Here is a 72,089-nt window from a genome sequence, read left to right on the forward strand (position 1 = left end):
GGAGGATGGTGGAGGCAGATACGATAGGCTCTTTAAGAGACTACCTGGACAGGTACAAGGAGCTTTGAAAAATAGAGGGGCTATGGGTAACCCTAGGTAATTTAAGACCTAAAGTAAGTACATGTCCGGCACAGCACTGTGGGCCGAAGGACCCATACTGTCCTGTAGGTTTTCTAAGTTTCTATGAGAAATATCAACACCATCTCCCACAAGATCTTCCAAATCTATTTGTGAGATAAATAAATTACTTACTTCGGATAAGTAACATGTCAGAATCCTCTTATACTTCAACATCTCCTCCAACATATACAGAACAGGTGTTCACATTTCTGACATTAGACTCTTGAAACAGTTAGTTTCCTCCAGGATTTATTCACAGTTTGGCAGGTGGCACAGGAATCAATTCAAGGATTGTTTTTAAAGCCTCTTTGGAAAAAATGTATCTCTTGTAAGGAAAAAGAGAGAATTGAAAGACATTAATCTGGAGTAAATAGGAGCTCACAAACTGTGGAAAGAATGTACCACCACCCAAAATACCCATTCAACCACCCTGTCAAGCAGCTTCTACTTCTGTGGCAGTGTCTGCAGTTCAAATGTCAGGCCTATCAGCTACTTCATAACTCATAGAATTAGATCAAGCAAGTCACTCTAGACAGCAAGGCAGAGTAAAATTCAGACCTTTATACAGCCATAGTCCAATCACAGTTAATGGTGCCAAACAGTCAGAGTATCTGCCCTCAACAACATTTCAGTACTTATCTGAGCCCACCCTTAAGAATTCTTGGTAAACCTGAAATTATTGAAAATAAAGAAGAAAATTCCTTTCTGGCTGCAGTCATACCTTAAATAATTATGATCTGCTGTTGGAGGCCAGCCATTACGACTTGAGGATACTGCTGCCAGATCCTTACAAAGTGAAACAATCTTGCCAGCACCCAGCCAATCCTTGCCAGTACCCAGCGAGACCCGGGAAACATAGATACGAACTGTTGAGTGAGAAGTAGCAATTGTGCTATCTAAGTTCCAGACAGAGGTAGTTTCTAATAACCTTCACTTGACATTCAGTAGCATTACCATTGATAAGACTCCAGTATGATACCCTGAGTCAGGACTGATAAAATTCATAAATATTATGGCAGTAAGAACAGATCAGAGACTGCAGGGAGAGACTCATCACTCACTCTCCAGTTCCAAACCATCTGCAAGACACAGTTCGCCATGTACCAATATTCAAGCTTATCATCAGTTCACTGCACTTCATTAGTAGCAAATGCTTCCCCCACACCCCATGCATTCACTCCCTCAATCTTCTATGCAACTTGGCTACAGTGTTCCATCAATAATTGGCTGAAGCTTGCAGTCTGTTTCAATTCAATTTTATCAACTCTTCATTGTAGTTTTTTTCAATGAGCTCACTATGATGTGCGGTTCTGTCAGCCAGTAACAGTAAGAAGTGCTACCAAAAACAAAGTAAATAAAATTTATTCCTTTCACCGATCCAGTTGAAAAATCATTGGTCAGCAGTGCAAGTTCAAATATCAGATATGTGAGTTTTTAATTCAATCCAAATCATTTACTAAGCCAAAATAGAAAGAAAAAGAATGACACTTAAGACACAGAAATATTAATTGTGTATGTTTTTAAATTTCCAGTGAGATACACAGTCTGAATGAATTAGGCTCTACACATGAAAAAAAAACTTCTAGTGCCAGAAATGCTGCTGGACAGTGATTAGGACATATTATGCCATGGAAATATTTCTGGCAGCTTTAACTGAAGCTAAGTTCAGCAGCTTCATGCTGCTTCATGTAACTCAATGCCAAATCTCTGAGATACCATTGTAAATCAAGCAAGTCAATTCTGCATTTATGTGAGTGTGAACAACCACTAGATAATGTCCAATTTACACACTAATATCTTAGATGTTTCATCCACAATTATCTAAGTTAGATAATTAGAATAAAAGATTCAGATGAATTAGTTCAAAACTCACCGTGGCAGTGAGGGATTTTAAATTCAAGTTATTTCCACTAAGATGGCAGCGTGCCTGGACATAGCAGCTTTTATGGAGCCAACCTAAGATGTAATTGTCTTTTTTAAACATTTATTTTACTGTCAGAAGATACTGCTTGGCATTAAGAATGTAAAGTACTGCTGGTCTACCCCATCAGTGAGTTGCTCATTGGCAGAGAAGCTGAAGGAGGTCGACGATGCAGAATGTGCTGCTGCCTGCATCAAATGAGTTGGTGCGCAAAGACTTTCTGCGTGATTGTCTTAAGTCATTTCTCTTGCGATTGCAAGTCCCTGTTGAAATGCTGCAAGTCTGATTCCCTGATTTATTGGCAGGCAGTAGGGGCAGACAGCGGGGACCTGAGTGGTGTCGGTTGTGATGAGGACTAGGCCTCAAGCCGCGGTGTCGCCCACTTACAGACATCCAGGAGAGAGGCACTGCAGTTGGTGTACTCCACTGGAGCGTTAGGGGTGGTGTGGTGCAGTGTTGAAGCTGGAGTCAGTGCTGCCCCCAGTGTTCGCTCAGCAGAAGGCATGCTGTATTATATTCTGTTGCAGACTGTTGCAACATTTGTGGACTCAGGGTCTTGGACTTTTTTTGTGTGTGACTGTATTTTACCGATATCTTACATTTGCTTGCAATCTTATTTGTTGCTAAATATGCCTTGTGCTGTGTAGGATCATTGGTACTGTTTTGCACCTTGGTCCTGGAGTAACACTGTTTTGTTCGGCTGTATTCATGGGCATTCATATGTGGTTGAGTGAAAATTAAACTTGGAACTTGAAATTAAATAACCTCAAAGTTTAAGTTATAAAATCCTTCAGCTTCACTATTGGCATTTAGGGAGAGAAATCTGCTTTGCTTTGACACTGGTCCCATAGCTATGGATTAGGTTCTAATCTAACCCAGGATAATAAGGACTCTAAAAAGAGATTTAAATGATGTTGGGAATCACTGGAGGTAGGGTGTGGTGTACAGATCAGAGTTGTTATGTATTAAAATAAAACAAGCCAAAAATAGCAATTATGGTTGACGGCAAATAGATCATAACTTGTAGGGAAGTGATTTATCAGTCACTGGCATTAATTAGAATTGTTTTAAACCCAAATGCAAAAAAACTCAGAACAAAACACACACAGTGATACAAAAGAGTCTAAATGGGATTCCTCTAAAATCCATTTGCAGTTGTGGACACAAGAAGTTAAAGTTAGGACTAAATATTTCAGGGTAACTTACATTTAAAAAGCAGATGTTGAGGTGTAGCATGGGGATGGTTAGGTAGGGGAGGGGACAGTGCTGGTGTCATCTGGAAGTTCCAGCTGTCCTGAAGCAGATTCATGACCAAAAGTATGGGCAACTCCTTTCCACCTACAGATGGTGCTTGACTAGTTTAGTTCCTCCAGCAGTTTGTTCCTTGCCAGTATTAATTTGGAGGTGAGGATAATATAATCAATTGCTCTGGGAATTGATTCACACTTGACAATCAATGTGCCTTGAACATAAATGCTATCAGTCAACACTTAGCAGTCAATTAGGTAGTGTTGTCCAAATTGCTTGGTTTGTTCGAAACTCCAGAATTATCAGCACTTGTGAAGAGCTTTTTGTTTTCGCTCAAGAAACCATCAAGACTGCTTTGGCAAGACCAACCATGAAATCCAGGAGCTAATATTTTGAATCTGAAGCACCATCATGTCTCAAGATGGTAACCCTACATGGATCCAAGATCTCACTTCCCTCACGTGGCAGGAGGAGAACATAGCAGAAGACCCCAGAGATTCTAGAATCATAAGTATCCACAAAAAAGATGACAATACTGATTACAGTAGTTACAAAGGAATCTCCCTGCTGCTTGACCCCAGCAAAAAATATCACCAAATTTTTCTGGAGATCCATCCTACCAATAGCTAACTACCTTATTCTTGTCAGAAAACCCAGACTCCAACCACATAAGATATGATATCCACCACACAACAAATTCAGAAGAAAATGTGGTGAGCGATAACAGCCACAATACATTATTGTCATGGTCCGGTCCATGAATCCTGGTTCCAGGTTTTCCTGTTTTTTCCCTTGTTCTGTCAGATGCCTTAATTGAGACACCTGATTCTCATTTTGGGCTGGTACATAAATACCTCTCAAACCAAGGATTCCCTGCTGGACTGCTCCCTTCCCCTCCTCATTTGAATCCCTGGCAGTTTATCTCAACAGTTACTTCGGCACTAACCTTCTGCTGTAATCTTTGTCTGTTACCTTCGCGTGCTACCTTGCCTGTATCGTTGCCTAGTTCAGCTGCCTGAGTGAGACTGGAGCCATGTCTTGTCAAGATAAGAAACTATTTATCGTTGAGTTTGGAACTATCTCTTTGTGTCCCTGTGTTTTGTGTCCATGTCAAGAACAGTCCTGGCCCTAGGTCCTGTTCCCTAGGAGGGGTCCTTACTCTGTGTTAAGCCCCAGCCCTAAGTCCTGCTCCCAAGGAAGGGTCCCGCCTCTGTGTTCTGTGTTCCTGAGTTCCAATTTCCAGGTGCCGTGTTCAAGTCCTGTCCAAGTAAAGGCTTTGTGTTCTCGCCCAGCCTGATGCTGGAGATTCCTTGTCCTGTGCTGGATCGTCCACATCTGAATCCTTGGCAGTTACCTGGGCAAATATCCTCAGCAGTCATCCCGGCCCCTGTGTTCAAGAAAAGGTCCCGGCCCTGCATCCTAGAAGGGTCCTGGTGGCTCCGAGCCCAAGTAGGAGTCCTGGCTCCGTACCCTAGAGCCTAACCCAGCCAAATCTAGTTCAAGAGGCACGTCCTGCACTGGAGATTCCTCGTCCTGCGCTGAGATTCCTCATCCAGCCTGGTGCAGGAGTTCCCTCGTCCTGTCCAAGCCAAGACCAAGAACCTCATCCTGTCCAAGTCAAGGTTTTGTGTTCTCATTCTGTCCACCTACCTCGTCCTCTGCAGGCATTCCACGCCCAGTCCTGTAGCCATGTACTGTCCACATCTATACAGGAGAAATCCATATACACTACATCTACTGCTCTACCTTCATCAACGTGTTTAGTCACATCCTCAAAAAATTCAGTCAGGCTCATAAGGCCTGACCTGCCTTTGACAAAGCTATGCTGACTATTCCTAATCATATTATGCCTCTCCAAATGTTCATAAATCCAGCCTCGCAGCATCTTCTCCATCAACTTACCAACCACTGAAGTAAGACTCACTGGTCTATAATTTCCTGGGCTATCTCTACTCCCTTTCGTGAATAAGGAAACAACATCTGCAACCCTCCAATCCTCCAGAACCTCCCCCGTCCCCATTGATGATGCAAAGATCATTGCCAGAGGCTCAGCAATCTCTTCCCTCGCCTCGCACAGTAGCCTGGTGCACATCTCGTCCGGTCCCTTTGTTAGAAGGAATAAAGACAAAGACTATTTTCTCAATAGGCAGTGGATTCAGAAATCAGAGGTGCAACGGGACTTGCGAACTCTAGTGCTGGATCCCCTGGAATATACTTGCAGTATATTAACTTGCAATAGTAAGGAAGACAAATGCAATGTTAGCATTCATTTTGGGAAGATTGTAGGTTAAAAGCAAGGATGTAATGCTGAGGCTTTATAGTGGGTTGGTCAGACCACATTTGGTGTACTCTGAGCAGTTTTGGGTCTCACTTCAAAGAATACATGTGCTGGCACTAGAGAGCACCCAGAGGATGCTTATGAGAATGATCCAGGAATGAAAACATTAACATATGCAGACTGTTTGGTTGTCCTTGGCCTGAACTCACTGGAGTTTGGAAGGATGAGGTGGAGATCTCACTGAATATTGAAAGGCTTCGACAGAGTGGATCTGGAGAAGATGTTTCCATTATTGGGGGAGTTTACAACTAGAGGGCACAGCCTCTGAATAGAAGGATGTCTCTTGAGAATGAGATGAGAAGGAATTTATTCAGCCAGAGGACACCGAATCTATGGAATTCATTGGCAACTATGGAAGGCAAGTCATGATCAGCCATAGTGGAATGGTGGAGCAGACTCAATGGGCTGGAAGGCTTAACTCTACTCTTATATCTTGTGGTCTTATAAAGAGGCCAACAGGTTTGGATCTACATTCCAAAATTGGTAGATGTTGGTGCAGAATGCTTGGAGACTGTTATGGTACTCTTCAAAGACTCCAGATTCTGAAATATTCTCCTTAGATTTGGAAGTTCTTAAATTAAATTTAAAGAAGGAAGAGGGAAAATTAAGGTCTAAGTACCAGTTAAAGCAACACCAAATGTCAAGGTAATGCCAGAACCGGTTATTAAGAATGTGGAATAGGTTTCATGGAGTTGATGCAATGAATTAGCAGACATAGAGGATTGGTTAAAGACCAGAAACTAGAACAGAAATGAACCACAACTTTTCTGTTTACGTTGTTGTTACCTTTGGGTAGGGGTCAGTGGTGGACCTTATCTACAGAAATGGCTATCATGAAAGGTCAGAGAATTATTTAGCTATGTTTGCTGAAGATATTAAAGTTGATGGAGAAGAAGCCTGGAGCAGAATCAATGCAGAGTTTACAGAAGGATTTAGGAAGATGAGTGAGAAAGAAGATAACACATGGAAACTAATGTGGAAGATGAGGCATAATTCATTTTGAATGACAAGAGTAACAAAACAGATTTTTTAAAAATCAATGAAAATCAGTAAGCATTACTATTGCATGAGATCTGGAAAGCAAAACACAAACCACAGAAAAAAATATGGGTACATCCAGCAGTCATGAGGGAAAATGGTATGTTGGCTTTTGCTGCCAGGATTTGGTGTACCAGAGGAAAGAACGTTTGCTGCAATTTTGAACACACCTGGAATAATGCCATATGTACCTAGAAGACAGAGATAAGCATTGAAGAGACTCAGTAGGATAGACCCATTTTATTGAAGGTCACAAAAATGGTCATTGAAACATAATACACTCAGAGGATTTGCCATGCTAAATAATGAGAGACTGATTTTTCCTGTGTGTAAGGTCCATAGTTAAAGAGTACGTTTCAAGATAAGGGCTTGGCCAATTATGACTGAGATGTAAAGAATTTTCTTTACTCAGATATTTGTGACTCCTTTCTTAGGCTCCACCTCAATGGGCAATACGTATTTTGTCACTGAGTATTTAAAAGGGAGATATTGGTAGATTTTGGTGAGAAAGGAATATGGAAATTTGACAAGAAATGTGCCCCAGGGTAGAGTATTAGCCATGATATAACTTTTCTCCAGAATAGACAGAGAAATCGATGGCCTCTCCATATTGCACTGTTAAGTGTTCTTTCATCAAACTACTTTGTCTGCTAACAACAGAAATGTAACAAGATGATGAAGTACCTATCATCAAACTAGCCACTGGATATATTGATATTAAAAGCAGATACTGATCAATCAGTTCTCCAAATATCTTCTCTCAAGCATCTACCTAAATTGGGAGGGTAACTCGTAGCCGGTAAAATGGTGTTGAAAAGTCACAGCAGTTTGTGTGTTGCTCCAATAGGAATAATCAAATATTCCAATTTAGGACTACTGAAACAGAGATCTACAGTCACAGCCATGGGTAGTTTAGTAACAGCACCATTTTAAGATGCTGAAAAAATATTGATACTCAAAATCAACGAACCTTGGAGAGCAAATTTCCTTTAAGAAAATGGAAGCAGGGATACCATAGTGGTCTATAGCTACAAACGAAACACAGAGGCCTTAGACTTCCACTCCCAATGATCCTGTTGGTGAAAGTACCGCCTCTGAAAAATAAAATTGAAGAGCAAGATTGTTGTATAAAAGCGACATCAGGGACTGCTGTATATTTTGCTTCACGGAAACATCGCTCTCCTCTGCCATTTTGAATGCAGTGCTGCAGCCCGTTTGCTTCACCATTCCCTTCAAAGACAGGACATCTCAATCTCTTAAAGGCAAAGGAAGTGGAGTAAGATTTATGATTAACTCATGATAGTGCAAAAACTTGGTTTATATCTCAGTCTGACATGGAACACCTAGCAGAAAAGTGCGTGTCTACTTCACCCAAGGTGCCAAAAAGAGCAACCGGAGGGTTAGGTTCTAAATGGAAATTAAGAATATGAGATAGGGTTGAAAAAACTTCTCTCCAGAATTTCTCTAGACTAGGACAGGCCCAGTACCTATGGATAAGAGAAGCCACACCCCCTTTATCTGATCACAAATGGGACTAATGTCAGGGGAAAACCGCAATAATTTAGTTTTCAACATATGAGCCCTGTGTATAACCTTAAACAGCAAGAGGCATTGGTGAACACATAAAGAGGTTGAGTTAACTGACTTAAGAATTGAATCTAAACCGCATCAGACGGGGAGATATTTAGATCTTATTCCCAGGCATTTCTAATTTTATTGAAGGGGACACGCCTCAAAATCACTAACTTATCCCGAATAGCAGATATTAAACCTTTACCCAATGGATTGATACAAAGAAACAGGTCCAGAATGTTTTTCTCAGGCATCTAAGGAAAGTTTGATATTAAACGGTTAATGAAATATCTAATTTGAAGATATCTAAAGAAATGAGTATTAGGTAGGTTAAACTTTACAGACAATTGTTGAAAATTTGCAAAACGATTATCTATAAAAAGATCTTCAAAGCGCCTAATACCCTTCCTATACCAATCGTAAAATGTTGAATCATGAAAAGGTAGGAAAAGATGACTGTGTAAAATAGTGTTAGAGAGAGAAACACCACGAGGACCATTACATTTTCTGAACAGAGCCCATATTCTCAGAGTATGTCTAATAAGAGGATTAACAATTAGTCTAGGGAAATGACAAGGAAATGCGGATCCGAGAAGTGCAGAAATGGGAAGATCCTTAGCAGAGTCCAACTCCATTGCCACCCATTTTGGGCGGTCAGACTGATTATGAAAGAAAGACCAAAAAAAAAGACAATGAATATTGGCAGCCCGATAATATAAACAAAAATTAGGCAAGGCCATACCACCTTCCTTTGGGTCTGACTAAACGTCGAACATTATCTTTTGCCTCTCTCTTGGCTAGACGGTTAATTCTTCTTAAGTGCAAAGATGCTGCCCCAGCCTCTCACGCTCAATGGCTTAGTGATATTATGTCCTGTTTAGACCTTGAAAAGATTTGTTATTCACTTCTTAATTCTGACATAAAGTTTCATAAGGTGTGGGGACCTTTTACTGAATATTTTCATCACTCCTCTTTAGATTAAGTTTATCCTTTTTTGTATGCGACCATCCCTGACACTCAGCTATTTTTCTTCTGTAAGTTTTATGTTTTTTTTTGTGAATTAAATTACATTATAGTTTTGGTAGTCAGCATTATATTTTCTTTTTTTCTTATATATATTTACAGCTCTGTGGAGTTGAATGCTCTGATTAATTTTTTTCTTTTAACACAGAAATGGTTGGCCTGGGTTTTTTTTTCCAGTGGCAGGTAGGGGTGAATACTAATCTTGCATGATTTCATTTTGGGTGCTTTTTTATTGATATGAATTATGTATTGGACATGTTTGTTTTGCACTGTATAAATCTCCATTTTGTTCATGGTTTTTTTTCTGTAGCTCCATTGTAGAAACTCATAAAAATTAATAAAAAGAATAACATCGAACAGTCAAATGTCATCCATTTTATCTGCTGAGGGAGTTTTCCTGGGAGCTATGGTCCACCTCTGCTCAACATTAGTCAGGCACTAGAGGAGCAGAGTAATGTTATCAACAGCAATGAATCTGAACACACTGATGCCTTACCTATCATTGTGGGCAATTTAATCCAGGACAGGTTGAAGAAGTCTCTGAACAACTATCACCAACATATCACCTGTGGAGCCAGAGGAGGTATCAGGTTAGACCACTGTTACACTACCATCAGGAATGCTTACCATGCCATCTCACACAAACAATTTCAAAAGACAGGACTGCTTTAACTTGGTGGACCCTACAATGTTCATGGATTCATCTTCAAGTCTGAATGAGTGCACCACATTTACCATCAACTTCATTAAGACCTGCGTGAAAGATTGTGTGTCTTTGAGAACATACCATACACAAACCAAAAACTGCAGATGAAGCAGGAAATTTGCACCTTGCTGAGGGCTAGATCTGTGGCATTCAAGACCGGTGGTGCAGAATGATACAGGAAGTATACAACTTCTTTTTCGAGTCCCGTACAGTGGCCCCTCCATAACAGACAGTGGTGCAACCAGTTTATTATTTATTGACCACAGGAGGAAAAACCAGAGATCCTCACTGGTGGATCAGAAGTGGAGAGAGTCAGAAACCTCAAATTCCACAGTGTTATCATTTGAAAGTATCTGTCCTGTAAGTGTCATTACTAAAGAAAGCACGGCAGCACCTCTACTTTCTTAGAAGTGTGTGAAGATTTGGCATATCATCTAAAACATTGACAAACTTCCATAGATATGTGATGGAAAGTATCCTGACTGGTCGCAATATGGCCTGGCGTGGAAACACTATTTTAAGGGTGGGAAAACAATTCCAACTGAGGTTAGGGAATCTGATGTATGTCAACTTTGGCAGGTTTTGCAGGACATCACTTTCTACAAAGCAAAACCTAACATTCATGAATGGCTGTGATGCTTCACTCCCAGATGAGCCCAATGCCTTTTTTATGCATACTTTGAAAGGGAGAATAAAACTACACCCATGCAAATCCCTGCAGCATCCGGCAACTCTGTGATCTCTGTCTTGGAGGCCAAAGTCAGAACATCTTTCAAGAGGGTTAACCCTTGCAAGGTGTCAAGCCCTGATGGTGTACCTAGTAGGGCTATGAAAACCTGGGCCAACCAATTGGTGGAAGTGTTCCAAGGACATCTTCAACCTCACTGCTACATTCAGACGTTCCCACCTGCTTCAAAGGGACGACAGTTGTACCAGTGCCCAAACAGAGCGGAGTGATCTGCCTTAACAATTTTTGTCTAGTTGCACTCACATCTACAGTGATGAAGTGCTTTAAGAGGTTTGTTATGGCTAAAATCAACTCTCCTAAGCAAGGAGCTGGACCTGCTGCAATTTGCTTATCGCCACAATAGGTTTAAAGCAGATGCATTCTCATAGGATATATGCACCTAGAAGACAAAGATAAGGAAACTGCATTTACATGTGCAGTGAATGTAGCCAAACCTTTAGACCCAACCATATCTCAATAGTAAAGCTAAAGACATGATCATAAAGAAAGCAAAACCATTTCAGTAGCTACAGCTTTGAGATCCATTCAGACCTGTGCACATCAAGCACAAGGGATCCAATCTTTATTTGCCAAATACTGCTCAATTCAATTCCTATCAACCATCAGCAAAATGCTGGGAAGTGCCATGGTCTGTTCTTTCCTGTTCATAGATACTCAATCTGGATTTCACTGGGTCCACTTTGTACTGTACAATATTAATAAATATCTGCTGACAAATTTAGAATTTGCATCAAAATTAAAACTTGTTAAATATTAGATAAAGATATTCCTTTCTTTCTTTTTCAATCTTCTTATTAGTTTCATAAAATATAAACATAACATAGCAATAATACAAGTAGTTAGAGATATATTGTTGTACTTAAAATGAGTAATTATAATACCAAATAGTATAAACTGACAAACTCCCAATTGTGTAGGATAACAATGAATAATACAGAACTAAAAATAACTGGAGAAAAATCATGAAAAAGAAAAAAAATAGAAAAAAAAACAAACCTCACCCCAAAAGAAAAACTAAACTAAACAGAATTAGTCAACTGAACTAAAAAGACTTGGGCAATTTTAACAATGTAAAAATGGAAGAGAAGAAAACCTTAGTGTCGACGACTCCATTCCTCTCCACCAACAATACAGAGAAGTAAAATAAGTTTGGAAATGGTCAAATTACATCATATGAAAATGCTGAATGAATGGCCTCCAAGTTTTTTCAAATTTAATGGAAGGGTCATAAACCCACTTCTAATTTTTTCCAAATTCAAACACAACATAGTTTGTGAAAACCAATGAAATACAGTAGGAGGGTTAATCTCTTTCCAATTCAGCAAAATGGATCTTCTAGCCATTAAAGTAAGAAATGCAATCATCCGGCGTGCTGAAGAGGTAAAATAATTTGAGTCTATCATTGGTAATCCAAAATTAACAGTAATTGGATGAGGTTGTAAGTCTGTATTCAAAACCGTTGAAATAATATCAAAAATTATTTTTCCAATATTTTTCCAACAAAGGACATGACCAAAACATGTGAGTTAAAGAGGCTCGGATTGACATCTATCACATATAGGATTAATATAACAATAATAACGAGATAGTTTATCTTTGGACATATGAGCCCTGTGCACTACTTTAAACTGTATCAACACATGTTTAGCACACATAGAGGATGAATTGACCAATTGAAGAATTTTTTCCAATTTTCAATCGGTATAATAATCTTAAATTCTCTTTCCCAATCAGCTTTAATTTTATTGGAAACATCAGGACATAAATTCATAATTATATTATAAATAATTGCTACAACACTTTTCTGAGAGAGATTTAGATCTAAAAATTTTTCCAAAGTATCCATTGGATATGAGTGTGGAAAATTAGGAGAAGCAGTAATTAAAAAGTATCTAATCTGTAGATATTTTTGTGATTTATTTTTGGGTAATTGTTTCATGACTTTTGATCAACTTTCTAATAAATATAACTTACCCAGATCTCACTTTTTTAAATAAAGATATTCCTATACTTTAAAAAATCTTTATCAATAAAACTGCTCAGTGGATTTCTGAATTGTAGACAATTTGTCCCCATCAAGAATGCACTACCAATTAAGCAGACCTATTTTAGAGGTTCACTGAGAGAAGAATTTAAACACTGGACTTATCACGTGTCAGGTTTGTATGTTCATCTTGTATGGACAACACAGGAATGATGAATAAATGAATGGTAAAGAATTCCAAATCAAATTACTGACTGTGCTTCTCTAATTATATCCTGATATTGGAATACCAGCTGATGAAATGATCAGGTGTTTGTATACTAAATATGGGAACTGAACCTGCTGTGCTGACAAAAAACGGTATATATAAGTTGTGCAGAGAACAGAGAGAACTGCTGGTGTCCAACCATCAGGGTAAGTTTCTCACTAACTTCATCTTAATTACAATATTTTTTCATCTCTCCGATGAAGTAATTGGCAGGCAGATCTCATCAAGCTGTGTAAAATATGGTATATTCTTCACAACAGAATAATCCAGGAAATTATCAATGATTACCCAAGACTCAAATGTAATCAGCATACTTAAATCAGAGAGAAAGAAAGAGAAGTGAATTTACCCACTGTTTTGTTTTTCTTTTGGTAGAGTTGGCGTACAAGTAGAGAATCTTACCGGGGACTGACAAAGGTAATACGTTAAAATCAAGCAAGTGTGAACTCCTTTTGTTGAGCATAACGCGAATAAGCAAAGTTCACTTATACGTAGTTATGTTTTGTTGAATGTGTTGTTTCACTTTTAAGCACAGAACGTCTAAGTTAGTGGTATGCTAAACACTTCAATCATAATACCTGAGTTGTTAACCTAAGCCGCAACCGATGCAGCTGTTCTTATCCAGAAGTACTGTTGTAGGTTAGTTTAATGAAATGTAAATATTCACATACTTTATGCAACTGTGGCAGTTACTAATACTTCCCACAATTCCCAAACCATACGTTTTAATATTAAATTAATTGAAAAAATACTATCACTGGAATCATTTACTTACCACTCTGAACATGCCAAACAAATTAATAGTTCACGATAAAGATGTGCAAACACAAAACTTCCGACTGGTTCCCTCATTTTATTATCCTTAAAGTAACTGTATCTATTATAGTATGAGTTAGAAAAGATTTCTTATGAATAATAGTTCAAGCTGAATGCACAGCCAAAAATTAGATATGCAGGCTTTTTAATAGTCAAGGTAGAAACTGTATTTTAATATGGTCTCAATCAGATCACAAAACGCGATTATTTCAGAGATCTAAATGCACTGAAGGGTGAAGGATAATCATTTAAATAAGATGTTCATATAATTGTTATAAATGCATTGTACTTTATCAATCAGCAACGATAGGGGACAAAAACAATCAAAAGAAAATTCAGAAACTCAGAAATAAAGGAGAAAAATTAATGCTTCTCTCTAAATCATAGTTTAGTGTTATGCCGCATTTAAAAAAAAGCAGAATTTATTGTTTTCTACAAGCAATGCAAGCAGTATGCTGATATTATGCGAGATTAAGTAATTTAAATGTTCCTTGTATATTCCAGCGATAGACCGAAGCCATGGGGGACGCAGAAATGGCAGTGTTTGGGTCGGCGGCGCCGTTTTTACGGAAGTCGGATAAAGAAAGACTCGAGGCGCAGAACCGACCGTTCGATGCTAAAACCGCCTGCTACGTCCCCGATAGCAAAGAATTGTATGTGAAGGCCACAGTCAAGAGCAAGGAGGGTAGCAAAACCACCGTAGAGACAGAAAAAGACAAGAGGGTCAGTTAATGTTAAATTATACTGAAAACTCTTGTTGGCTTAAGATGGCTCAACTTTTCTTAAATACAACATGGTTGTCCGTGCCTTAAGGCATGAGTAGAATTAGGCAGTTTTGCCCATCGAGTCTGTGCCGTTGCCATATTTATTTACATGTACCTGTTGATTCCTTTCAGTCCGTAACCGTTAAAGACGAAGATGTCCTGCCAATGAACCCTCCAAAATTCGATAAAATCGAAGACATGGCTATGCTGACTCATCTGAATGAGGCATCCGTGTTGTTTAACCTCAAAGAGCGTTATGCAGCCTGGATGATCTACGTAAGTACAATATTGTTAGATGATCATAATAACCCAGAGAAGGCAGTCATTCTGTGACACGGCCGTCTAATTAGTTCTATTCTCCATACATTTTCCCGACCCCCTGCGATATTGTTCCTTACATTAGTGAATCTTTTTTAAAAGTACAGTTGAATGTGATTTCTTCAACTTCGAATAATGCATTCTGGATGCAAATAAATCCCGGTGCAGAAAGTAATTTAATTAATCGACTCTTGCCACCTCCAACAATTCCAGGTTCTTTAGTAATTTAGCCTCCTGACAACTATTTAATCTTTACCTATTCAAACATGACTTGGAAACACAAAATAATCTGCAGATGCTGGGGTCAGAGCAACACTCACAACACGCTGGAGGAACTCAGCAGGTGGGACAACATCCGTGGAAAAGATCAGTCGACGTTTCGGGCCGGAACCCTTCGTCAGGACTGAAGAGGGAAGGGGCAGAGGCCCTATAAAGAAGGTGAAGGGAGGGTGGGAAGGAGAAGGCTGGTAGGTTTCAGTTGAAAAACCAGTAATTTTACAAAGGGGTGGGGGAGGGGAGGCAGGGAGGTGATAGGCAGGAAAGATGAAGAAAGAATAGGGGAAAACACAATGGGCAGTAGAAGGAGGCGGAACCATGAGGGAGGTGATAGGCAGAGAGGGGGAGGGAATTACCGGAAGTTGGAGAATTCTATGTTCATACCAAGGGGTTGGAGACTACCTAGATGGTATATGAGGTGTTGCTCCTCCAACCTGAGTTTATCCTCATCATGGCAGTAGAGGAGGCCATGTATGGGCATATCTGAATGGGAGTAGGAAGCAGAGTTGAAGTGGGTGGCTACCGGGAGATCCTGTCTGTTGTGGCGGTGCTCGACGAAGCGGTCCCCCAGTCGGCGTCGGGATTCACCGATGCAGAGGAGGCCGCACCGGGAGCACCGGATGCAATAGATGATCCCAACAGACTCACAAGTGTTACCTCACCTGGAAGGACTGTTTGGGGCCCTGAATGGTGGCAAGAGAGGAAGTGTAGGGACAGGTGTAGCACTTGCACTTACAGGGATAAGTGCCGGGTGGAAGATCCGTGGGGAGGGACGTGTGGACCAGGGAGTCGCGGAGGGACCGATCCCTGCGGAAAGCGGAGAGGGGTGGAGAGGGAAAGATGTGCTTAGTGGTGGGGTCCTGCTGAAGGTGGCGGAAGTTGTGGAGGATAATGTGCTGGATCCGGAGGCTGGTGGTGTGGTAGGTAAGGACAAGGGGAACTCTGTCTCTGTTGTGGTGGCGGGAGGATGGGGTGAGAGCCGAAGTACGGGAAATGGAGGAGATGCGGGTGAGGGCTTCATTGATGACAGCAGAAGGGAAACCACGATCCTTAAAGAAAGAGGACATTTGAGATATCCTGGAACGGAAAACCTCATCCTCGGAGCAGATGCGGCGGAGACGGAGGAACTGGGAATAGGGAATGGCATTTTTGCATGTGGCGGGGTGGGAAGAGGTATAGTTGAGGTATTTATGAGAGTCAGTGGGCTTGTAGAAGATGTCAGTGGACAGTCTGTCTCCAGAGATTGAGACCGAGAGATCGAGAAAGGGGAGAGAGGTGTCCGAGATAGACCGACCAAGTGAATTTGAGAGCTGAGTGGAAGTTAGAAGTAAAGTTGATGAAATTGACGAGCTCAGCATGGGGGCAGGAAGCAGCACCAATGTAGTCATCAATGTACCGAAGGAAAAGTTGGGGAGCAGTACCAGAATAGGTTTGGAGGTCTAACATGACGCGGTCTCTCCAATTTTTGGTAACATACATATTCATTGAAGTAAACTTACTTGCGCCCTCCGTTGAAAGGAATTTCACAACAAACTACAATAGGTGATTTATAAAGCAAATAAAAAAACGCTGGAGGAACTAGACGAGTCAAGTATCATTTGTGGGGAAAAGTCGACATTTCTGCATTAGGGCTGCGACTTGAAACATCGACTGTTCTTTTGCCTCCACAAATACCGATTGACCCGTAGACCTCCAGCAGTCTTTTTTTTTCGTTCAATTCCAAAAACTGCACCTCGTTGGATCTCGTTGATAATAGCGTTTCAGCAAATACGACATTGTTCTTGCTTTATTTACAAAGCCAAGTACTGCATATATTTTGGTTTTAGATAAATGCCTTTTTATCACATTTTCTACAACACAGATGGGAAAATTGAGTAGATCAAGTACATGTTGACTCCTAGAATAATCCTATTCCTAGTTATTTTACAGTTACATATTCTCCTCTCAAAACACATCAATTTTCTGCGATTCTCTGGACACCCAACTACACCAAGGACCACTTACCTGGAAAATTGCCAACACATACTTGGGCTGTAGAATGAAACTGTAGTATTTGGTGAACCCCATTAAGTCATGTGGAGAATTTTCAAACTCCAGAAACAGCATTCAGGATTATTATTGAACCCTGAGACTGGGACACAATAATGCCACCAGTTATGCCTGCTTCTCTGAGACAACGAAAAGCATTGTTCTTGCAAATTCTTTAAATTTAAGGAAAAATGAAAAACAAGGTTAATCGTTAATTGTAAGTATCTTCTCTGCCTTCAGACCTACTCCGGGTTGTTCTGTGTCACCGTGAACCCCTACAAGTGGTTGCCTGTGTACAATGCTGAGGTCGTGGCTGGCTACAGGGGCAAGAAACGTCAAGAAGCTCCTCCCCACATCTTCTCCATCTCTGATAATGCTTATCAGTTCATGTTGACTGGTAAATAATCCCTTTTTCCAGTGTTTTTCCTAAAATCGAAATCATGACACAAATTCATCCATCTTTCGTTTCTTTGTCTTACAGATCGGGAAAACCAGTCGATCTTGATCACGTAAGTGTTGTAGATTCTGGTAGCCTTTTAAAATCACTTTATTATTTGTGGCACAGCTATTGAGTTCTTCACGCTATGCTCTCGTCTTCAGCGGAGAATCCGGTGCCGGCAAGACTGTGAACACGAAACGTGTCATCCAGTACTTTGCATTGGTCGCAGCTGCTGGTGAACCCGGCAAGAAGAAGGAGCCATCTGGCAAGGTACAGTTAGAACTAATTTCATTGACATCGGAAACTTTTCGTTGCTTAGCTGCAATCTCCTTCTTCACTCAATAAATGACTAACTTCTGATAACCAAAACTATTTTTACAGGGGACCCTGGAGGATCAAATCATCCAGGCCAACCCGCTGTTGGAAGCCTTCGGTAATGCCAAGACTGTGAGAAACGACAATTCGTCTCGCTTTGTAAGTGTCTTCAAACTTTACGACTGTTACAGCCGTTACACCCCACAATGTAAGATCTATTAACTGTCCAGTTTAACAATAGAAAGGTTTCAATAACTTTATATTGTGCATGTTCTCTGACTTTGTTTCACCGTTGACTTGAATATCTTTCACATCAAGGGTAAATTCATCAGAATTCACTTCGGTACCACGGGGAAACTGGCTTCTGCTGACATTGAAACTTGTAAGTGCAGTGGAAACGGAAATGGAAATATTAGTTGTAAATCAAATTGCTATCATGTTGGTCTGTTCTATACTAAATTTACATTAACTCATAACTCTCCAGATCTACTGGAAAAATCCAGAGTGACATTCCAGCTGAAAGCTGAAAGGAGTTACCACATTTTCTACCAAATGACAACTAATCACAAACCTGAAATTGTTGGTAAGGTTCGAAGTTTTTGAATGTTGATATATTTATATTTGCATTAACATGTGAAAGATTTCTGCCAACAAATTTCACTATATAACCATTCCCCTGTGCTCCCTCCCTCCTTATTCTTGTAGGCTCTTTACCACTCACACCTGCCTTCCTTCCTTCCACTTCTCCATCTTTCCCTTTATTCCAGTCCTCTCCTAATCGATTCTATCTTCTGCCCTTTGCATCTTCCACTTATCACCTCCCATCTAAGTTTCTTCCTCCATGGAATTAATATTCATATATCACCTGCCAGCTCATTGTCCTACCGCTCTCCTTACTCATTTATTCTGGTTCTGCATTCATTCTTTCCAGTCTTGGCGAAAGGGTTGGGTCTGAAACGCTGATTGCTCCACTGATGCTGGCTGACCAGCATTTTTGTCTGTTGCTCCAGATTTCCAGCATCTGCAGTGTTTCTTGCGTCTTCAGTATGCACTATTTGCAATGCTATTTTTCATGCAGTCTTTCAATGATTTGTTACTGCCTCATTTTGAAAACTCTCATCTAATTCAATTCAACAAGCTGTTTGAAAGGAAGAGACAAAATCAAATGACATTATTAGATAACTTGTGGCCTTTCATTTGGTACATCACAATTCCACTAACAAAGCATTTGTTTTTGGCAGAGGCTTGTCTCATTACCACCAACCCCTATGATTACCCATTTGTCAGCCAGGGTGAAATCACTGTTTCTAGTATCGATGATAAAGAAGAATTAGTGGCAACTGATGTGAGTACTTACAATATAGCTTCATTTACATCTTCTTGACTAATGGTTCGTTAATTTTTCAAATATTTTGTATCTGGATCCAATAACTGTAATCCACTTCACTAACCAAACAAGTTGAGTTAAAAGATCAAAAAATAAGATAATCCGCTCTCCAAATATAAAACATTAAAATTTGTGAAAAACTGAGCTGAAACATGTTGCATGAAGATACGTCAAACTACACAAGCTTTCCTAATAAAGCTGAGAAAACTTTTATGTGGGTATTTTTGTTGGATGCTAATTCTGCTGTTTGGTGTACAGACTGCCATCGATGTCCTGGGCTTCACCAATGATGAGAAGTGGGGCATCTACAAACTCACTGGAGCAGTAATGCACTTTGGAAATTTGAAATTCAAGCAAAAGCAGCGTGAAGAGCAGGCAGAGCCCGATGGCACAGAAGGTAACACTTGCACGAAACTCACAGAATTTTATTATTTACTAAATTTAACATATTCCAAATCAAACTTCAATCTGGCTAACATTGAAGTTCTTTCAAAGTCTAAAGAGTAAAGGAAATGAACTTGTGTCGAAGTGATTTGCAGCTTTATACTTGGGAAATATACTGGAAAGAATTCTTCGTGTTTGTGTGTACAGTATGTTTTTGTTCAGGTAATGCACATCTTAAACCAGAGAACTCGTTTTAAATACTAATTGCATACTCAGTATTTTTGCTTAGAGAATTTAGTGATCAGCCACAGTCGTAACATTGATTCATATCTTTAGTATTTCTAACACACTTGATTACTTCTTACTTTGTGTTAGATGCTGACAAAGTTGCCTACTTGACTGGTCTGAACTCAGCAGATTTACTAAAGGCATTGTGCTTTCCACGAGTAAAGGTTGGCAATGAATTTGTGACCAAAGGTCAGACTGTTCAGCAGGTACAGTTATAAAAACTTCAAGTAAGATGTTTGTGTATTTACAATGGATTCTGGTTAATAGGGACACATGGGGACCAGTACATTTTGGCCCAAGTAAACAGCTCCCCAATTAGCTGAAGCTTTAAGGAAATAGTTAAAAAAAAGTATAAAAAAGACAAACTACCTTTTAACTGAGTGACAAGTTGTGTATTTAAATGAAAAGCAGGTGATTACAACACTAACAATATGACAGTACTATAAAACTGTGTATGTATTAGTATTAGTTCCATATAGGTATTGACGGAGTAACTCATCCAATGTATGTTGCTCTGTTCTTTTAACATAGAAACATAGAAAATAGGTGCAGGAGTAGGCCATTCGGCCCTTCGAGCCTGCACCGCCATTTATTATGATCATGGCTGATCATCCAATTCAGAACCCCGCCCCAGCCTTCCCTCCATACCCCCTGACCCCCGTAGCCACAAGGGCCATATCTAACTCCCTCTTAAATATAGCCAATGAACTGGCCTCAACTGTTTTCCTGTGGCAGAGAATTCCACAGATTCACCACTCTCTGTGTGAAGAAGTTTTTCCTAATCTCGGTCCTAAAAGGCTTCCCCTCTATCCTCAAACTGTGGCCCCTCATTTTGGACTTCCCCAACATAGGCAACAATCTTCCTGCATCTAGCCTGTCCAATCCCTTTAGGATCTTATACGTTTCAATCAGATACCCCCTCAATCTTCTAAATTCCAACGAGTACAAGCCCAGTTCATCCAGTCTTTCTTCATATGAAAGTCCTGCCATCCCAGGAATCAATCTGGTGAACCTTCTTTGTACTCCCTCTATGGCAAGGATGTCTTTCCTCAGATTAGGGGACCAAAACTGCACACAATACTCCAGGTGTGGTCTCACCAAGGCCTTGTACAACTGCAGTAGTGCCTCCCTGCTCCTGTACTCGAATCCTCTCGCTATAAATGCCAGCATACCATTCGCCTTTTTCACCGCCTGCTGTACCTGCACGCCCACTTTCAATGACTGGTGTATAATGACACCCAGGTCTCGTTGCACCTCCCCTTTTCCTAATCGTCCACCATTCAGATAATAATCTGTTTTCCTATTTTTGCCACCAAAGTGGATAACTTCACATTTATCCACATTAAATTGCATCTGCCATGAATTTGCCCACTCACCCAACCTATCCAAGTCACCCTGCATCCTCTTAGCATCCTCCTCACAGCTAACACTGCCGCCCAGCTTCGTGTCATCCGCAAACTTGGAGATGCTGCATTTAATTCCCTCATCCAAGTCATTAATATATATTGTAAACAACTGGGGTCCCAGCACTGAGCCTTGCGGTACCCCACTAGTCACCGCCTGCCATTCTGAAAAGGTCCCGTTTATTCCCACTCTTTGCTTCCTGTCTGCTAACCAATTCTCCACTCACACCAACACCTTACCCCCAATACCATGTGCTTTAAGTTTGCACACTAATCTCCTGTGCGGGACCTTGTCAAAAGCCTTTTGAAAATCCAAATATACCACATCCACTGGTTCTCCCCTATCCACTCTACTAGTTACATCCTCAAAAAATTCTATGAGATTCGTCAGACATGATTTTCCTTTCACAAATCCATGCTGACTTTGTCCGATCATTTCACCACTTTCCAAATGTGCTGTTATCACATCCTTGATAACTGACTCCAGCAGTTTCCCCACCACCGACGTTAGGCTAACTGGTCTATAATTCCCCGGTTTCTCTCTCCCTCCTTTTTTAAAAAGTGGAGTTACATTAGCCACCCTCCAATCCTCAGGAACTAGTCCAGAATCTAACGAGTTTTGAAAAATTATCACTATTTCTTGGGCTACTTCCTAAAGCACTCTAGGATGCAGACCATCTGGCCCTGGGGATTTATCTGCCTTCAATCCCTTCAATTTACCTAACACCACTTCCCTACTAACATGTATTTCGCTCAGTTCCTCCATCTCACTGGACCCTCTGTCCCCTACTATTTCTGGAAGATTATTTATGTCCTCCTTAGTGAAGACAGAACCAAAGTAATTATTCAATTGGTCTGCCATGTCCTTGCTCCCCATAATCAATTCACCTGTTTCTGTCTGCAGGGGACCTACATTTGTCTTTACATTTGATTGACTATAAATGAACAAAATCAGCATAAACACCTAATGCAGATAATGAACTACCTCCATAAAAGGTTTTGACGATTGCATCCACCAAGTCATCAATTGCATTGTACCATTCAAGACAATTGTGGATAGCTTAAAATTCTTGGTCGTTCCTAACTTGTTAAAGGAGCAAAATAGTCTCATTTTCACTGCTGGCTGTTTCAGGCATCAAGCCTGAATGCTTGAAACCGCAGTGAGCACAACAATTCTGAATTACCTTATTGCTTATTTCTCAACAAATACCAGTGACAAATATCGCTCATTTTTGAACACAACCACATGCAACTGAAGCTATTTAAACACTGTTTGGTCTAAGCATGGTTTAGTGTCCAACAACCACAAAACTGCACTTGTTAGAAGCTGTCAGAAATTAATTTGGCAATAGTCTCCAGTACTAGTTAAGGAACATAGTATCCCAAATAAAGGGAATTCTGGCTACTTTCTCAATTAGTTTTTGTACTTTAAGAGTTATAACAAATTTACAGCTACCCCAATTAAATGATGGTCCAAATAACCAGAATCCACTGTAATTAGAACAATGGATATGTAGAAGATTTTTCAAGTATTGATCAAGTTATATTCTTTCAGGTGTATAATTCAGTTGGTGCTCTTTCCAAATCCATTTTTGAGAAAATGTTCCTATGGATGGTCATCCGTATTAATCAACAACTGGACACAAAGCAGGCCAGGCAGTATTTCATTGGTGTGCTGGATATTGCCGGTTTTGAAATTTTTGATGTAAGTATCAGAAACATAAACATTGATTTGAATAAGTTTTTAGTTAAATGACAATTAAATTTTACTAAGTATCCCACGTATCTTTCTATGTGTGTAGTTGAACAGCCTGGAGCAATTATGTATCAACTTCACTAATGAGAAACTGCAACAGTTCTTCAACCACCACATGTTTGTTCTGGAACAAGAGGAGTACAAGAAGGAAGGAATTGAATGGGAATTCATTGACTTTGGTATGGATCTGGCTGCTTGCATTGAACTTATTGAGAAGGTGGGTAATGATGTGTAAGACATTCAGGAAAGGTCAATATTTATCATGTATTATGCTGATGTAAACACTCACCAAAAGAAACATTGGGATTCCCACAGCCTATGGGCATCTTCTCAATCCTTGAAGAGGAGTGTATTGTCCCCAAGGCCACAGACCATACCTTCAAGAATAAACTGTATGATCAGCATCTTGGTAAGTCAAACAACTTCCAGAAGCCCAAACCTGCCAAAGGAAAGGCTGAAGCCCATTTCTCACTGGTCCATTATGCTGGCACTGTTGACTACAATGTTAATGGCTGGCTGGATAAGAACAAGGATCCACTGAATGAAACTGTAACTGGGCTGTTCCAGAAATCGTCAATGAAACTCTTGGCTCATCTCTATGCTGCACCTCCCGAAGGTAAAGTTCTGACACAGACAGTCATTAGAAACAATTATTTTGTCAGCATTTCTTCCTTCCCTTTCCTGGTGTTTAGAACAAACAACTATGTTGTTTCTTTACAGGTGAAGGCGGTGGTGCCAAGAAAGGAGGTAAAAAGAAGGGTGGTTCCTTCCAGACAGTATCTGCTCTGTTTAGAGTAAGAATTTTGTTTATTTCAGTCTATATCGAAGCATGTCTCACCATAATTGAATTAACTAACAAAATACTGATTGAATGTAGAAAGTCAATCAAATGTAGAACAGCTGTATGTGGTTTTGCTACACACCATAAGATAAAATAGAGATTAATATCAGTTTGTTATTTATCTCAAAGGAAAACTTGGGCAAGCTGATGACTAACCTGAGAAGCACACATCCACATTTTGTGCGTTGTATCATTCCCAATGAAACAAAGACACCAGGTGAGTTTATTTCATGTAATGTAAGATACAGCAAAAATCAATACAGGTTGAGTACCCCTTATATGAATTTCCAAAATCCAAAGTCTTCGAAATCTGATTTTTTTTTTGAGCACTGACATGACATCACAAATAGAAAATTGCACTGGGAGGTCTCTGCCATGTATTGTCAGTGTCAGAGTGAACAAATGCTGCTTAATGGTATGCTGATCATATCACAACAAACTGAAAATTGAAGGTGATTGTGAATATTTAGCAGGCTGGTTGCAAAAAAATTAAGAAAAGGCACAACATTAAAATTTTAAAGCATCTGCTAGTTACTAAAATCTAACACCAGAATAGTCTACAATGCTGATTGTTTTTACACCTTACGTAACAGAATTAAATTAAATTTTAAAGGGTCACTGATGACCAAGGCAAAGCTTCGTGTTCTCGTCCTGTCCATGTGCCTCGCCCAGCCCTGTACTGTGTTCTCTCGTCTTGCCCAGGAGTCTCTCGTTCTGACCAGTAGCCTCGCCTTGTCCTGTCTCCCAAGACCACGTCCTGTCTTGCCAAGTTCCGGAGTCTGAGCCCAAGTCAAGCCCCAGGTTCTGGGTCCTTGTCCAGTCTCTGGCTCGGAGTCTGAATCCAAGCCTCGAGGAACCCAAACCAGTCTGACAATATCGTAGGTGGAGACTGGAAGTCTATCATTGTTTGTAGTTGTTCAACACCTCAGTCAGGTATTCTCCTGATGTTACTGTACTGCTTTTGTGACCTTGCACACATTACATTTTCATTACATTACTGGTATGTAATAATCTTCATCGTTAAGTGCAAGTGTGTAACTAACAAATGTAAGAGAAAGCCTGCTTAAATGTAGCACATAAATGCAGAGTTGGAAATGATGGCGATCCCGAGGTATCTTATTATTTATTCCAAAATCCAAAATCGAAAACACTTAAAGCCCCAAGCATTTTGGACGAGCTGTACTCAACCTGTATTTTTTTTTCCATTCAGTGAAAATAATGCATCTGAAACACGTAATGGTATTTATTTGTTTTACATTAAATGAAAAGAAGATAAAACCAATCTGTTGTTGTGTTTTAATGATCATTTAAAATCTATCAGGTGCTATGGAGAATCACCTTGTCATACACCAGCTGAGGTGCAATGGTGTGCTGGAAGGTATCAGAATTTGCAGAAAGGGGTTCCCAAGCAGAATCATTTATGGTGACTTCAAGCAAAGGTAAGATATAGCAAAGTCAACATCTTACTTTTCCATGTAAATCAATTCTTCAGTATAAGTAATTGAAATGAAAATCAGCTGTAACATGTGTAAAACTCAAATGCAACAGGTACCGAGTTCTAAATGCAAGTGCCATCCCAGAAGGCCAGTTCATTGATAGCAAGAAGGCGTCTGAGAAGTTATTGGGATCTATTGATGTAGATCATACCCAGTACAAGTTTGGACACACCAAGGTAAAAATGTGGAAACTGCAAGTTTGTTCATGTGAAATACCAAGGTGATGAATTGTAAATATAGTTTTGAATGTAATCTGGATACCTTTGAATTGATATACCTCTTTAATGTTACTATGGTCTGGATAAGTGGAGCAACTTCAAAACTACTCCACCGGGGTCAGTTCAGAAAAAATATACATCCTAGACTAATTTTCTGATACACTTATGAGCATGAAAACAAATTAAATTTGTCTTTGTAAAATGTGTTGTTTTTTGAGAATTGAACATTAAAATGGTTACTTACTTTGCTTCAGGTGTTTTTCAAGGCTGGTCTCTTGGGTTTACTTGAAGAGATGAGAGATGAAAAGTTAGCACAGCTTGTTACCCGTACTCAGGCTATGTGTCGTGGCTTCTTGATGAGAGTTGAATTTAAGAGAATGATGGAAAGAAGGTAAATGTTGCTTTTCAGAGTATCAAAAAGTAATTTGAAATAAACACATTTTAAATCATTCAAGTAAAAATATAATCTCTGTTCATTTTACTCTGTCCTCTAGGGAAGCACTGTATACTCTGCAGTACAACATCCGTGCATTCACAAATGTCAAACACTGGCCATGGATGCAACTGTACTTCAAGATCAAACCTCTTCTGAAGAGTGCTGAAACTGAAAAGGAAATGGCAAATATGAAAGAAGAGTTTGAGAAAACTAAGGAAGCGCTTGCCAAATCTGAAGCCCGGAGGAAGGAATTAGAAGAGAAAATGGTGGCCCTCGTACAGGAAAAGAATGATCTCCAACTTCAAGTCCAAGCGGTATCTACATTGACTATTGTTATGCATGTGTACACGTTACAAAACACATAGCCTGGTATAATGCATTGTATCATTTTATGACAGGAAAGTGAAACTCTGGCAGATGCAGAGGAAAGATGTGAGGGACTGATTAAAAATAAAATTCAGCTGGAGGCTAAATTGAAGGAAGCTAATGAAAGACTGGAAGATGAAGAGGAGATAAATGCTGAGCTAACAGCTAAGAAAAGGAAACTGGAGGATGAGTGTTCAGAACTGAAGAAAGATATTGATGACTTGGAGCTGACATTGGCCAAAGTTGAAAAAGAGAAACACGCCACTGAGAACAAGGTGATTATGATGGCCATAAACACTTAGAAGTTTTTAGATATGTGATGATTGTATGTATTTAATTCACTCTAATCATATTTGTTTGCTGAACATAGGTTAAAAATCTCACTGAAGAAATGGCCACTCTTGATGAAAGCATCGCTAAGTTAACAAAGGAAAAGAAAGCCCTCCAGGAGGCCCATCAGCAAACCCTGGATGACCTCCAGGCTGAGGAAGACAAAGTCAACACTCTGACCAAAACAAAGACTAAATTGGAACAGCAAGTTGATGATGTAGGTATTCAAAATAACAATAAATCACATAACTTTTAGAAATTCTTTCTTTGAATTGAATCTTGATAAAATAGTATTTTGCTTTTAAAAGCTTGAAGGCTCTCTGGAGCAGGAGAAGAAACTCCGCATGGATCTTGAGCGTTCTAAGAGAAAGCTTGAAGGTGATTTGAAGCTGTCACAAGAAGTAGTAATGGATTTGGAGAATGACAGGCAACAACTGGATGAGAAACTAAAGAAGTAAGTATTTAACTTCTGAGCGAAATCAATCTTTGTTCCAATCCGTTGCTTAAATGACCATGATTAGCATATAGAACTTGCTAATCAAAACATAGGCCCTTTAGTCAAAGATTTTATGTTACTTTGAGGATGTATATCCCAAAATATCCGTGGTAGAACTCAAAAAATACCTGTCATTATCTAAAACACTGAACATTCTTGTAGTAGGTAACAATGTACTAACGGGGAATTAAGACTTATTTAAGTATGAATTATTTATCACACAATTATTGCCTCAGTATGTCAGAGAAAATATTAAGAAACTGAATTTGCTAATATTACAGAACTTCATTAACAGATTAGTTTAATTTGTATCTTTTACTCTTTCTATCGAAAGGAAAGAGTTTGAAATCAGCCAGCTTCAAAGCAAAGTTGAAGATGAGCAGGCAATGGCTTCCCAGCTGCAGAAAAAGATTAAAGAATTACAGGTGACGTATATGTCTAGTGAATTTATCAATGGCATTCAGTAAAGGTCATACGTCTGTATTGACGTTACTGGTTCCGTCATTATAATCAATGCATGTTTATCTTAAGGCTCGTATTGAGGAGCTTGAGGAAGAGATTGAAGCTGAACGTGCTGCTCGTGCTAAGACTGAGAAACTGAGAGCTGATCTTTCTCGGGAACTTGAAGAGATCAGTGAGCGACTGGAAGAAGCTGGTGGGGCAACTGCAACTCAGATTGAAATGAACAAGAAACGAGAGACAGAATTTCAGAAAATGCGCCGTGACCTTGAAGAATCTACCCTCCAGCATGAAGCCACAGCTGCTGCTCTTCGCAAGAAGCAGGCTGACAGTGTTGCAGAACTTGGGGAACAAATCGATAATCTACAACGTGTGAAACAGAAACTCGAGAAGGAAAAGAGTGAGCTGAAGATGGAAGTTGATGACCTTGCCAGCAACATGGAATCAGTGTCCAAAGCTAAGGTATAGTGACAGAGGGCACTAACTACTACACATGCAGAATTAACTTTAACTCATAAACTATGTACAGATTGTTTTGCATCTTTTCAAAACTGAATGTTCTGGTTTTAGGCAAACCTTGAGAAAATAGCCAGGACACTGGAGGACCAGGTCAGTGAAATGAAGACCAAACATGATGAACATCAACGTTTGATCAACGACTTATCAGCTCAGAAAGCACGTTTTGCAACAGAAAATGGTATTGATCAGTTCTATGTTGATAATGTAATTCTTGTGACCCTGTAAAAATTTTAGAAAGCATAAAATAAAATTCATAGACAAGCTAGAAGGCAAAGTTTGATAGAGACCCAAATTAACTCAGCCAGTTCAGGTTGGGTTAGACCTTGCGGATCAGGCTCAGCGCTTAACCCACGTCAGGATTATTTCCATTGCATATACTCATCACCCTATGCATGAAAAAGTTGCCTAAATTCCCTTCTAAGTCTTCCCATTGCACCCAAAACCCATGTTAGTTTTGGACTTCCTTATCCTGGGGAAAAGATTGTTACCAGTTACAGTACCTTGTGTATGCCAGTTACCAAGTTGAGTTGGATTTTAACTTTATATCTGAGCAGACCTATAGCCTCCATCCCTTCCACATCCTGGAAAGGACACAAATCCCTATGTGATGTGACTGACTCTCTCAGATCATACTTTCTCACACTAGAACATAACATCTCTGACTAGTACTTGTTACAAATCAATTATTTATATGCTGAATGGTTTCTGCATAATCATACAGGAAGTACTCTGCAATGTTGATATAATTTTCAAAGGCATGTTTAAGGTCATAGAAATAGATACAACATACATCCTGAAATACTTATGACTATTTCTGATTTTCAGGGGAACTGATCCGCCAGGTGGAGGAGAGAGAGGCCTTAGTATCTCAGTTGACAAGAGGGAGACAAGGATATACTCAGCAGATTGAGGAACTCAAAAGACAGCTGGAAGAAGAAACAAAGGTACCAATATAATTACTATACATCTTCAATATTAGTTTAACAAGAAAATTCATACAAAAAAAGAATGGGGCATACCTTGCTGGTGAACGCTGTAGTGTATCTCAAACATTTAACCTCATAATTACCAGAAAGTTCATGATGTCCATATTTGTAGAAAGGAAGAAGCCCAGTCATTTGAGTAGTGAGCTCCAGTCTTGTTTGAGAAAGAACATTCTATAACTTTTTAATATTACTACAATTCTTAATTATTCCAACTATTTAAAAGTATGCAAGTAATTTCCTCAGATTTTACACCTTCAAAAACTTTTAATAGTATTCAAGTACAACAAAAATATGATGATAAATTGGAGGAGCAGAATCAAGCCATTTAGCCCATCGAGTATGCTCTGCCATTTTGTCATTGCTATTCCATTTCGTTTCAACCTCATTCTCCTGCCCTCTCTGCAGAACGTTTTACACACTGACTAATTAAGAACCTATCAATGTCTGCCTTAAATGCACCCAATGACTTGGTCCCCACAGCTGCCTGTGGCAATGAATACCACATATTCACCATGCTCTGATTAAAGAAATCTCTCCTCATCTGTGCCTTTCAATCCCGAAATCATTCTTGTTTCTCTGTGTAGAACTTCCTCTGAACCCTCTCCAGTATCAGTATATTCTTAGATAAAGTGCCAAATACTGTTCAGAATACTACATATGTGGTCTGACCAATGACTAATAAAGTCCCAGCATTACATTCTTGTTTTTAAATTCTAGTCCTCTTGAAATGAATGCTAACATTGCATTTGCCTTCCTCACCTTCAGGGAATTCTGCACAGGTACTCCCAAGTTCCTTTGTGCCTCAGATTTTTGTATTTTCTCTGTATTCAGAAATGAGTCTATACTTTTATTCCTTCTACCAAAGTGCATAACCATATACTTCCTGACACTGTATTCCATCTGCCACTTCGTTGTCCATTCTCCTAATCTGTGTAATTCCTTCGTCAACCTCCCTACTTCCTCAACACCAGCTGCTCCTTCACCTCTCTTTGTATCGTCTGCAAACTTGGCCACAAAGCAATCAATTCCAGCATCCAATTCACTGACATAAAACGCAGGAAGTAGCACCCCAAACAATGATGCTGAGGAACACCACTAGTCACCAGCAGCCAATCAAAAAGGGCTGCCTTTATTCCCACTCATTGCCTCCTGACAATCAGCCTATGCTCTACCAAGCTAGTATCTTTCCTGTAATACCATGGGCACTTATCTTGTTAAGCAGCCTCAAGTGTGGCACCTTGTAAAAGGCCTTCTGAAAATCCAAGTACACAGAATCCACCAGTTCTCCTTTGTCTATCCTGCTTGTTATTTCCTCAAAGAATTTCAACAGAATTGTCAGGCAAGGTTTTCCCTTAAGAAAACCATGCTGACTTTGGCCTATTTTATAATGTGCCACCAAGTACCCTGAAACCACCACCTTAACAATTGATTCCAGTATCATCCCAACCACAGAGATCAGGCGAACCATCTTATAATTTCTTTTCTTAAAGAGGGAGTGACATTCGCAATTTTCCAGTCCTCTGGAAACATGCCAGATTAGTGAATCTTGAAAGATCATTCCCAATGCCTTCACAATCCCTTCAGCTACCTCTTTCAGAATCCTGGGATGTAGTTCATCAGTTACTGATGACTTATTTATTTTCAGCTCTTTCAGCTTCCTAAGCACCTTCTCCCGAGTAATAAAAACTGCACTCACTTCCGTCCCCTGACCCACTCAAACTTCTGGTATTCTGCTAGTATCTCCTGCCATGAAGACCAATGCAACATACTTACTCTGTTACTTTGCCATTTCCTCGTCTCCTGTTATGACCTCTCCAGTGTCATTTTCCAGTGGTCCAGTATCAGCTCTTGCCTGTTTTACTCTTTAAATATCTGAAAAAAAACCTTTGGTATCTTATTGGCTAGCTTACCTTCATATTTCATTTTTCCCCCCATGGCTTTTTTCAGTTGATTTTTGTTGGGTTTAAAAGTTTCCAAATCCTCTAACTTCCCACTAATTCTTGCCCTATTATATGCCCTCTTTTGCTCTTATGTTGTCTTTGTCTTCCCTTGTCAGCCATGGTTGCAGAATACTACTTCTCCTTTGGGATGTAACGATCCTGTGCCTTCTGAGTTGCTCCCAGAAACTCCAGACATTGATGTTCTGCCATCATCCTTGCTAGTGTACCCTTCCAATCAACTTTGGCGAACTCCTCTTCCATGCCACTAAAATTCTCTTTACATCACTATAACACTGATACATCTGCCTTTAGCTTCTCCCTCTCATATTGCTGTGTGAATTCTCTCATATTATGATTGCTCTCTCCAAGGGCTCCTTTACTTTAAACTCCCTAATCAAATTTGGTTCATTACACAACAGCCAATCCAGAATATCTGAACCCCTAGTGCATTCAGCCACATGTTGCTCTGAAAAGCCATCCAATAGGCATTCTACAAATTCTCTCTCTTGGGATCCAGCACCAACATGATTTTCCCAATCTATCTGCATATTGAAATCCGACAAGACTAATTTAATCTCGCCCTTTTGACACTTTTTTTCTACCTCCCATTGCCCACATCCTGGTTACTGTTTAGAGGCCTGTATATAACTCCCATCAAAGTATTTTTACCATTGCAATTTCCTTACCAACAAAGATTCTACATCTCTCGATCCTATGCCCTACATCTCTTTCTAAGGAAAGTTCATGGAAAGTCAGGAACAGTGGGAACATAGCAATGTCATCTGTTAGCTTCTTTTCTCAGCCTTAATTGATTCATAGGCAGGACTCATCTGAATAGAATTTGTCCCAATTTGGAACATTTCAACAAAGTTATGTTGCTAGATCAAAAGAAAAATCTGTGCCATCATATCTCTGGATTTTTTTTTATAAACCAACTTGCTATTTTACCTTTGGAAGAGTATTTCTATTCATCATAAGTTATCTAGGTTCAGTAATTCACTAAGAATCAGAGGTACTGGCTGTTTCATCATTTAACACAATGATTTCAGGCTAAGGGTGCACTGGCACATGCTCTGCAATCTGCCCGCCATGACTGTGATCTCCTCCGTGAACAATATGAAGAGGAAGTAGAGGCAAAGGCTGAGCTCCAACGTGGAATGTCCAAGGCCAACAGCGAAGTGGCTCAGTGGAGAACGAAATATGAAACTGATGCAATTCAGCGCACAGAGGAACTGGAAGAAGCCAAGTATGTAATAAGAAGTAACCTGGGTTCTCCCACCACATTCTGTCAATGACTATTTGTGTTCTTCACTTCCTGGGAGAAAATGTTGTTATGCCGGTTCTCTTACTTTTCAGGAAAAAACTTGCTCAACGCCTGCAGGATGCAGAAGAGCACATTGAAGCTGTGAACTCCAAATGTGCTTCATTGGAAAAGACGAAGCAGAGATTGCAGGGTGAAGTGGAAGATCTGATGGTAGATTTAGAGAGGGCAAACTCAGCAGCAGCAGCTCTAGACAAGAAACAAAAGAACTTTGACAAAGTAAGTGCAGAATTTTTCCACTATGTTGCTGTTTCTGTCATTCTAACATGTTGATATTCAAGAATTTCACTGTCAGAGTGTCTCTACAGTGGCTGCATCACTCTATATTCAGACTAGATCTGATGTTAAATGAAGGGGTTTAACCACTTACACACGGCACTCACTTGCAAACATTTATGAATGCTAGCTCAAAATTTCCATGACAAAATGGATAGAGTTTCACTAAATGAACTTGCAAGCAATCTGGAGAAAGAAACAGTTGAATGGTTAAAGTAATTAATTATTTCAAGTTTAAAGTGCACTGTGACCCTATCGAATGTGCAGGGCTATTTAAACTCAGTAATGATGCTCTTTAGTTCCATAATTGCACTATTTTGTCCTTACAAAGTATGGAGTATTGAATTGCATTGTAGCTATTCAAACACACAATTAAGAATTTTTTGGTTAATGCAGGAATACATCAGGACTATAATTGTAGTGCAGAATACAATTCCTGTTTTACAACTACAGTATAACTTTTGCTACTATACTGTATAGATTCTGGCAGACTGGAAACAAAAGCATGAGGAAACCCATGCTGAGCTGGAGGCTGCTCAGAAGGAATCACGAGGTCTAAGTACTGAGATCTTCAAGATGAAGAATGCATATGAAGAGGCTCTGGAGCAACTGGAAACTCTTAAACGAGAGAACAAGAATCTACAACGTAAGTGCAAAACTGTGCCTGTCACGTAAATGTTTTAAATTGTTGAACTTATTGAACCACTGGAAATTAAGACTACCTGGTTCAGATTTAACTAAAACTGCCTGCATAATGGAACAGTGAAACACAGTAATTATTTCGTGCTGAAATCCTGACGCTGTGAAGGACTGTTCAGACATCCTGATAGCACCATCCTTATTGCTTCAAAATCTACTTGAAATTAAATCTCAGTTTTAACCAACAAAATAGACCTAATTTGAAATTCATTTTCATAAAATAGAGGAGATTTCTGATCTGACTGAGCAACTAGGTGAAAGTGGAAAGGCTATCCATGAGATGGAAAAGGCAAAGAAGACAGCTGAACAGGAGAAGAGTGAAATTCAGTCTGCATTGGAGGAGGCAGAGGTAAAATATATTTAATTATACTGAACTTTAGACCAAATGGTCCAGCAGGTTTGTCACACCGACTGAATGCATGAAGAGTTTTCACATCTATATAGACTTAAAAGGGCTAAATTCAAAAGGAACAGGCTAAACAGTAAAAGATGATTACTCTTCTCAAAGCACAGGCTCCTTACCTTGGAATAAACAGCAAGATTTAAATTAATCCTTTATAGCAAATTGTTAAGAGTTTACAGTTAGACTTTAAGGCAGACCTTATTAACAGAAGAGAGTGGATTGAAGGGCTCCTAGAAAAGTAAATGCTGAAATTATTTAGTTGGCCAACCAGCATCAGTAGAAATGGAACTGGTTTATTTTGGAAATTCATCACCTGTTAGTAATGCTATAAATTAGATATCATGAAATTAATTTCATAGGTACTGCACACTGGATGAGAATTTCTAGGTACACTGTAGCTGGAGAACATTGAAGCACAGTTTCAGAAACAAGGAATGTCCCCTTAGAAGAGAGATGAGGAGGAATTTCTTTAGCTGAAGAGTGGTGAGTCTGCGGAATTTATTGCCACAGACAGCCAAAAGGGCCAAGTCACTGGATATGTTTAAAGCAAGGTTGATAGGTTCTTGATTAGTATGACTGAGGAGAACCCAAGGGCAGGACACCGGCACGTCAACTGAGTTGGGGATGCTGGCGTAGACGTGAACATAGAACAGCGAACCGGAGGAATCTTGACAAGGTGAAAGTATATACAGGGACTATCTTGAAACTAGAGCAGAACTTGGAACTGAACTTAGAACTAACGGTTCTAAGCGGACAAGAGAATGTGGTATTACACGAGAATAAACCAACAAACTGAGAACCTGTGATAGAGAAGCCATCGTACTTTTGTCACAGTCTCTGATGAAAACGAGGTGTACTATAATTAGGTAAACTAGCAGCAATTGGAAATCTAATGATTGAAATCAGGGCATAATAAAGGAGAAAGGAGCACTAAACGGGAACAGCCAAACGGAACAATGACATAGTAAGGGTATCAACGGTTAGGAGGAGAATGGTGTTGAGAGAGATTAGTAAATAAGCTATGATTGAATGGTGGAGCAGACTCAATGTGCTGAATGGCCTAATTCAGCACCTATGCCCTATGGCCTACATGCATTTTAGGCACAAGTCCTTTCATTAGAAAGCGGATATGAACTATAACATGATCTGCTTTAAAACTCCGATGCATGCACTTTTATTTTGTATATTCCCAGAAGGATGCCAACATTAAGTTACCAACCCCAGTTTACAAGATCAAGATGTAATGGGGTTTTAAACAGCTTGTTTGGCTTATAAGTAATACACAGATATTAAAAAATGTTTTCTTCTGTGGTCACTGAGATACTTGGTCTGGCAAATATCCATTTAAAACCACTAAGCTGTTCATCTCTGCCAGCCCCACAACCACCATGCTCCTATAATTCTGACATTTTGCTCATCATCAGTTTTAATCACACCACCACTGAGGTACCCCCCAACTACAATTCCCTCTTCCTTTTTTAAGCATATGCTTAAATCCTATCTCTTTCTATACACTTGTGCCATGATATCAACTTAATGAATTTACACCTCACATAATTCTTCCCTAGGAGATAGGAATAAACAAAGGTCACACACAAGATAAAACAAACTCTTATACCTCATCAGTCATTTGTAAATAGAAAAATGAAAATAGATTGAAAGCATCCCCAAGAATGAGGTTCAGGAAAATTGCATTAGCTAATTTTCCAAATAGACTTGATAAGAGCAAAACATCTCTCACTTGGAGACTTCTGTAATTCAGCATTCTACAATCTGCTCTGGTTCTAATAATTTTTGAAAGTGTAGGATGAGAAAATCTGTAGAGTTGTTAAATTGATCACTGCGCATGAAATAATTTTATAATGTAGTATTCCAGAAAGATACGTGAATTTAATGCATCGTATCAAAGGAACCTTTATGATAACAATGTGTGGACATACTCAAGTTCACTTGACCCCTCTTGTAGGCCTCTCTGGAACATGAGGAGAGCAAGATCCTCCGTATTCAGCTGGAACTGAACCAAGTGAAATCTGAAGTTGACAGGAAGATTGCAGAGAAAGATGAGGAGATTGATCAGGTGAAGAGGAACCATCAGAGAGTTGTGGACACGATGCAAAGTGCTTTGGAGGCTGAAGTCAGGAGCAGAAATGATGCTCTTAGAATCAAGAAGAAAATGGAGGGCGATCTAAATGAAATGGAGATTCAGCTGGGACATGCCAATCGTCAGGCTTCAGAAGCTCAGAAACATCTCAGAAACCTGCAGGGTCAATTAAAGGTTTGTATGATGGGGGAATTAATTCCTTGTTTACATTTAATTGGTACTTAGCTCCAAATATTATGCAATTATCTATCATCATAAAATATGATATTTACATAATTAAGTTTTGCTAATAATACTTTGCTTGCAATTTGAAATTTTAAGCAAAAATAAACCTTTCATTGAATTTTAAATTTACATGAATACAATGTGAATATGAAGAATTTATTGTAATATCTGATAACAAAGGAATCCTGCTTTCTAAACAGGACACTCAGTTACAGCTGGATGATGCTTGCAGAAGTCAAGAAGACTTGAAGGAGCAGTTAGCCATGGTGGAACGCAGAAGTGGTTTGCAACAGGCTGAGATTGAAGAAATGAGAGCAGCTCTGGAACAGACAGACAGATCTCGCAAAATTGCTGAGCAAGAGCTGGTTGATGTCAGTGAGAGGGTTACACTGTTGCACACTCAGGTTTGTCTCCTCACACTTTGAATCCAATGCGCATGCAGATCCTGCTATATACCGGCATGGTGCTAAGGTTACAAACTAAAATTGTTCAGAAGTGGAGAAGCTTCAGGATGAACTTAGCAGAATCTTATTGTTATTTTTAGTTAATTGTTCCTGTCCAGCAGCCTACCTGGCTTATGAGACAGTCCTCTATTGATAGTCATATTCATAGTCATTCTTTGATGATCCCGGGGGAAATTGGTTTTTGTTACAGTTGCACCATAAATAATTAAATAGTAATAAAACCATAAATAGTTAAATAGTAATATGTAAATTATGCCAGGAAATAAGTCCAGGACCAGCCAACTGGCTCAGGGTGTCTGACCCTCCAAGGGAGGAGTTGTGAAGTTTGATGGCCACAGGCAGGAATGACTTCCTATGACACTCTGTATTGCATCTCGGTGGAATGAGTCTCTGGCTGAATGTACTCCTGTGCCCAACCAGTACATTATGTAGTGGACGGGAGACATTGTCCAAGATGGCATGCAACTTGGACAGCATCCTCGTTTCAGACACCACCGTCAGAGAGTCCAGATCCATCCCCACAACATCACTGGCCTTACGAATGAGTTTGTTGATTCTGTTGGTGTCTGCTACCCTCAGCCTGCTGCCCCAGCACACAATAGCAAACATGATCGCACTGGCCACCACAGACTCGTAGAACATCCTCAGCATCATCCAGCAGATGTTAGAAGGCTATAGTTTGCTGGGCACGTTCACTGAAATGTTTTCAGTTTCTGGGAATCATGCAATACATACGCAATACAGTATTGGAAACTAATTTAATAATAAGTGTCTAAATCTCTTCACAGCATGATATCAAATATCCCTTCCATAGAACCATTGGCAGCAATATAGAGTTCAGATGATGATTGATGATGCACTCTCTATTTTGTTTTTACATAGTTCATTGCAACAATGTTCCACCCACCTGCACTGTGGTTTGATATTAACATTGGTTATGCCACAAAACTTTTTCAAGAATTGTCTTTTCCTGCAGAACACAAGCCTCATCAATACAAAGAAGAAGCTGGATGCTGACCTGAACCACCTTCAGTCTGAAATGGAAGAAACTATCCAGGAGTCAAGAAATGCTGAAGAGAAAGCCAAGAAGGCTATCACTGATGTAAATCAGAAGTTTTTTTAAAATATAAATACTGATTCTTATTTTAACTATCTTACTGGTATGATTTAGATTTTGAGCTTGAATAATGATTTGTCCAATTGCCTCATATTGCAAGGCTGCCATGATGGCTGAAGAGCTGAAGAAGGAACAGGACACCAGTGCTCACCTGGAGAGAATGAAGAAGAACCTTGAGCAGACAGTGAAGGATCTGCAGCATCGTCTGGATGAGGCTGAGCAACTGGCATTGAAAGGAGGAAAGAAGCAGCTCCAGAAACTGGAGGCTAGGGTAAACAATGAGGTTATTTTAGTGTTATACATACTGAAACCTTAGGAAACGAATAGATATTAACAAATCTCATTTGCTGGCTGATTTAGGTGCGCGAGCTGGAAAATGAGCTGGAAGCTGAGCAGAAACACGGTGCTGATGCCATTAAAGGTGTTCGCAAGTACGAGAGAAGAGTCAAGGAACTGACATATCAGGTACTGCAAGGGAGTGATTAGGAGTGGCATGAACTGTGGGATATAGCAATACTTATTAATCTTCAAACTGAGCACAAATTTTGCTTCTTTCATGATTTTCACAGTCAGAGGAAGAGAGAAAGAATGTCCTGAGACTACAGGACTTGGTTGACAAGCTGCAGCTGAAGGTTAAGTCATATAAGAGACAATGTGAGGAGTCTGTAAGTAATTCTAGTTCAAATTGCTTTTTCGAAAAGTTTATGAGTTTTTATGATACATGATGAAATTTTATGATGAAATTTAAATATTCAGACCTGTTTCAGTTATGTGTGTTAATCTCCAATACTTTATGACCTTAAAGCAGAAACCACAAGCCCCTTTGATCCCCACAGCCTTTAACTTTCTGCCATTTAGTAAATAATTTCATTTCTTAATCTGATGTGGATGACCTGGGAATTGCCTGAAACCCATTTATCATACTTGCCAATTTGTAATTAACACTTCTGTCAACATTGCCTATGGCAGTGCACATCATTGTGTCCGTGGACGATTTGTATATTTGACTTGCTCTACTTTTTTGAAATATAGTGGTGAATTGTAGCCTCAACACAAATCTTTCAAAGCTTCACAAGACAAAATCCTAATAATAAATACATACTCATTATCTCTGTTCTTAGCCACTGCCAAATAAGATAAAATTATAACAGGAAGGTTTCCAATTCGACAGAAGACATCAGCAAATGCTTTAAGATATAATAAAACAATTTTGGTCTGTCTATGCTGTGTTTAAATTCAATATGTACATGCAAAAGATCAAATATACTAAGCAGTCCAATTTCCAGTCTTCACACACAATGCATACAGAAGTCACTGGGATACAATAATTTCAGCTGTATGACTATTCCTATTTAAAGTGCCCACTGTTCTGATGAAATAACGGAAATTGGCAATAAAGCTATTAAAATTTATAGGAGTGTCAAGTGATTGTTTATATTTTCCTATCACCAGTGTTTCAACCTGCAATCTAATGATGTCTCATACTATATTCCTATAGGAGGAACAGGCCAACATGCACCTGTCCAAGTTCAGGAAGGTGCAGCATGAACTGGAGGAAGCCGAGGAACGTGCTGACATTGCAGAGTCTCAAGTCAACAAACTCAGAACTAAAACCCGGGAGATTTCTACAAAGGTATTGTGGCTCAAGTAACTTTAACTATAAGACCATGAGACACAGGAGCAGAATTAGGCCATTTGGCCCATCGAGTCTGCTCCGCCATTCAATCATGGCTGCTCCTGGCTCAACCTTGATTTCCGGCCTTCTCCCCGTCACCTTTGATGCCATGTCCAATCAAGAACCTATCAATCTCTGCCTTATATACACGCAGCAACCTGGCCTCCACAGCTGCATGTAGCAACAAATTCACCACCCTTTGGCTAAAGAAATTTCTCCTCATCTCTGCTTTGAAAGGGCGCTGTGCCCTGTTGTCCTTGACTCTCCCACAATGGAAAAGTCCTGTCCACATCTGCTCCGCCTTTCCAAATTCGAAAGGTTTCAATGAGATCTCCACCACCACCACCTCCCCCAATCCTTCTAAATTCCAGCGAGTACAAACATCCCTCATATGATAACCATTTCATTCCTGGAATCACTAATTATAGTGGTAATTAATTAAAATTTACATATACTTTTGTTTGTAATAATCATATACTGTAAACATAACTAAAAAAGTTGTATTGTTTCATCAAACCAACAATTTGCATTTCCTTTTCATCTATTAGAGCGCTGAAGAGTAGAAGGCAAGATGAAATGGTCCAAAGAAGAAATCCACAAAATGTGTATTTCTCTGTAACATACAGTAGTTTTATAAATTATGTGATAACTAAAGAAATAAAAGTGCAACACTGAAAAATCATTTTTCTTGTCAATTTGCCTTTGTTGGATGATTCAATAATTATAGAAGCATAAAACAAACAGAAATTAGTTTTATTGCAATCATAAATATTGGTGAGTATAGAATGGGAATATTAGAATTAGTCACACCTTCAGAAATAAGTGAAAATCAAAAAGAAAATGAAGATGCTGGAAGCTAAAAACAAATAGAAAATGCTGAAAGCACTCAACAATTCAGGCCAAATCTGTGGAAGAAGAAAGAGTTATTTCCTCAACCTGAAGAATTAATTCAGTTTTTCTTCCCATCTTTTCTATTTTCTGTTTATATTATACCTCCATCAGAACATTTGAAGGGAAACTTGTCTGTAAAATACGTTCATCCAAACTGTGATACCTAGGTCAATTTGTGTTCTTGGCCCAATTAACTATTTTCCCTTGAGCTGCAGGTGTCTCTTTTACCACCCACCCTGCCATCAATAGTTCGTATTTGAAGTGGCCATGTGCAGAGTCACTGACCTTGCCTGCAATTGCCATAAGTACACTTCCTGAAACAGGACTGGTTGGGAAGGGCACCAGGAGAGTGATTATGACAACTGTAAAGTCTTAGGTCCATTTTATCTCCTGTTGGCACCACCAAAAACTCTTTAATATAAAAAAGTCAACCTTTTACTTGCAGCTTTTGTTCAGGTCACAGAGACAAAGAACAGGAAAATCAGGGACAGAGGCAGGAAATTCAGAGTAATGGCTGAACTTTTACCTCAGTGTCACTCCCCTGTAATATCTTCATTAATAGTAAAAATTAATATTGTCTTAAGCATACTCAGTAAATGAGCCATCACTGCTTTCTCGTAAAGACATTCCTCATCTCAGATTTATCTGAGTCTTTATTTTTAGACTGACTGATCTTACTTTGATACTCCAGCCAGGAGCTACAGCAATTCTGCATCTATCTTGTCAAGCCCTGTGAGAATGTCTTTGTTTAAATGAGATCAGCTCCCATTCTTTTGAGATCGTATACCCAGTTAGTTTAATTTCAGATCAGAGAACAAACCTCGAAGCCAGAGGAATCAATCTGATGAACCTTCAATGTACTCACTCTCTCGAAACTTCATTCCTTCTTAGAATGAGAAACAAGAACAATGCAGTACATTGTAGGTGTAGATTCAGTCTCCTTAATCTCTCTTCAGAGAACAAAGCTCTGAATCCCAGGAATAAATCCGATGAACCTTCAATGTACCCATACTCTCAAATGTATATTCCTTCTCAGAACGAGAACCAAGAGTAGTGGACCATATCGGTGTGGTCTCACCAGGGATTAATATGATTGCAGTAATACTTCTTTACACTTGCATTCAAATTCTCCTGCACTAAAGGCACATATTCCATTTGCCTTCCACAATACTACTTCAAAGCACCAAATTATGCACTGTTCCCATTTCAAGAAGCTATCTTAATTTTGGCTTCAGAACATTATGATTTGGAATTCAAATATTTGGTGAAGAATATATAAGATTTTATTTCTTTTTTACTGTTTATCTGGCTCAAGGCTGACATGTTATTAAAATTATTACATAATCTCTGAATATCTCTTCAGTTGTTAATTAGAACAATCTTAATTTTGATTTGAAAATAAATTTTAAAAATCCAATAGACAAACATAATCATTTTGCACAAAAGGGGGTTCTTTGATTACCTCATACCCATTTATTCTCATTTGATTTTTAATGTCTGAAGTAATTGCTAGTTTTACCTCTGCTTGGGCTGACTGTATTTTATTTGTTTTAGTTGCCATCTTTGCATTTAAGGACCATCAATCATGACCTGAGAAAAAAACCTGAAAAAATGATCAATTTTCAGACAATAAAGCCAAAGGTTAGTTTCATTATATTATAGATATTTTATATATACGGAAACAATAATAGATTATTCTTTTGGGTAATAAAAATGTTTACACTAATAACTTTAAACTGTTCTATTGAGCTAGTTATTTCCAATTTCTGGGATGACTTAATTATTCAAATAGACGGAACATTTTGAATACATGTTCTGAGTTTAACTTGTTTGTTCAGATAATTCTACTTCATTGGATTACATTGTCAATATGAGTTAAACTGAGACTGAGAACAGAATACAGATTGACTTTGGAAAGAAGGAGCTGCACTAGTATGAAGAAAGTAGGACGAAAGAGTAACTTGCATTGATATGGTACTACATTGATTGCAGGATATCCCACACACTTTACTACTGATTAGTAATGTTAGTACAGTACTTGAAGAGTGCAGTAATGCATAGGCAGAGAGGAGAGAAAGTCTAACGGTTCCATTTATGCCCAGCAATAATGTACAAAAAGTGACATAATGGCCAAGTTATTTTTCATAACATAATTAATTCAGTGAAAAATATTAACTGGAGAAGTATTCTCCACCTCTTACTGGAATGAGCATCCACCATGATAACAGACACGGATTTGATCTAAACTATTGTCACCGCAGCAACACACACAAAATGGTAGAGAAACCCAGCATGTCAGGCAGCATCTATGGGAAAAAGTACAGCCAACGTTTCAGACCGAAACCCTTCGACAGTCCTTTTTCCATAGATGCTGCCTGGCCTGCTAAATTCCTCCAGTATTTTCTGTATGTTGCTCAGATTTCCAGCATCTCCAAATTTTCTCTTGCTTATTGTCATTGCAGCACTTCATCAGGAATAGCTCCCCAAAATACGTAAGAGAATTGGGTAGGTAATTAATCTGTGATTGTTCACTGGGTTGCTGACAACATATTACATTGATAATGGATTGATTTTTGCTTGTCGTCTGCCCTCCTTAATGTCTGACTTTCTCAACAATCTGCATTTGATAACTATTGGGTTAGTGTCACAACTTCAATCCCACTGTAAAAAATAAGGTAATTAGACCACATGAGCCCAGAATGTTTGGGTCCAGCAACTGTCTATCTCCTTAATCAACAAGAATCATCAATGAACAGTTTGAAGCATATACAAAGAAAGATGGTTAAAATACTGACTCCAATGTCAAACCAATATAAGGGAAAGAAAGGCAAGATAATGATTTCGATAATCAAAAAGGACTGAGAAATAAGTAAAATGATTTATGAATACTTCACAATTCTAAAGCTTGAATAACTAGAATCCATTTACTTTCAGAGCTGGAATAAAATCCAACATGCTGTTATAATGCAGTGGACAAGCTTACCTTTTCTGGTACGCATTGTATCAATATACTGGGGAAGCATTACAACTGCATGTTTACTTCACTGTTGAATCACGTTGAGTCACACCAGTTTGGTCTGGTATCCTGGGCTGGAACCATTGTCTGTGGATGCCCATACTTCAACTCGGAAATGAAGAACTGAATATGCAGGAAATCTGCAATGAAACACCAAGTACTGAAAATTCTCAGCAGATTAGGTGACATTCTTGGATTCATCCTACTCACACATTTCAGAAACGTCCTGCAGGGGGCCATATAATGAAAAGAATCCACAGTGGGAAACCACTCTAAATCAATGGATGTTTTTTGGTGAATTGCTACCTTGATTTTTTTTGGCAGACAAAAAGTGCTGAAACCATGCAGCTATACGCTCTGTAATTTTCACTGAGGTTATAAAATTTGGTATAACTTGAATGCCAAAAACATGGTATGCTTGCGACTTCGGGAGTGGTGGACTCATAGATTTTCTGAACTATTAGTTATTACTGCTATAAATACTGCAACACATTTTAATAAGTTTCTGTAATGATCGTGCAGTGTATTGTAATAAATTTCCCTACTAACCCAGGAAGATTAAAAGAAGTGCAGAACCCTGAACAGTTTAAAAAGAGCATTAAGATCCAGGGATCTCAATAGTGGAAACAGCACAGCAGACATTACCAGGTGAGCCAGCTGGCAAACCACTGGGATTTCAAAATGTCAGGTAGCAGCTCATCAGTTTACCCACATTTCTATAACATGTGCATAGTTGCACAATAGTTTAACAGAAGACTACCTCATTAACACAAGATTTTAATTGAATAACCTCTAAACTAATTTAAATGTTAATTTGGTTCTGATAGAAGAACCAACAGAGGCTGCAATCTGGAGTGAAAAGCAAATTGCTGCAGGAGATCAAACAGCATCTGTGGAGGCAGAGGGACAGGAGCATCAAAACCCTCCATTAGTATTGAGGGAACCAATATAAATAAAGTGATGGTGAAATCAGATGAGGCAGGTGGGAGAGGGTAGCTGGTGTGTGGCCAGGTGGGGGTAGATGGAAGCAGTTGGGGGAAGTGGAGGCTGGTGATAGAGAAAGGGGCTGCTTTAGATAAGTGGAAAAACAAAAAAACTGTAGATTTGGAATTCTGATAAGTAGACACATCTCAGAGTTGTATTTTGATACATAGTTTGATAATACAATGAACCTTTGAACTTTCAGAACCAAATAAAGGAGGCATAATGAAAGGATGAGGAGGGGTGGTGATGCGATGGAATGACACTGCATGGAACCGTGGGGAGAACCTGGGTGAACCAGAAGAGGGAGAGGAGCACAGGGGGGCGCAGGTTCCCTATATTTGGAAAAATCAATGTTCATACCATTGTTTTGCAGACTACTCAGGCAGAAAAGCAAGTGGTAGTCTTGTTTGGTCTCAGCCTGGCAATGAAATTATACTAATACTGACACCAACACTATTAAGGCTCTTCGATCACCTTAGTCAGCACAGAGAAAACGGCTCCGCACAGAGACAAATTTATCATACACTACCATGATCACGTATCACCGAAGTTGACATGGGAGTTTGTGTACTTCATTTCTGACCGTTCTCCACGTGATAACAGGCTGCCTGACAAGTAGTCGGAAACGTTTAACTGAAACGCAGCGGAGATTCACGCCGGACTCTGCATAATCAACATTTACGATCAAACTCAAAATATTAACTGATCTATTAATGTTTCTTTTCTCTTAACGTAACGCTAATTTGGCCACTCAACATCACTTACCTTGGTCGATTCTGCTGAATAAAGATTTGCTACACAAACTGTAATGAAAGAAGTGTCATTATTAGAAATGATTAGAAATGTCATTAAAGAATGATGCGACATTCAAAGGATACACAATAACTCTACTGCATGACAAGCGCCGTGGAATATCTAAATAACAAATTCTCAGTTAGTCAAATAATGATCACGTATTTATACCAGAATTAGAACCGGACGGTTGCGCGCTGGAAGCGGCCAATGGTTCATCTCACAACCTATATACACTGAATCATTTTGCCTGCGCAGCAAGTCCGGTCCGTATTTGGCATTTGCAAAGTGCCGCGAACATTTCTGATTCTCAGATTAATTCCTGTTTTCTCCCATCAGGATAAAATTAGAGAAGCAGTGTCAATAGTTTTGTGTGAAACTTCAGAGCCGTTAAACTATCATATGATCCCAGAGCTGACCAAGCAGAGCAATCGCGCGCCAACTTTTTTTACAGTCCAATGTCAAATAAAATTGTTAATTTAAATATTCTCGCTAAAACGAAGCATAAATAAAATTCCCACAAATAATATATTAGTGCTCAGTAATTTAATACTGTAGATCTAAAAGCAAGCCGGGATAATGGAATATATTTACAATACATGCACTTCACTTTTTGTAATGGAAAGAAGAGATTCGATTCCTGCCGTCCAATGTCATCGCGACTAAATGCAGAAATTATCGTTTTTCACGAGTCTTGGCCGAACTCCCAAAAAATCGTATTCCAATTTTATCTCATTCTTCTAATAAGAACGGATTGTGGCGAAAAAAATTAAAGTCCTTTAATGGAAATTAACTTTTGTAAGATAAACTGTTCATTTTGTCTGACGAAGGGTCTCGGCCTGAAACGTCGACTGCACCTCTTCCTACAGATGCTGCTTGGCCTGCTGCGTTCACCAGCAACTTTGATGTGTGTTGCTGTTCATTTTGTCTGATAGTTTCCGAATGTCAGCAAATCCTTAATTATGATAAAGTGTTCGAAAGAGAGTGGGGAAAGTGCGTATTACACAAGCTATATTGATATTCAACCTTGTTAAAATTAAAAAAAAGGAACGAGAGAATCATTAAATTAAATAAAAATTCAGGTACAGATCGGGGGCGGGAGAGTGAAAGGAATGTATTCATTCAGCAACCAGTGATTCCTAAAATAGAGAACGACTTGTGTATTTTATCCTAATTCACACTTCCACGCGTGGTTGGTTATTTATTCGGATGAGCACCGCAAAAATGTTGTAGGAACTAAATATGGGAGAAACAGCTGCTCCAATATCTTTCTGGCTTCAAATTCCTGTCACTTTCCATGACACAGGTTTGAATTGAGATTACGTGAATCTGTGAAGTTTCCCTTGCTTCAGCTCTGGCGTTAAGCCAGAGTCAGAGACCTAGCAAACACTTGTCTGGTAAACCCATTAACGTTTCCGCAAACGAACTAAACTTTAGGCAGTTTTACTCATCGATATGCTTAAATTCTAAGAAGCAAAATGAGTGTTCTCTTTAAAATTAAGATTCACATTTCCAAGTGTTCTATTGACAATCTTGCTTTCCTTTCTTGTAAAACAAGGACTTGAATAGGACTACAACTCTAATATCAATCTGCACCTGAAATTACATGCACTTGAGTGAAAATGACATGGTAACGATAAAGTGACCATAATTATTCATTTCCAATGTTCAGTGAAATATCCAAGGGGCACGTGCACACACAAAATGCAAACAAGAAAACAGGAGGCCATTCAGCCCATCATACTTGTCCACTAGTCAAAATGATGACTGAATGCCACAGGCCTCTTCTCCACTTCTGTTCCAAGACCACATATGCCCATTTCTGTGACCTTTCACAAAAGGCATCTATCTACTTTGTAAATATCCCCAAAGATGTAGTGTTCTCAACGCTCTGGGACAGAAAATTCCAAAGAACCACCATCCCTGCAGGAAGGAGTTGCATTGCACCTCCGTTTTAAATGACTATCCCTTTGTCCTGTAATTGTGCCCTCCTTTGAAACCCTTCACCAGAGAATAAATTTCAAAATCTATTCTCTCATGCCCCTTAAAGATCTTAACTGCTGCAGTAAGACTATCCTTTACTTGTCGAAACTCCAAAGAAAACAAGCCAAACTTTTCTTTTTTAGCAATTTTTGGAAGTATAACCTTGTCATTCAGGAAGTGGCTTTGTCAATTATTTTGGGACCATCTCCAATGCTGTTATGCTTTTACTTAAGTAAGAGGATTAAATCTATACACACAGCATTGTAAGTTTGACTCACCAACACTCTGTACAATTGTAATGATACTTCTCTAATTCCTAAATTAAAACTTTTGAAACAAGGGCCAAAGTGCTACTTTCCATAATTACTTGTTGCACCTACATGTCAAGTTTCCATGTTCCATGCACAGGGCATTTTGATCCTTCTGTATCTCACACTCTGCTTGTTATAGTCTTGAGGAGCACCAATGAATTTGCAAAACATGATTTTATAAAACCATGCTTGAAGGCATTAAGCTTTACAAAATGACAAATATTGTCCTCTGTGATTATAGACATTTAGACTATAGCATCTTTCCAATTTGAGACATTAAGTGCATAGACCCATCTTTTGTCTTCATCCTTTCGCATTTTCCACTGGTACTCTCCCAAAACTCAGGGAGATTTAAGATACCTGATGTTTCTTCTGTCACTTCAGTAACTTCTTTTAAAATCAATGTAAGTGGGCCATTAGGTTGGTTTCTCTTTCCTTTTTGAAACTTAGCCAGTGTGGTTTTCTTGGAATATTTTAAGTATCAACCGTGAAGAGATGTGTAAAATAATGGCTTAAATTATATGCCATTTTCTCGTTACTGACCATTAGATCCCCGTTCTCACCCTCTGGAATCCCCAAACTACCTTAGCTACCCTTTTCCATGTTCAGTGAAGCCCTTGGCGTTGGATTCGTGATTACTTGTTAGTTTACTCTCGTAATGAAATTTCACCTTCCTTATTCGATTTTTCTAGTCTAACACTACTTGTTACTGAATAATTCTGAATCCTTTGGTTTTCCAAATTAATTTTGCTGCTTTGATTCTTTTTTCACAAAAATATTATTTTTGTTTTCCTACATTATTAACCAGGTATTTTTTTTCTCATTGATTCCCTATATCTGAAAATTTCTGCTGAGCATTGTGAAACAGATGCATAAATATCTACCATTGTACATCCACTGACCTGCCCATTGACCTGCTCTCACAGTCCACTTTGAACTACTCTGCTTGCACTCCTTTCAAGCTGACCATATTTTGTAGAGCACCAAGCTTTTGGAAGCAAAATGCTTCTCCTTAAACTGCATTTAGAATGCTACCTTGTTGTGGACACCCCTCGCCATAGGACCCTTAGCTACATAATTATGAGAATAAGAGCATAAGACATAGGAGACGATTTCAGTTATTTAATCCAACAGGACTGCTTGGGCACAACACCGTCAATTCCATCATCCAGATTATTAACATACAACATGAAAAGTAGAGGACCAACAGACAACCCATGTGGAACACCACTGGTTACTTGCACTGTACCAGAAAAAATACCCTTTATTCCAAGCCTTAGCCTTCTGCCAGTCAGCCAATGTACTGTCCATGCTAGTTTCAGTCCTGTAATACCATGTCTCTTATCTTGTTTAGCACCTCATGAGCAGTACCTTGTCAAAGGCCTTCTGAAAATTCAAGTAAACAAAATTTGCCGACTCTCCTTGTCTATCCTGCCTATTATTTCTTCAACGAATTTCAACATGGTTGTCAGGCATGATGTCCCCTTCAGGAAATCATGCTGACTTTGACCTATTTTACTGTTTGTCTCCAAGTACCACAGATCCTTATTACTGATGATGGAATCCAACATCTTGTCAATTCATTTAAGTCTGGCTGAATGGCTGATAATTTCCTGTCTTTCACTCCTTTCCTTGATTCTTGAAAGATACTAATGCCTCCATAATCTCTTCAGCTATCTCTTTTGGAAGCCTGAGGCATAGTCCATCTGGTCCAGGTTGACTTATGTTCCTTCAGACCTTCCAGCTTCTCAACCACCTTCTCATTAGTAATGGTGACTGCACTCACCTGTTCCCCAAAAATCTCAAATTTCCATCATGCTGCTGATGCTTCCCCCTAGTGAAGACTGACACAAAATACTTATTCAGTTCATCTGCTATTTCTTTGTTCCAATTACTACCTCTCCAGTAGTGATTTCAGCCATCCAATGTTCACTCTTATTTCACTTGTATTCCTTATATATCTGAAAAATCTTTTGGTATCCTATTTTATATTATTAGCTAAATTACTTTCATACTTCATCTTTTCTCTCATTGTTTTTTTAGTTGCCTTTGATTTGTTTTTGAAAGCTTCCCAATCCTCCAGCTTCCCATTAATATTGGCTATATTATATACCCACTATTTTGCTTTTACAGTAATATATACAAAATACTGGAGGAACTATGCAGTGCAGACAGCAACCATTGAAATGAATAAACAGTCAACATTTTGGACTGAGGCCCTTCATCAGTATTGGAAAGGAAGGTGGAAGACTTTTTCTAAACATGACCACGTGAAAAAAACATTTACAGGTTCTGTAACATATTATTCTTATAAAACATTTCTAATAAATTCCACGAATTCCTTTTTCAGATTCTCTTCCCAGTTTGATCTGTCAAATCAAAATGCAGATTTAATCCACTCATGATAATTGCAGTTCCCTTCTTTAGTGCTTTTGATATTTCCTATTTATGCTTTGTCCTACCATGAGTCAATACTTTCGAGGCCTTCAGTTCACTTCTACTCATTTCTTCTTTTCCTTGCTAATCTGCATCAATATCACTGCTAGTCACTGTACTAATGCCTTCCTAGATCCATGTTACCTAGTTTCCATCTCCTTTTTGCCTATTCTTTTGTGTAGTGTTAGTTATTAGCTATTCCTAAGCTGCTCAGTTAGCCACTCCCACATGGAAGGAGTTACTATACTGTACAAGAGCAGTTAGCAACACATGGTGTCAGAAATGGTTGATCATTGATGAATTGGTGCTATAGACTAAGGGAGAATCCTAACAAGAAAGAAAACAATAAGACTATTCTTGTTCGCACATATCTCTGAAAAATATCCAGAGACTTACTGACCTAAACTGCTTATGCTTGTTGCCAATTGAATGATCATGAGGCATGAGCTGTAAAAGGACCAGGGTCGCCAGGCAATGCCTTCAAACTACACCGAAAAGTGGATATATTGTAATAATCTGTGGGCCACTAGGGAGGAGAGAGAAGCAGCACGCCGCGCGTGTGCAGCCCTCCGGTGAAAAATGATATCGTATTTGTTAAATAGGGGCCGTGGACAATTCTCATTGAAGTTGAGAGATGGCTCGGAGGGTTTGAGAGAGTTAAGGCTGCAAGCAATCTCATTCAGACTTCAGAAGAGCATTAAGTGAGCACACTGATATACTGCATGGAGGGCAAAGCAGAGGACACCATGGGTGGATTAGGACTGATAGATACTCAAGAAAAGGAATAAAAAACAGTGCAGGAAAAATACAAAGAATAATTCACAGGAAAACAAAATGTGATATATGAGAGGAAATGGGGTGTAGTTAGAAACACTACAGAAAGAGGAGAGAGTAGTTGTCAGCTCAAACAAAACAGACAAGTGAAAAAAGAACAGGTAAAATGTCCAAATACAGGAGATGCAGCAATTCCCCATTCCACGTCAAAGAGCTCTGTCCAGCAAAATAATTGAAATGCTGTCAGTGTAATAGAGTTAGCCATGATAAGACCATAAGACAAAGGAGGAGAAGTCGGCCATTCGGCCCATCGAGTCCGCTCCGCCATTATATCATGAGCTGATCCATTCTCCCATTTACTCCCACTCCCCCGCCTTCTCACCATAACCTTTGATGCCCTGGCTACTCAGATACCTATTAATCTCTGCCTGAAATACACCCAATGACTTGGCCTCCACTGCTGCCCGTGGCAACAAATTCCATAGATACACCACCCTTTGACTAAAAAAAATTCTTCGCGTCTCTGTTCTGAATGGGTGCCCTTCAATCATTAAGTCATGCCCTCTCGTAGTAGACTCCCCCACCATAGGAAACAACTTTGCCACATCCACTCTGTCCATGCCTTTCAACATTCAAATTGTTTCTATGAGGTCTCCCCTCATTCTTCTAAACTCCAAGGAATACAGACCAAGAGCGGACAAACGTTCCTCATATGTTAATCCTCTCATTCCCGGAATCATTCTAGTGAATCTTCTCTGTACCCTCTCTAACGTCAGCACATTCTTTCTTAAATAAGGAGACCAAAACCGCACACAGTACTCCAAGTGAGGTCTCACCAGTGCCTTATAGAGCCTCAACATCACATCCCTCCTCCTATACTCTATTCCTCTAGAAATGAATGCCAACATTGCATTCACCTTCTTCACTACCGACTCAACCTGGAGGTTAACCTTAAGGGTATCCTGTACGAGGAATCCTAAATCCCATTGCATCTCAGAACTTTGTATTCTTTCACCATTTAAATAATAGTCTGCCCGTTTATTTCTTCTGCAAAGTGCATAACCATACACTTTCCAACATTGTATTTCATTTGCCACTTCTCTGCCCACTCTTCCAATCTATCCAAGTCTCTCTACAGACTCTCCATTTCCTCAGCACTACCGGCCCCTCCACCTATCTTCGTATCGTCAGCAAACTTAGCCACAAAGCTATCTATTCCATTATCCAAATCATTGATGTACAATGTAAAAAGAAGCAGCCCCAACACGGACCCCTATGGATCACCACTGGTAACCGGTAGCCAACCAGAGTAGGATCCCTTTATTCCCACTCTCTGTTTCCTGCCAATCAGCCAACGCTCTATCCATGTATGTAACTTTCCCGTAATTCCATGGGCTCTTATCTTGTTAAGTAGTCTCATGCGTGGCACCTTGTCAAAGGCCTTCTGAAAATCCAAATGTACAACATCCACTGTATCTCCCTTGTCTAGCCTACTGGTAATTTCCTCAAAAAATTGTAATAGGTTTGTCAGGCAGGATTTTCCTTTAACAAATCCATGCTGAGTTCTGCCTATCTTGTCATATGCCTCCAGGTACTCTGTAACCTTATCTTTGACAATCGACTCCAACAACTTCCCAACCACCGATGTCAAGCTAACAGGTTTATAATTTCCTTTTTGCTTCCTTGCCCCCTTCTTAAATAGCGGAGTGACATTTCCAATCTTCCAGTCCTCCGGAACCATGCCAGAATCTATTGACTTTTGACAGATCATCACTAATGTCTCCGCAATCTCCACAGCTACTTCCTTCAGAACATGCGGGTGCATTCCATCTGGTCCGGGAGATTTACCGACCTTTAGACTATTCAGCTTCCTGAGTACTTTCTCTGTTGTAATTGTGACCACACACATTTCTCTTCCCTGCCACCCTTGAGTGTCCAATATACTGCTGATGTCTTCCTCAGTGAAGACCGACCCAAAATACTCGTTCAGTTTCTCTGCCATCTCCTTATCTCCCATTACAATTTCTCCAGCATCATTTTCTATCATTCCTATATCTACTCTCACCTGACTTTTACTCTTTATATACTTCAAAAAGCTTTTAGTATCCACTTTGTTATTATTTGCTAGCTTCCTTTCATAGTTCCTTTTCCCTCTTAATGACCTTCTTAGTTTCCTTTTGTAAGCTTTTAAAAACTTCCCAATTTGCTTCCTTGTATGCGCTCTCCTTTGCTTTAACTTTGGCTTTGACTTCTCTTGTAAACCACTGTTGCATCCTTTTTCTATTCGAATATTTCTTCTTTTTTGCACCTTCCTCACTTCTCGCATAAACTCCAGCCACTGCTGCTCTGCCATCTTTCCCACCAGTGTCCCTTTCCAGTCAACTTTGGCCAGTTCCTCTCTCATGCCACTGTAATTTCCTTTACTCAATTGAAATACCGACACCTCAGATTACAGCTTCTCTTTTTTCAAATTTCACAGTAAACTCAATCATGTTATGATCACTGCCTCCTAAGGGTTCCTTCACCTCAATCTCTCTAATCACCTTCGGTTCATTACACAATACCCAATCCAGTACAGCCGATCCCCTAGTGGGTTCAGCAACAAGCTGTTCTAAAAAGCCATCTCGCAGACATTCTACAAATTCTCTCCCTTGAGATCCAGTGCCGATCTGATTTTCCCAATCCACTCGCATGCTAAAATCCCCCACAATTATCATAACACTGCACTTCTGACAAGCCTTTTCTGTTTCCTGTTGTAATTTGAAGTCCACATCACTGCAGCTGTTTGGAGCCCTATAAATAAATGCCATCAGGGTCCTTTTACCCCTGCGATTTCTTAGCTCAACCCATAAAGATTCTGCACCTTCCGATCCTATATCACCTCTTTCTAATGATTTAATATTATTTCTTACCAATAAAGCCACACCTCCCCATCTGCCAACCTTCCTATCCTTCCGATACACCGTGTATCCTTGGACGTTCAGCTCCCAGAGACATGCATCCTTTAGCCAGGTCTCAGTGATGGCCACAATATCATACCTGCCAATCTGTAGCTGTACAACAAGATCATCCACCTTATTCCTTATGCTGCAGCATTTAAGTATAACACCTTAAGACCAGTATTTCGGACTTTTTGCTTTGATTTCACTGCAACTTTATTGCACTGCAACTCATCCCAATGGCTACAAATTTGCCCCATCACCTGCCTGTCTTTCCTGACATCTTTACTGCTCACTATCTTAGATTTATTTCTGTTTTCCCCTTCCTCTGCTCTGTCATTCCGGTTCTCATCCCCCTGCCAAATTAGTTTAAACCCTCCCTAACAGCTCTATTAAACTTTCACGCCAGGATATTGGTCCCCTTCGGGTTCAGGTGTAACCTGTCCTTTTTGAACAGGTCCATACTTCCTCCAGAAGAGATCCCAATTATCCAAGAATCTGAAGCTCTGCCCACTGCACCAGTCTCTCAGCCACGCATTCATCTGCCGGATCCTACAATTCTTGCCCTCGCTAGCACGTGGCACAGGTAGCAATCCCGAGATTACCACCCTGGAGGTCCTGCTTCTCAGCTTCCTTCCTAACTCCTGGAAATCTCTCTTCAGGACCTCCTCCTTTGTTCTATCTATGTCATTGGTACCAACATGTACCAAGACAACTGGCTGCTCACCTTCCCCCTTCAGAATATTCTGGACCCGATCCGAGACATCCCGTACGCTGGCACCTGGGAGGCAACACACCATGCGGGTATCTCTATCAGGCTCACAGAATCTCCTGTCCGCCAGTGTTACTCAAAAACAATTCTTCAGGAGGACAAAGACGACCATGATTCCAATGAGGCGAGACCTTTCCTTGGGATTGTAGATTCAATTAGGCAAGGCTGGTTCAGTTGCAAAATGAGGCAGTGACATACAAAATGGACACTGGGTTAGATGGCACAGCCATCCCTGAATGTCTGTTCACAAGGTTGGTGAAGATAACAGGTATTATCCTAAACCGAACAAAGAGAGTACTCATGGGGCCAGGGAAACATGAGTTGAGTATGAAAGGAATGCTTACTCCATTCATCTGTAACACTCAGAAACAGCTGTTCAGAATCTCTTCTCACCACTACTGGGACAACATGCCATTAAGAAGTTGAATGTCATTGCAAGGTTAGACTTGCTAAACAATGTCCAGTAACATGAGAAGTACGTGAAGTTTTTCCACAGTTGACTCTACCCTCATGGAAGATATCAAGTTCTACTTAGCTTAGGTACGTGAAAGCTTTCCTGCATCACACAGTAAACTGGATGGAATTCATGCTCAGTTGAAAAAGGACCATATCTGCAGCAAAGTCATGCAATACTGTGAGCAAAGATGGGTAGCAGTTCTAAAAGGATCTCACAGAATCAGACCTTATTGGCTTGAAAGAGACACACTCATCATTCTTGATAGTTTGTTGCTAAAGGACTCTAGATTCATCATTCTTGCTTCTATGCATACCAAAATCATCAGTCAAATCCACCAAGGACATCAAGGCATCAAACATGTTGCCTCAGAGGAAGACAATCTGTGTGATGGCCTGCTCTGAGCACAGAGATGAGAGATTTTGTAAAGCAATGCGAAGCTTGCAGGAAACAGTACAAAAATCATGCTGAACCCCTCTGTCCCTCAGAATTCCCAGACTTTCCATGGCAAATTTCAGGCACAGATATTTTCAAGCTGAAAAGAGACGAATATATTCTCTCTGTGGATTACTACTCACAGAATATTGAGGGATCCGAGCTGTCCTCTACATTCTCAGCAGCAGTTATGCAGCACCTGAAAGCTGAATTTGCTTGCAACGGATTACCAGAGACGCGTGTGTCAGATAACGTTCCACAATTCAGCTGCACAGAATTCAAAGTCTTTGCTAGGGACTATGAATTCAAACACCAGACAAGCAGTTCATGGGTATTATGGCAAATGGTGAAGCGGAAAGAGCAGTGCAAACTGTTACGAGTCCCTTATTGAAGACAAAAGACCCATATATAGCATGGGTAGCTCATCAGCTCACACCTCTTGCAGATGGCTACAGTCCATCAGATCTGTCAATGGCCTGGAGACTGAGAACAAGCCTGCCTATTCCTCCTTCCCCTCTCCAACCTCACTTACCAGACTTAGACAAAGTGAGATATTTTGAGACAACATAGCATGAGACTATGAAGAGCATTCATGATTTCAGACACAGAGGAAAATCTTTGTCATCACTCAGGAGTGGTAAAGCAGTCCGGGTTTCAGACCAATTCACCAAAGTAACAGTAGTCTGACAGCATGCACCACGATTGTTTGTGATGAGAACATCACAAGGTGAAATCAGGTGGAACAGGTATGCACTCAGGCGCCTTCAAAGTCCACGGAAGGCAGAGGAAAAAGAGTAGTCTGATCCTTATGACAAGGACCATTTACTTGAGGTGGACACACCTGTTCAAGAATATCCATCTGCTCCAACACATCCAGGAACCTATACCAGCAGGAGTAATTTATCTGTCCCACCATAGAGATATTCTCCATAGCCTAAGAGCTTAGGGCAAGTGACTAAAGAGGCAGAATAATCCCCTCACTTTGCTAGACTGTTCAGGTAGTCTACTTTGACATCCATCAGATTTAGTGTTTTTTTAAAAAGTGTTCTAATGTTGAAAACATTTCACAAAATGGGACTGTTCTGAATATAATGTTGCAAATACTTTTTATATTTATGTAGGGACCGTAGGTTATGTGCTCTGAGTAAAGTGAACTGAATTGCTCAATTTCAGTGAGTATTTTTGATGCAGTTTTATGTACACGAAGTACATACCTAGATTTCCCTTTTTTTCAAGAAGCGGAGATGTGGTAGTTAATTTGAGGAGATGTATCAGTATTACAGCGGAGTAAAGGGAATTACACAGGTATGACAGAGGTGTTGGACAAATAGATTGGAAAAGAACGCTGGCAGGAATTACAGAAGAGCAGCAATGGCTGAAATTTCTGGAGGCAATTCAGAAGGCAAAGGATATACTGTATACATCCGAAACAGAAGAAAGTATTCTAAAGGTAAGATGACACAACCATAGCTAACAAGAGAAGTCAACGCCTACATAAAAGCCAAGACAGGACATATAATAGAGCAAAATTTAGTGGGACATTTGAGGATTGGGAAGCTTTTAAAAACCAATAGAAAAGTCATAAAGTGCCAGCACCTTTACTTCTTGAGAAAACTAAAGAAATTTGGCCTGTCCCCTAAAACCCTCACTAATTTTTATAGATGCACCGTAGAAAGCATTCTTCTAGGGTGCATCACAACCTGGTATGGAAGTTGTCCTGTCCAAGACCGGAAGAAGCTGCAGAAGATCGTGAACACAGCCCAGCACATCACACAAACCAATCTTTCGTCCTTGGACTCACTTTACACCGCACACTGTTGGAGCAGTGCTGCCAGGATAATCAAGGACACAACCCACCCAGCCAACACACTCTTCATCCCTCTTCCCTCCGGGAGAAGGCTCAGCAGCTTGAAGACTGGTACGGTCAGATTTGGGAACAGCTTCTTTCCAACTGTGATAAGACTGCTGAACAGATCCTGACCTGGATCTGGGCCGTACCAACCAAATATCCGGACCTGCATCTCGGTTTTTTTGCACTACCTTACTTTCCATTTTTCTATTTTCTATTTATGATTTATAATTTAAATTTTTAATATTTACTATCGATTTGTAATCTAGGGAGCGGGAAGCGCAGAATCAAATATTGCTGTGATGATTGTATGTTCTAGTATCAATTTTTTGGCAACAATATAAAATATAAAGAAGGAAAAGTGAAATATGAAAGTAAGCTAGCCAATAATATTAGAGAGGATACCAAAAGTTTTTTCAGATACATAAAGTGTAAAAGAGAGGTGAGAGTGGAATCAGACCAATGGAAAATGATACTGGAGAGGTAGTAATGGTGGACAAGGAAATGGCGGATGAACTGAATAAGTATTTTGCATCAGTCTTCACTGTGGAAGACACAAGGAGGATGGTGATATTTCCAGAGAGTCAGGGGTCAGAAGGGTGTAAATTTGCCATTACTAGGGAGAAGGTTCTTTGGAAACTGAAAGGTGCTTTCTAAGGTGCATCTATAAAACTTACTGAGGATTTTAGGGGACAGGCCAAATTTCTTTAGTATTCTCAGGAAGTAAAGGCACTGGCGCTTTAATCACCAGGACCAAAGAGTGTACACCCCAGATTCTGAAAGAGGTGGTTGAAGAGATTGTGGAGGCATTAGTAATAATCTTTCAAAAATCACTAGATTCTGAAATGGTTCTGGAAGACTGAGAAATTGCAAAAGTCACTCCACTCTTCAAGAAGAGAGAGAAGTAGAAGAATTATAGGCCAGTTAGCCTGACCTCAGTGGTTGGGAAGATTTTGGAATCGATTCTTAAGGTTATGGTTTTGGAGTACTTGGGGATATATGATAAGATAAGCTGTAGTCAGCATGTTTCCTCAAGGGAAATTCCTGCTTGCCAAATCTACTGGAATTCTTTGAAGAAACAACAGGCAGTGTAGAAAAAGGAAAATTGGTTAATGCTGTGTACTTGGATTTTCAGAAGACCATTGACAAGGTGCCACAGATGAGGCTGCTTAACAAGTTAAGAGCCCATAGTATTACCGGAAAGCTAAACATAGATAAAGAAGTGGCTGATTGGCAGGAAGCAAAGTGTGGAAGCATTTTCTGGTTGGCTGCCGGTGACTAGTGGTGTTCCACAAGGGTTTGTGTTGGGACTGTTTCTTTTTACATTATACGTCAATGACTTGAATGATGTATTGATAGCTTTGTTGCAGAGTTTGCAGATGATACCAAGGTAAGTGGAGGGCAGGTAGTTTTGAGCAAATAGAGAAGCTACAGAAGGACGTAGATAGGTTAGGAGGATGGGCAAACAAGTAGCAGATGGAATACAGTATTAGGAAATGTATGGTGATGTACTTTGGTAGAAGAAATGAAAGGGTAGACTATTTACTAAATGGAGAGAAAATTCAAAAATCTGAATGACAAGGATTTGGGCGTTTATGTGCAGGATTTTCTGATGGTTAATTTATAGGTTGAGTCTGTGGTGAGGAAAGCAAATGTGATGTTAGCATTCATTTCAAGAGGACTAGAATATAAACACAAGGATGTAATGTTGAGGCTTTATAAAGCACTGGTGATGCCTTACTTGGCACATTATGAGCAGTTTTGGGCCCCATATGTTAGAACAGATGTGCTGACACTAGAGAGGTTACAAAATAGATTCATGAAAATCATTCCAGGTTTGAATGACTTGTTATATGAAGAGCATTTGGTGACTCTGGGTCTGAATTCACTAGAATTCAGAAGAATGAGGAGGGTTTAATTGAAATGTATCAAACAGTGAAAAGTCTTGATAAGGTAGATGTGGAGAGGACATTTCCTATTGTAGGAGACCGGAGGACCAGAGGACACAGTCTCAGAACAGAGGGTCATCCTTTTAGAACAGAGATCACGAGAAATTTCTTTAGCCAGAGAGGGTGGATCTGTGGAATTTGTTGTCACAGGCAGCTGTACAGGTGAAGTATTTATAAATATTTAATGCAGAGGTAGATAGACACTTGATTGGTCAAGGTAAGAAGGGATAATGGGAGAAGGCAGGAAATTGGGGCAGAGAAATAATGGATGAACCATGATGAAATGGCAGAGCAGAAACAATGGACCAAACAGCCTCACTCCCTTCCTATATCTTATGGTCTTAACAATGTTATTCCCATGCCACTCCTAGAATCATAGAAAAACTACAGCACAATACAGGCCATTTGGCCCACAATGCTGTGCCGAACATGTACTTACTTTAAAAATTACCTCGGGTTACCCATAGTGCTCCATTTTTCTAAGCTCCATGACCCTATCCAGAAGCCTCTTAAAAGACCCTACTGTATCCACCTCCACTACAGTCACCGGCAGCACATTCCATGCACTCACCGCTCTGTGTAAAAAATTTACCCCTGACATCGCCTCTCTACCTACTTCCAAGCATCTTAAGACTGTGCCCTCTCGTGTTAGCCCCAGGAAAAAGCCTCTGACTATCCACAAGATCAATGCCTCTCATCATCTTATACAGCTCTGTCAGGTTATCTCTCATCCTCCGTTGTTCAAGGAGAAAAGGCCAAGTTCACTCAACCTATTCTCATAAGGCATGCTCCCCAATCCAGGCAACATCCTCGTAAATCTCCTCTGCACCCTTTCTATAGTTCTACACTACATCCTTCCTCTACTGAAGTGACCAGAACTGAGCACAGTACTTCAAGTAGGGTCTGACCAGGGTCATATATAGCTGTAGCATTACCTCTCAGCTCCTGAATTGCATCCCTCAGTTGATGCCTTCTTAACCACACAGTCAACCTGCGCAGCAGCTCTGAGTGTCCTATGGACACGGACCCCAAGATCCCTCTGAGCCTCCACACTACCAAGAGTCTTACCATTAATACTATATTCTGCCATCATATTTCACCTACCAAAATGAAGCACCTCACACTTATCTGGGTTGAACTCCCTCTGCCACTTGTCAGCCCAGTTTTGCATCCAATCGATGTCCTGCTGTAACCTCTGACAGTCCTCCACAACATCCCCAACCTTCCTACAAGGAAGAAGTTCACATACCAAGCAAGCACGGTTTGCAATAAAGTTGATTTGAATATTCTGCATGCTGGTATCCTGGTGTGCTCTGCACTATCCCATTTTAGAATGTCAAAAGCATGGAATATTGAGCTCCCAGTCATACTCTCCTATCACATTTTTTAATAGCTAACAATCACACTCATTCACATCTGTTTGTGCGGCAATCTCATCAGCATGTTAAAAATGCCACAGGCATTCATTAAAGTCTTTTTACTTTAATGTACGTAGCTACAAGAATTAAAAAAAAAACATCCATGGGAAGTTCTGTGAGGAGATCAATAACTCTTGATCTAAATCTGTGCTCTGCACACAAAAAAATAGATAACCGAAATACAAAGTATTATTCTTGATTACACAGCTTCACTACAGCAACAAAGGTTGGATTAGGGCAGGGATACGACTGACATTAAACAGTTTACATATTTGCACAGAAAGCAAAATCAATTAATTATCTTTAATGCATAATGTGATTCGAACTACAGCAGCTTCATTTCAACGTCAAAGTCAATAGTCAAAGTTGAGTTTACTGTCACATGCACAAGTGCAATGAAGAACTTCCAGCAGCAACACAGGTATGCAGCATCAGTTGGAAAATGCATAGTCCAGCACTTTGACAGTAGAAATAAATGAGCAGACAATTTTCTAAGTGGGAAGAAAATCCAAAAATCTGAGATGCAAAGGGACTTGGGAGTCCTTGTACAGAACACCCTGAAGGTTAACTGGTAGGTTGAGTTGATGGTGAGGAAGGGAAATGCAATGTTAGCATTCATTTCAAGAGATCTAGAATACAAAGTTTTAGACACAAAGATATTTTTACTTACAAGTAAAAGTAAATAGATAGATAGAGTGAAAGTGGAATAGTGAGGAGAAATTTGATGGCAGATGAGATGCTCTCTAATCTAAGATGTTGCATGGACAAACTTGGGATTGCATACCCTCAGCATCAGAGGCTGAGGGGAGGCCTGACAGAAGTTGATAAAATTCTGAGAGGCATAGTTAGCCAGAATCTATTTTGCCAGGTAAGAAATACCCAGTAGTAGAAGACATGCATTTGAGATGATGGGGGAAATGTTAAAGGAGAAGGATGGGGGTTGTTGTTTTTTGAACATAATGACTGGTAGGTGCCTGAGATGGGCTGCCAGGAGTAGTGGTGGAAGAAGATACAATAGTGATGTTTAAGAGATCATTAGATAGATACAACATTTGTACAAGAAATTGAGTGATATAGATCAGGTTACAGGCAGATGAGATTTAGTTTAATCTGGCATTATGTTCAGGACAAATCTTGTGGACTGAAGGGCCTGTTTTTATGCTATATTGTTCTATGTCTGAAATCATTTTAACCAACATATTATGGGCAATTTGCAGTAGACAACTAAGCTACCAACATATCTTCATTTTGCTACATTTGCTTTGTTATAAATAGCTCTCTAAGGAGCTTGCTGGTGTCAGTCAGGATTACCTGAAAAGTTGTAGGGATAAGGCTTAGTAAATATTGTTAATAACTTATTTGCATGGGGATATGAAACAGGTGGAATATTTAGTGTAATAATCAGAATTAGCACACAATGCAAATATGGCCAAAATAGCGGCAACTGGTGGATTACCAGATGTACCTTGTTTAAAGGATCAATAAAGTGAAAAAACAGCAAACACATGTTAATTCTCCAACGTCTTTCTTAATGGAGGTGATCTGTACTGGGTATACTACTGGGTATGCTAACAGAAAGAGATAGGGGAGCAGATATGTAGACAAATCACAAAATGGTTTAAAAGTAATAGGCACAAGAGGTTCTGAAGTTACTGGAAATCCAGAGTAACACACACATGCTTTCAATCTCTTCAATAACTTTCAATTCCATGGCTGGATTGCCCATTTTCACCATGGATATCCGAATCTTATACATCACTATCTCCTAACATGAAGGCCTTGAAGCTCTCTGCTTCTTCCTAGACAAAAGACCCAATCGGTTGCTCTTCACCATCATCCTCCTGCATCTGGCAGGACTAGACCTCACACTCAACAATTTCTCTTTCGGTTCCTCCCACCTTCTACAAACCCAAGGTGCAGCCATGGGCACCTACATGGGCCCCAACTATGTCTGCCATTTCATTGACTACATAGAACAGTCCATCTTGAAAGCTTTCTCTGGTAATGCTCCCCAACTCTTTCGGTGCTACGTTGATGACTACATTGGTGCTGTTTCATGTACCCTTGCCGAGTGCATCAACTGTTCCTTCAACCTCCACCCTACCCTCAAATTCCCTTAGTCCATTTCTGACATCTCTCTTCTTGAACTCTCTGTTACCACCTATGGAGACAGATTGTCCACTGATATTTTTATAAGTTTACTGACTCTCCCAACTATCTCGACTATACTCCTTTCCATCCTGTCACTTGTGAAAATGCCATTTCCTTTTCTCCAGCTCCATCACATCTGTTGCCAGGATGAGGCTTTCCTTTTCAGGAAGTCATAGATGTCCTCATTCTTCAAAGAATGGGGTGTCCCTTCCTCCACCATTAATGCTACCCTCAGCTGCATCTCTTCCATTTCCCAGACTTCCACCCTCACCCCATCTTCCTGTTGCCTGAACAGGGATAGAGTTCCTCTCATCACTTACCACTCCATGAGCTTCTGGAACGAGCACATCAATCTCCACAACTTCTGGCATCTTCAGTGGAATCCTACTACCACCTTACCCCTCCCCCACTCTCCACTTTCCACTGGGATCACTCGCTCTGTGATTCCCATGTCTATTCGTCCCTCCCCACTGATCTCCCTCCTGGCCCTTGTCCCTGCAAACAGAAGAAGTGCTTCCCTCCCCACCATCCAGGGCCCCAAACAGTCCTTGCAGGTGAGGCAACACTTCATTTGTGAGTCTGTTGGGGGTCATCTACTATATCTGGTATTCCAGTGCAGCCCCTTCTACACTGGTGACACCCAACAGATCAGGGAACTACTTTGTAAAGCAGCTTTGCAATAAGCAGGATCTCCTGGTAGCCAATCATTCCCATTTCCACATATTGGTCCATGGCCTCCTCTACTGCCAAGATGAGAGAGACAGCTCTCATGTTGGAGGAGCAACACCTCATATTCTCTCTGGGTAGCCTCCAACCAGATGCGAACATCCATTTTTCTAACTTCTGGTTATTTCTTCCCCCTCCCCCTTCTCTCTTCTTCTGTGCTCCATTCTGGCATCTTCTCCTAACCTGCATTTTGCCTCCATCTGCTGCTTCTCCTTCCTTTCTTCCATGGTCCATTCTCCTCTTCGATTGGATTCCTTCTTCATCAGCCCTTTGCCTTTTCCTTCTGTCACATAACAACTTCTCAATTCACCCTCCCCCCCCATCCCTCACTCACCAACCATCCCCCTCACGTGGCTTCACCTGTTAATTTCCAGCTTTCCCCACCCACCACCTTCTTATGAAGGATCTCAGCCAAAACGTCAACTTTTTATTCCTTTCAACACACACAAAGTGCTGGAGAAACTCAGCAGGTCAGGCAGTACTTATGGAAAAAATTACAGTCAACATTTCAGGCTGAGACTCTTTGGCAGTCAGCTTGAAACGTCGACTGTATGTTTTTCCATAGATGCTGCCTGGCCTGCTGTATTGCTCCAGCATTTTGTGTGTGTTGCTTTGATCTCCAGAATCTGCAGATTTTACCTTCTTTATTCCTTTCCATAGGTACTGCCTGACCTGCTGAGTTCCTCCAGCATTTCGTGTGTGTTACTTGAAATCAGCAGGGTTAGTTACATTCGTAGGGAATTTCAATTTTACCAATCTTGACTGGGAATACTTTCATATGGAAGTGTCACTCAGCAGGGGGGAGTTTTTAAAATGCATATGGGAAAATGTTTTGAGTATGTACATCGATAATCCCCCTAGAGAAGGACCAGTACTGGACGTAATGTTAGGGAATGTAGCCAAGCAAGTGGTTATAGCAACAGGGAAGAACATTTCAGAGGTAGTGACCATAACTCTGTAAGTCACACTATCGCTTGGAAAGAAACAACGTTGGTCCTTAAATTAGGATCTCATATTGTGGGAAAGCAGATTTGAATATTATAAGACATGAGCTGGCAAAAAGAATTGGAAGCAGTTACTTGCAGGTAGCCCCTCAAGTGTGAAGCATTCAACTGTGTGATCATCGGAGCTCAGGGAAAACGTGTTCCTATAAAGGGAAAGCAAATTAGTGAGCCCAGGGAATCGAGGATGTCAAAGGATATCAAGGGCAGGATTGAAAAGAAAGCAAGCATATGATTGGTAGAAAGAACTGAAAATGGGAAGGCCCTTCAGATATAGAAATATATTGGGGGGCAACACTTTGTAGATCAAAGCAGCACAGAGTGGACATCAAACATCACTAAATGACAAGGTGAAGGAAAATCCTAAAGCTAATTATAAGTTGTTTAAGAACAGAAGAGTAACTTGGGAAAAATAGGTCTGTTTAAGAATCAAAGTTCATGGAAGGAATCTGTAGGGAAAAGATATATCAGCATTTCGAAAGACGAGGACAAATACAGGACAGTCAGACACAAAATGCTAAAGAAACTCAGCAGGCCAGGCAGCATCTATGGAAATGGGTACAGTCGACGTTAAGGAGCGAAACCCTTTGGCAGGTCTGGAGAAAAAAAGATGAGTAGTAGATTTCAATGGTGGGGGTGGGGAGAGGGAAACACAAAGTGATAGGTGAAACTGGGAGGGGAGGGGCGGGGCTGAAGTAAATTGCTGGGAAGTTAATTGGTGAAAGAGATACAGGGCTGGTGAAGGGGGATTCTGATAGTGAGGATAGAAGGCCATGGAAGAAAGAAAATGGGGAGGGAGCACCAGAGGGAGGAGATGGGCAGGCAAGGAGATACGATGAGAGAGGAAAAAGGAGATGGGGACTGCTGAAGGAGAGGGCGGGGGGGTCATTACTGGAAGTTTGAGAAATCGATGTTCATGCCATCAGGTTGAAGGATACCTACACAGAATATAAGGTGTTGTTCCTCCAGTCTGAGTGTGGCCTCATCACAACAGTACAGGAAGCCATTGATTGACATATTAGAAAGGGTTTGGGATGTGGAATTAAATTGGGTGGTCACTGGGAGATCCAGTTCTTCTGGCGGATGGAGCATAGGTGCTTGGTGAAACGGACTCCCAATCTACACTGGGTCTCACAGATATACAGGAGACCACATCGGGAGGCACCAAGCTCATGTTATAGTATGTCTTCAAGATTCATGGTTCCCCCCATGACATCATCTCTGATCATGTCCCCAGTTTGCCTCTAGGTTTTGGAAGGCCTTTTGTGAGCTCATTAAGGCCTCTGCCAGTCTTTCTGTTGGGTTCCATCCATAGACCAATGGACAAACAGAGGGTCACCCAGGACCTAGAGAGAACACTCAGAGGTCTAGCCTCGATGAGCCATATGACCTGGAGTGACAACCTGATCTGGGTTGAGCTTGTGCACTACACACTTCAACATTCATCTATCAGGATATCCCCTTTCGAATGCCAATATGGGTACCGTCCTCCATTGTACCTGGAATAAGCAGCAGAAGTGGGAGTTCCATCAGTAGACCAACTGGTCCAGAGGTGTCACCAGAAATGGATTAAGATGAGAGAGACATCGTTGGACAATTCACTTTAACAACAAGACTAAGCCAATGACTGGAGAAGAGAGGAACCAGCATTTATTCCCAGTCAGCAGGTCTGGCACTCAACTAGAGATGTTCCCAAGTAGTTGAATCCATAAAATTGGCCCCTTGTTGACATAGAATTATAGAAAACCTACAGCACAAAACAGGCCCTTCGACCCACAATGCTGTGACGAACATGTACTTTCTATAGAAATTATCTAGGGTTACCCATAGCCCTCTATTTTTCTAAGTTCCATGTTATATTGGTCCTGCAATGCATCAACCCAGTTACCTATCCTTTCCAGCTCCTGAGCACCCTGCTGATAACCTCACATTCCATGTCCCACCTAAACCCTTGAGTGCCAGCCCCTTGTCTCCAGTTCCTAAACCTCCTCACCCTCCCAGAACTGGTGAGGGACATCCCACCTACACAATCCAGTGACTTTTGGACACCTCATTGTTCAAAGTAAAAGACAGTACCTTGTGGATTGGAAGGGATATGGTCTGGAAGAAAGCGGTACCTTGTGGATTGGAAGGAATATGGTCTGGAAGAAAGCGGTACCTTGTGGATTGGAAGGGATATGGTCTGGAAGAAACCATGATTCCTTCACAGGACATCTTGGACCCTATACTGATAGGGGACTTTCATGAGCACCACCCTGATCGCCCTGGGACATCAGAAGCCAGCCGTAGGAGAGATGGTTCTATCATGGTCACAAATGAACAGCAGCAGGCATCCAAATTTCAGCTCTCCCATTTCCCAGAGTATGGTCAGCTGCAGCTGTCGTTTCAAGACTCAGAACTCCAATTATTGCCTGCCACATTCCTTCATGGAAACTCTATACTTAATGGCCTTGTGCTGAATGCTCAGTGCTCAATGATAAGAATTCCATTTGCAGTACTAAGCCATCTCCAACGGGATCCCATCACCAAGCACATCTTTCCCTCCCCCACTTACTGCTCTCTGCAAGAGTCGCTCCCTACGTGACTCCCTTGTCCATTCGTCGCTCTCCACTGATCTTCCTTCTGGCACTTTTTCTTGCAAGCAGAACAACTGCTACGCCTGCCCTAGACCTCCTCCTTCACTACCATTCAAGGCCGCAAACAGTCCTTCCAGGTGAGGTGACACTTCAGCTGTGAGTCTGTTAGGATCATGCACTGTGTCTGGTGTTCCCAGTGTGGCCTCCTGTGTGCCTGTGAGACCGGATATCGCTTCGCTGAGCACTTACAATCCGTCCACCAGAAAAAGTGGGATCTCCCAGTGGCCACCCATTTTAATTCCACTTCCCATTCCCATTCTGAAACGTCTGTCCATAGCCTCCTTCACTGTTGTGATTAGGCCCAATTCAGGTTGGAGAAACGACACTGTAATCCATCTGGGTAGCCTCCAAACTCATGGCATGAACAAAGATTTCTTGAACTTCTGGTAATGCCCACCACCTCTTTCACCATTCCCCATCTCCTTATCCCTCTCTCACCTTATCTTCATAGAAACATAGAAACATAGAAAATAGGTGCAGGAGTAGGCCATTCGGCCCTTCGAGCCTGCACCGCCATTTATTATGATCATGGCTGATCATCCAACTCAGAACCCAGCCTTCCCTCCATACCCCCTGACCCCTGTAGCCACAAGGGCCATATCTAACTTCCTTTTAAACATAGCTAATGAACTGGCCTCAACAGTTTGCTGTGGCAGAGAATTCCACAGATTCACCACTCTCTGTGTGAAGAAGTTTTTCCTAACCTCGGTCCTAAAAGGCTTCCCCTCTATCCTCAAACTGTGACCCCTCGTTCTAGACCTCCCCAACATCGGGAACAATCTTCCTGCATCTAGCCTGTCCAATCCCTTTAGGATCTTATACGTTTCAATCAGATCCCCCCTCAATCTTCTAAATTCCAACGAGTACAAGCCCAGTTCATCCAGTCTTTCTTCATATGAAAGACCTGCCATCCCAGGAATCAATCTGGTGAACCTTCTTTGTACTCCCTCTATGGCAAAGATGTCTTTCCTCAGATTAGGGGACCAAAACTGCACACAATACTCCAGGTGTGGTCTCACCAAGGCCTTGTACAACTGCAGTAGTACCTCCCTGCTCCTGTACTCGAATCCTCTCGCTATAAATGCCAGCATACCGTTCGCCTTTTTCACCGCCTGCTGTACCTGCATGCCCACTTTCAATGACTGGTGTATAATGACACCCAGGTCTCGTTGCACCTCCCCTTTTCCTAATCGGCCACCATTCAGATAATAATCTGTTTTCCTATTTTTGCCACCAAAGTGGATAACTTCACATTTATCCACATTAAATTGCATCTGCCATGAGTTTGCCCACTCACCCAACCTATCCAAGTCACCCTGCATCCTCCCCACCCATTGCCTCCCTTGTGCTCTTCCCCCCACTTTTCTTTCTTCCTATGGCCTTCAATCCTCTTCTATCAGACTCCCCCTTCTCCAGCTGTGTATCTCTTTCACCAATCAACTTCCTAGCTCTTTACTTCATCCCTCCTCCTTCAGGTCTCACCTATCACCTTGTGTTTCTCTCTCCCCTCCCCTCTACATTGAATGTACTCTTTTCCATAGATGCTGTCTGGTCTGCTGAGTTCCTCTAGCATTTTGCGTGTGTGGCTTGGATTTCGAGCATCTGCAGGTTTTCTCTTGCTTGTGATTCTAGTATTACTGTTTGTGCTTTTGCCTTTGGACTTAATTTGCATTGTCTTGTTATATCAAGTCTAACTCTGAGTCTATTCTATACCCTCCTCTGGACTTGGGTGCACCACCATCCATAGCTCTCTTGTTACAGCACATACTTATAGAACAGAGATGAGGAGGAATTTCTTTAACCAGAGTCAAGCATGGTGAATTTGTGGAGTTCAATGCCACGGACGTGTGTGGAGGCCAAGACATTGGGTAGTTTTAAAGTAGAGGTTGACATGTTCTTGATTAGTAATGATGTCAGAGGTTATGGGGAGAAGGCAGGAAAAATGGAGTTGAGAGGGATAGTAGATCAGCCATGATTGAATGGTGGAGTAGACTTGACAGATTGAATGGCCAAACTCTATACATATGTCTTGTGGTCTATGTGGACTTCAGCAATTATAGGGAGGTGTTGGGAGACAAGGGTTTTATATCTTGGAATGTAGATTAACAGTAACAATATAGAAGTGTAAAACATTATGAACAACATAGGCAGGGTGACTATACATAAATCTTTTCCCAGTGAAAGGGAACAAAAATATTAGAGGGCACACTGCAGGTTTATGGTAAGGGGGAAAGATTTAAAAGGGAACCGAGGAAAAACATGTTCACACAGAGAATGCTGCATATGTGGAACAGGCTGCTACAGAAAGTAGTTAAGATCAATATCTAAAAGAGATTTGGATAGGAAAGATTTACAGAGATATGGAACCAAACACGGGCAAAAGAGACTAATTTAGGTGGAAACTTTGGTCGGCTTGGACAAATTGGGCTGAATGGTCTGTTTCTCTATGAACCTATCACAATGTAGTTCACATAGTTAGTAAGTTTGTCACTGATAGCAAAATTGCTGATGTAATCAACGGAAAGAAGGTTATCTGAGATCACAACAGTATCTAGTGGGCCAAGGAATGGCAAATATAATTTAACTCGGGCATGTGAGAGACATTGCATTTTGGTAAGATAGACAGTGGCAGAACTTACATAGTAAATAACAAGCCTCTGGATAGTGCTTGAGGTCATTTGGCACAATTGCCTTCATCAGTCATTGAGCACAGGTATTGGGATATCATGTTACTACTGTATAAGTCAGCAGTGAGGCCACACTTGCAGCTTTGTGTAGAGCTGTCCAGCAATATGACAGACATCATTAAGCTGGTAAGGGTGCAGAAATGATTTGTGAGGATGAGACTTGGACTGGAGGGCTTGAGATGGAATGAAAAGGTGGGTGGGTTTGGACAAATTTCCCCTAGAGAACAGGAGGGTTAGGGCTGGCATAAAGTTATATAAAATCATGTAATGCATAGGTTAAGTAAATGCTCACAGTCTTTATTCCAGGGAAGTGGAGTCTAAACCAGAGGAGATGCAAGACAGACTGCAGATGTTGGAAATGACAAAATGGTGAAGGAACTCAACAGATAAAACAGCATTGAAAGAAAGAAATGAACTGTCAACTTTTCAGGCTGAGACTCTTCATCAGGAAAAAGGACTGAAAGAGGCTGAAGCGGAACCTTACTGGAAACATAGACTGAAGTGATAGTAGCAAACCTTTCTGCATAATAAAGGAGTGAAATTCCAGAGGGCAGAGGTTTAGAGTGAGGGGTAAGAGCTTAAGAGGGAAACGAGAATTTAGAAGAATTTTTCACCCAAAGGTGGTTGGAATCTGGAATGTACTGTTTGAGAGGATGGTGGAAACATATACCTTCACCACATTTAAGAAGCAGCTAGATAAGCCCTGGAATTTACAGTGCATTTATGCTACAGATCAAGTGCTGGTGAATGGAATTATTAAATGTATTCTTGATGATTGGCATGGACAAGATGGGCTGAAGGACTTTTTTCTATGACTGTATGCCTGAGGTATTTTTAAATGTTGCTGTTGATCTCCCGACATTTACTTAGGTATGTGTAGTCCATAAAATACTGGACAATCCCTAACCAGCTAATTACTGTACCATCTGTTCACACTCAGCCATCACTTCACTGAAGAAGGTTGTCAGCAGTGCTATCAAGAGGTGTTTATTCACCATTGGGAAACAGAAAATTTCAACCTCCATACCAGAACCAATGACAGCCCTGCTTTAAACCTCAAACATCAGCATGTACAAGTCCACTTGCATGCACATGTTCAGAGACCAATCTCCCAGTATTCATTTACTTGTTCCTTGAAGAATATGAAAGAATGGGTCTGACACTTAACATCTGTTATCATTTCAGAGGATCTCCCCTGGGCCTAGCATGTCTGAGCAATTACAAAGAAAGCATGGCAACACCTCTACTTCTCTAGGAGTTGGTGAACATTCAGCATGACAACTAAAACTTTGACAAGCTTTCAGCACTTCTACATGGAGCACTATTGCAAGAAAGCAGTACCCATCTTCAAGGACCCCTTCCATCCAGGCCATGCTCTCTTCTCACTGCTGCAGTCAGGAAGAAGATACAGGAGCCTCAGGACTCACAATACCAGGTTCTGATCAGGCTCTTGAAACAGAGAGGATAATTTCATTCAACTCCACTCACCCCATCAGAGCTGTTACCACAATCTATAGATTCAGTTTCAAGGACTCTTCATCTCATGTTTTCGATATTTATTGCTTATATATTATATTTTTAATTTTTTCTCAGGTTCAGCTGGTAAAACCTGAGGTGCAGGCATACACAAACACAATCACTTCTCAATTGCTAGGAACATTCGGACTATTCAAGCGGTGTTTAACATTGTGGCCTTCTTGAGATTTACATAAATATTGCTGTGTGGGCATAATTGTTTAATGCTATTGTATAGTGACTTTGGGGTGATAGCAGCTGTAGATATTACTATCGGAACAATGTATATCCTGTTCATGTTCCATAATCTTTCAATCTCTTCTTTTAATTTAACATATTTCTGGTGTTTTTCAGTTATTGATTTCTGTATGTCATGTATGTTCCGAATGGCAATATCTTCTAAGTAAGTTGTTCTTCCTTGTTTATCCTATAATATTATATCTGGACAGTTATTATGGATTGACCTATCTACAGTATAATAATGAATCATTTGTAATATAATTTGTAGGACTCCAACTCTAAAACTGAATCAGGCTTCTATTTATAGTAAGGTATGGTGTCTTTTACAGGTTTGTATTTTCAAGCAAGATTTTGGTGAATGATGTTTTCCACTGGATTGTACCTATGCTAAGTAATAAGATTGAGTTAAGTTACTGCAGGATCCTGTAGTGTGTTGGATCATTTTTTATTTCCCTTTGCATTTTCTGTATTTATCGTCTTAAATTCATTGGTCTTTAATTATGTATATTTGATTTTTTTTGTGTGTTACCCACCTGGTTCTGTATTGCCACGAGGAATACAGTGGACTTCATCACTGAGCCAGGTGTTCAGTGCTTCCTTGTTGATATCTAGTCTGCTCAGA

General features: G+C 40.3%; 1 protein-coding gene across 1 annotated transcript; it reads left to right on the plus strand.

Annotated features, from left to right (window-relative positions):
- The first annotated feature begins 14,301 nt into the window (after positions 1 to 14,301).
- On the plus strand, positions 14,302 to 39,484 carry LOC134360187 (myosin-4-like). Its single transcript, XM_063074235.1, has 38 exons — positions 14,302 to 14,505; positions 14,679 to 14,822; positions 17,409 to 17,565; positions 17,650 to 17,677; positions 17,769 to 17,877; positions 17,989 to 18,081; positions 18,241 to 18,304; positions 18,407 to 18,505; positions 19,164 to 19,267; positions 19,568 to 19,706; positions 20,069 to 20,187; positions 22,940 to 23,089; positions 23,187 to 23,357; positions 23,456 to 23,756; positions 23,861 to 23,934; positions 24,111 to 24,198; positions 25,303 to 25,420; positions 25,530 to 25,653; positions 25,950 to 26,086; positions 26,190 to 26,445; positions 26,530 to 26,772; positions 26,868 to 27,044; positions 27,136 to 27,281; positions 27,658 to 27,748; positions 27,855 to 28,244; positions 28,353 to 28,479; positions 29,127 to 29,245; positions 32,277 to 32,473; positions 32,584 to 32,767; positions 33,305 to 33,470; positions 33,748 to 33,872; positions 35,893 to 36,201; positions 36,453 to 36,656; positions 37,693 to 37,818; positions 37,934 to 38,104; positions 38,194 to 38,298; positions 38,403 to 38,498; positions 39,332 to 39,484. The coding sequence occupies exons 1-38, from the start codon at positions 14,302 to 14,304 to the stop codon at positions 39,482 to 39,484; spliced, it is 5,808 nt and encodes a 1,935-aa protein (XP_062930305.1).
- The last annotated feature ends 32,605 nt before the right edge of the window (positions 39,485 to 72,089 follow it).

Source organism: Mobula hypostoma, chromosome 22 (assembly GCF_963921235.1).
Source record: "Mobula hypostoma chromosome 22, sMobHyp1.1, whole genome shotgun sequence".
Lineage (NCBI taxonomy): Eukaryota > Metazoa > Chordata > Chondrichthyes > Myliobatiformes > Myliobatidae > Mobula > Mobula hypostoma.

Bases quoted from the DNA above. Each gene is read 5' to 3' on its own strand.
- LOC134360187 (XM_063074235.1), top strand. From the start codon at position 14,302: ATGGGGGACGCAGAAATGGCAGTGTTTGGGTCGGCGGCGCCGTTTTTA. The intron at 27,749-27,854 runs GTGACGTATATG...GTTTATCTTAAG, and splicing joins AAAAGATTAAAGAATTACAG to GCTCGTATTGAGGAGCTTGA. The intron at 38,499-39,331 runs GTAAGTAATTCT...ATATTCCTATAG, and splicing joins AGAGACAATGTGAGGAGTCT to GAGGAACAGGCCAACATGCA.